At 42.6% G+C, this 68326-nt stretch overlaps 10 protein-coding genes and 1 long non-coding RNA gene across 30 annotated transcripts in view; 5 read left to right on the top strand and 6 right to left on the bottom strand.

Annotated features, from left to right (window-relative positions):
• LOC8069722 overlaps nt 1–5902 on the bottom strand; it is an 8354-nt gene extending 2452 nt beyond the window's left edge. For both annotated transcript variants that reach the window (XM_002442385.2, XM_021445870.1), the window contains exons 1-4: nt 5193–5902; nt 4348–4424; nt 3979–4021; nt 3356–3485 (exon numbers count right to left, since the gene is read on the bottom strand). In XM_002442385.2, the coding sequence (XP_002442430.2) occupies nt 3356–3485; nt 3979–4021; nt 4348–4424; nt 5193–5580 (638 nt within the window). In that variant the 5' untranslated portion in view covers nt 5581–5902. The remainder of the gene's footprint in view (nt 1–3355; nt 3486–3978; nt 4022–4347; nt 4425–5192) is intronic.
• LOC110437683 lies at nt 12540–15413 on the top strand. 6 transcript variants are annotated; one of them, XR_002455599.1, is made up of 5 exons: nt 12542–12842; nt 12942–13048; nt 13517–13585; nt 13996–14047; nt 15089–15413. XR_002455599.1 is itself a non-coding variant. In XM_021466247.1 (4 exons), the coding sequence occupies exons 1-3, from the start codon at nt 12679–12681 to the stop codon at nt 14013–14015; spliced, it is 291 nt and encodes a 96-aa protein (XP_021321922.1). In that variant the 5' UTR covers nt 12540–12678; the 3' UTR covers nt 14016–14047; nt 15089–15413. The 6 variants fall into 6 exon arrangements, 3 of the variants coding, with proteins under 3 accessions (XP_021321922.1, XP_021321921.1, XP_021321923.1); XR_002455600.1 differs by having other exon boundaries at nt 13996–14075; XM_021466247.1 differs by lacking the exon at nt 13517–13585 and having other exon boundaries at nt 12540–12842.
• Nucleotides 15621–18269, bottom strand: LOC8069721 (B3 domain-containing protein Os12g0592300). Its single transcript, XM_002442384.2, has 5 exons — nt 18167–18269; nt 17942–18064; nt 16900–17326; nt 16475–16716; nt 15621–16098 (listed from the first exon to the last, which is right to left on the bottom strand). Exons 1-5 carry the CDS (start codon nt 18197–18199, stop codon nt 15820–15822), a joined length of 1104 nt encoding a protein of 367 aa, XP_002442429.2. The 5' UTR covers nt 18200–18269; the 3' UTR covers nt 15621–15819.
• On the bottom strand, nt 19039–21832 carry LOC8076619 (B3 domain-containing protein LOC_Os12g40090). Its single transcript, XM_021466245.1, has 5 exons — nt 21656–21832; nt 21443–21566; nt 20397–20835; nt 20015–20247; nt 19039–19525 (listed from the first exon to the last, which is right to left on the bottom strand). The coding sequence occupies exons 1-5, from the start codon at nt 21811–21813 to the stop codon at nt 19250–19252; spliced, it is 1230 nt and encodes a 409-aa protein (XP_021321920.1). The 5' UTR covers nt 21814–21832; the 3' UTR covers nt 19039–19249.
• On the top strand, nt 24767–27853 carry LOC8069720 (putative pentatricopeptide repeat-containing protein At1g68930). Of its 2 annotated transcripts, none has more exons than XM_002443422.2 (2): nt 24767–26949; nt 27454–27853. In XM_002443422.2, exon 1 carries the CDS (start codon nt 25119–25121, stop codon nt 26631–26633), a length of 1515 nt encoding a protein of 504 aa, XP_002443467.1. In that variant the 5' UTR covers nt 24767–25118; the 3' UTR covers nt 26634–26949; nt 27454–27853. The 2 variants fall into 2 exon arrangements, with proteins under 2 accessions (XP_002443467.1, XP_021301557.1); XM_021445882.1 differs by having other exon boundaries at nt 24767–27337.
• On the bottom strand, nt 34778–42475 carry LOC8076618 (B3 domain-containing protein Os12g0592300). 13 transcript variants are annotated; one of them, XM_021446343.1, is made up of 8 exons: nt 42313–42404; nt 42106–42175; nt 37792–38055; nt 37556–37699; nt 37365–37436; nt 36279–36711; nt 35815–36059; nt 34778–35419 (listed from the first exon to the last, which is right to left on the bottom strand). In XM_021446343.1, exons 4-8 carry the CDS (start codon nt 37673–37675, stop codon nt 35144–35146), a joined length of 1146 nt encoding a protein of 381 aa, XP_021302018.1. In that variant the 5' UTR covers nt 37676–37699; nt 37792–38055; nt 42106–42175; nt 42313–42404; the 3' UTR covers nt 34778–35143. The 13 variants fall into 13 exon arrangements, with proteins under 13 accessions (XP_021302018.1, XP_021302019.1, XP_021302022.1 ...); XM_021446344.1 differs by having other exon boundaries at nt 37556–37679; XM_021446347.1 differs by having other exon boundaries at nt 37556–37675.
• LOC8069719 (UDP-glycosyltransferase 88B1) lies at nt 42584–44443 on the top strand. The gene has a single exon (XM_002443421.2). The coding sequence runs from the start codon at nt 42782–42784 to the stop codon at nt 44219–44221; it is 1440 nt and encodes a 479-aa protein (XP_002443466.1). The 5' UTR covers nt 42584–42781; the 3' UTR covers nt 44222–44443.
• On the bottom strand, nt 52032–58264 carry LOC8069718 (B3 domain-containing protein LOC_Os12g40080). Its single transcript, XM_021466123.1, has 8 exons — nt 58234–58264; nt 58033–58106; nt 57422–57590; nt 54297–54487; nt 53832–54099; nt 53551–53741; nt 52112–52227; nt 52032–52035 (listed from the first exon to the last, which is right to left on the bottom strand). Exons 1-8 carry the CDS (start codon nt 58262–58264, stop codon nt 52032–52034), a joined length of 1044 nt encoding a protein of 347 aa, XP_021321798.1.
• Nucleotides 66373–67097, bottom strand: LOC110437629 (B3 domain-containing protein LOC_Os12g40080-like). Its single transcript, XM_021466122.1, has 2 exons — nt 66864–67097; nt 66373–66645 (listed from the first exon to the last, which is right to left on the bottom strand). The coding sequence occupies exons 1-2, from the start codon at nt 67095–67097 to the stop codon at nt 66373–66375; spliced, it is 507 nt and encodes a 168-aa protein (XP_021321797.1).
• Nucleotides 67528–68135, top strand: LOC110437462. Its single transcript, XM_021465915.1, has 2 exons — nt 67528–67677; nt 67752–68135. Exons 1-2 carry the CDS (start codon nt 67546–67548, stop codon nt 68010–68012), a joined length of 393 nt encoding a protein of 130 aa, XP_021321590.1. The 5' UTR covers nt 67528–67545; the 3' UTR covers nt 68013–68135.
• Nucleotides 68232–68326, top strand: part of LOC110437463 — a 537-nt gene continuing 442 nt past the window's right edge. The window contains exon 1 of the long non-coding RNA XR_002455518.1: nt 68232–68326. This exon is cut by the window's right edge and continues 79 nt beyond it. This is a non-coding gene — a long non-coding RNA (uncharacterized LOC110437463).

Genomic DNA, 68326 nt, shown 5'->3' with positions numbered 1-68326 from the left:
CTTGCGCCCGTCGCAAGCGAGATTCCGCCCCCCCGCCACCGGTGCAATAGGCCCGGTCGGCCGGCCACCGCCTGCCTGGTCGGCCGGCCGGCCGGCCGGGCCAGCACCCAGCACCTAGCAGAGGGACAATTGATCGGTATGCATGCATGCATGCGTGCGTGGATCTGATCTGAACACATGATGATATCGTCGTCGTCTATCTAGCCACCTGATCTGAATCTGATCATATATCGATCGGCCGGCTGCTAGACGACGCATGCATGCCTAATGCCGCCTAACTTAACCGTACGACGTACCAGTGAGCTAGGGCCCTATATCGCATGCATGCGTGCGTGATGGCATCTTCATGCATGCAGTCTCTGATGATGATAGCTAGAGGCCGGGATCGAGGAGAGCCAGCTGCGAGCGAGGGAAGCATCGATCGGGCGGCATGGACGGACGCGTGCGTGCATATTGCAGAGGCTTCAACACTGCTTAGCTTGCAGGGTTAGGACGATCAGGAGGTAGCTAGGGCGGCCACGGAAAAGAGAGTCTTCATCTCCATCATCACCCTGCAATGCATGCACTACTACTACACTGTCTGCATGCATGCATGCTGCTGTAAGCTAGTACCCGCCGGTACTAGTACTACTTCTTTCAAGAATAAAGAAAGACCTTATAGCATTCAAAAAAATTATATTTATTATCCGATAAAGGAAGGCAGTGTAGCTAGCTAGTAACATTTGACAGTGTGCATTAACACTGTTCATCACTAGGCTAGGCTGCAATAGGGGGAGCTACTACACCACCCAAGCGTTTTTCTATATGGCTTTTTTTCCCCACAAAAAGGTGTTAGGTTTTTTTCCTACATAAACCGGAAAAATTGGAACAAATAGAGATGAAGAGACATAAATTAATGCTTCATCGGTTTCAAATTGTAAATCATTTTTAACTTTTATTACTACATATATAGCTCTTTTGCACTGCATCTAGATCATGGTGAAATCTAACACCGACGGTCGGGGCTTTGCTGAGTCCTTCCTACTGCCATCCAAAGCATGGAGCCCCTCCTAAGGTACCCATATATAGGCCTTGTTTAGTTCCGAAAAGTGAAAAATTTTCGGTACTGTAGCACTTTCATTTGTTTGTGACAAATATTATCTAATCATAGACTAACTAAGATCAAAAGATTCATCTCCTCGTGATTTACAGCTAAACTGTGTAATTAGTTTTTGTTTTCGTCTATATTTAATGTTTCATGCATGTGCTACAAGATTCGATGTGACGGAAAATTTTGAAAACTTTTTGGTTTTCGGGGTGAACTAAACAAGGCCATAAACTTGAAGTTATTGAAGCTTAGAAGGAAGGTGGCCTAAATGCTCCTCCCAGTATATTTGTCTAGATCTACCATGTAAACATAGAAATACATAGTAAAAACTAATTATATCTACCTAAAAAAATCAAAATGACTTATGATTTAAAATGAATGGGATTTTTCTTTTGCCGAATTTACTTTATTTAGTATGAGATCACTCTAACTGCCAAATTAACATGTGGCCTTGTTCAGTTGGCAAAATTTTGGGATTTCGGGTACTGTAGTATTTTCGTTTGTATTTGATAAATATTGTTTAATCATGGATTAACTAGGCTCAAAAGATTTTTATCTCACAAATCACAGGTCAATTGTGTAATTAGTTTTTGTTTTCGTCTATATTTAATACTTCATATATGTGCCACAAAATTCGATGTGACGAAGAATCTAAAATTTTTGACAAAACTTTTCAAGAACTAAACAAGGCCATAGTAATGCCTAATTAACGCCTTTTGAAACATCGCCGAGAGAGAGAGATGGAGTCCTGGCTTTGAACCAGATCGGTGTGTGGATGCAAGTTTGAAATGACGAGCATGTTGACGAAAATGGGGTCAGGAGAGGGAGGTCCCACTTCCAGTTTCAGACGACGACGACGGCAGGCGTGGAGAAAACGTCACATGCACGTAGGACGACGTGGCTAGGACATGCAATGCATGCATGCTCTTTCTCAGAGTTTCAGAGTTCAGAGAGATGTTAGGGGCAGGGGCACAGGCGAAATGAAAAAAACAGAGAGAGGAAATGCGCTGATGAGATGAGTGTGATCGATGACAAAATGTGATGGAAATGAAATTTTCATCTCAAGCTGAAAAGGAGCTATGGATACAACAATGGCAGGAGAAAAAGCTAAGGCTGCACAGCTAGCGCATTGGGATCCCAAACAGCCAGAGAAGCACAGCAATCTAGGAGTATCAGGCTTCGCCTGCTGCTTCAGTTGGCTCAAAGACACATATATGGATCAATTAAAGACACTCTGCTCTAGCAGCCACAGGTACACAGCTCTTTTTTAATTTACAGATGGCTTCAGAGACGGTCAGTTTATTACGTAATCAACTGTCTCTAACTAGTATGGACACGGGAAGCATTACTGTAGCTCACGAACTGTCTCTAAACAATTAAAATTAGAGTTTGTGACGAGCGAGAACTGTTGCAATAAAAGATGATGAATGTCGTTTTTTTTTTTGTATATTGTGTTGCCTAATTTTGTGGAATGGTTGAAACACATGATGCTTGATTGTTACTATTTTTTGTGGAAAATATTATTATTTTCTTTCCTTGGTGAAGTATCCTTCGTCCTTAAAAAGGATATAATTATAGGTCTAGTCCAAGTCAAATGATAACTGTAATTAAATTTATAGAAAATAGTATCAACATTTATGACTTCAAATAGATATATACACTACAAAAATGTATTCCATGATAAATTTAATTTATATACTAATATATTTAATATGTTAAATATTAGCATCTTTTATATATAACTTTGATCAAACTTAAGAAGGTTTGTCTGAGTATTATTCCAAAATTGCGTCCTTTCGAGGACGGGGAGGCTGCAAGAACTAGTAGTAGCTACTAATCTATCACGCTCCACTAGTAATTAATGAAACTAAAACCTTAGACCAAATGACACACAGCTAGAAGCCTAGATCACATACAGTCCAAACCGACTGCCATCGATCAACTAAAATAATGCAGTCAAATTCCTCTAGATCCTGGCATCACAATTGACTAGTAGTTTCCATGCATATATCCGTATCCCCATAACACAGAGGGCATGCATCCATATGCAGGATACAAAATAAAAGATCACAGTGGCATGAATGCGCTCACACAACACGTCCATATGAACCCTCCAAATGCAGCAAAGTAGCTGGATGCAGACATGCAGACACAAAGACCAAGAGAGATGGAACAAAACAATGAAACCATGCATCCATATAAATACTCAGATTTTCACCTGTACATACTAGAATAAATTAATCTGAGAAGAAATGCAGCAATGCAAACCTATCAGTATTGTTGTTGAAGGTAGGGATGGTGTTGACTGAGTTGTTGCTGTTGAAAACATCAAAGCCATCCCCTTCACCAACACCAGTTCTGAGAAGGACCATGTCTCTGGCTTGGTGATGACCAGGGCCTGAAACATGATACATATGCATATGTCTCATCACAATGCAAAACTACAAAAACACATATATGGATCACATACAGCTCCTCCGGTACAAACTTACTCCCTTCATTTCTAAAAAAAAGATACAATTCTAGAATAGTAAAGTCAGTATCCAAAGTTTGACTAAATTTAATTACCTATAAAAACACTAAAATTTTTATCATATGAAATAAATGTCGTTAGATTTGTTATAGAAAATATCTTTTATAAAATATATCTTTGGAGTCATGTTGATACCATTTTCTATAAACTTAGTTAAATTTGAGGTGCTCTATATTTAATTATATATATTAGGGTCTAGAATTGTTTTTTTTTTCAGAACAGATGTACTAGTAATATCTACTACTGTGCACGCCAATAATTCAGCACTGTTTGTGACTAGACCTTGAATTGATGGACGACTCAGAACAGTGTACCAGAACATTATGATCTAGGCAATATATATGTGTTAATCCTTTACCTGCTACACATGATCTGTCTGTGCCCTTCACTGTTCTGTACATCTGCAGGAAAGAAAAAGAAACATATTAAGGCATGCTTATTCCTTGTGTGCCATATGGTTTAGTCTTGGAGCATGTGTAATGATGAAGTTAAATAGCCGTGCGATGCATGTAGTTTAAAACATATGGAGGACAAAAAAGGACAATAGCTACGTGATATCAGCTAGTAGCAACAAGGTATCAAAACAAGCCGTACATGTCACATTTCTTTTTCAGTACTAGTCAATTGGTGATCAAGCTAGATGACTACTGTCAGTGAAAAGTGTTTTGTGACTGGATAGACATGTTTACATGCTGGTAAAAAAAGGAGAGAAGCTAGATCGACTTGCCTGCAGGTGACTCTTGACATGTGCTAGTGTAAGATCCTTCACGTTCATCAGTTCCAATACTGACTTTGGTGTTGCTCCTAGAAGATGCAGCAAAAAAACACAAATCAAAGGAAGTTTCAGAACCAAGAAGATGCACATGCATGCATGGAGGGGAAAAACAAGCCGAGAATAAACTCAGCTTGCACAAAACCATGAGATTAATTGCATAGTATTATATTTTATTTGGATTGAGTGGATGATAACAAAGAATAATTAAGGATGAAACCTTGTTGAGAGTTGAGACAAGGGAAAGAAGAAAACCTTTTAGAAGATTTGCGTTATGTGCTATATAAAATTTCTCTTGAAATCCTTAAACATATATATATATGTATGTATAGATGTAGGTAGCTAGGAAAAAATAAAATAAAAGGCATGATGCTGAAATTATCTTTAATGTTTTCATTCATACTTTATTTAACTATAGTCGTCCTTCGCAAGGTGCCAAGAGGAGTACCGTACCAAAACAGTATGTAACTTAGATTTTGGCACTTAGTTAAAAAAAAAGAGGACAAAGAACCGTAAAAAAAAAAGAAGAGACTCATTTCCCAGTTCAATCGTCACCCTATATATATTCCCAATAGTAAAATATAGTTACAATAAAAATATAATTAACCTTCTTCCTCGCAAAAAGGAAAGTATATAAACCTTTTTTTTATCAGGAAAACTTGGAGGAAAGCACAACCGATCGATAAGAGAAGAACTCCAAGAGAATTAACAGCAAAGGCAAGATCAACAACGACAATCCCATGAAAGAATTCATGGTGGCGCCGTGGCGCTAATTAATCGGTGCTCTGAATTTAACATACTCTCGTGGCCGCCAAGGAGCTCGACGGCGTGCACGAAGTGCGCGTGCAGCGCGGTGGTCCACCGCATCCGCGGCGCCCTGGAACTTCTCCTCGCGCCGCCGCCGCCGCCAGGCGAGTTCTTCTTGAACCCGTGGGCCGTCTGGCTCGGCTGGTGGTGCAGCCGGAGCCGCTGCACCTGGAGGTTGTGCTCGTTCACCGCCGCCGCGTCGTCCACCTTCTTTGAGGCCGCCGCCATGGTGTCGTCGTCGTCGAGCTCCAGCCCCAGCATCAGCCTCGGCTCCGGCGGCATCTTGACGCCGCCTGCCGGTGGCGACGGTGGGCTGATGTGGAGGGAGAGATCAGGAGGTGTCGTCGTCGTCGGCACACCTGCACTGCCGGTCGTGCTCATGGTAGCTAGCTAACGACGGGCCGGCGGTGCAGCAGTGGGATGGGATCTTGTTGCAACGACGGTGTCACGGTGAGCTGAGCAGCTTCTTGGTTGTTCCAAGCTCTAGCTAAGTTAAGGAGGAAGAAAAGCTTGCGGCAGAAGAGGTAGTATGTAGTAGTGTATATAGTGGGCTGCAGCCTGCAGGGGGTAGAGTGATTAGGTCATGAGTGGCATATCATTCTTGTATGGGTGTTTGCGTTTGAGCGTGTGATGAATGTGTGATGGAGCAGAGAAAGAGAGGAGGGGATGGAGAGGTTATAGTAGTGGAGAGCTAGAGAGAGAGAGAGAGAGAAAGGTAGCTAGGGATATGGACATATGGTGATAGAGAGAGAATGAAGAGAGAAGATGGGATTGGCAGTGTCCCAGCTCGCAGGTAGCTAGGGGAATAAAATGAGAGCGAGAAAGAGGAGAGAGACATAGAGATAGGCCTTGAGCTGGTGAAAAGTTTTTTAGTAGTATAATAATTTTATTTTTATTTGATAATTATTTTCTAACTATGGATTAACTAGTCTCAAAAAGATTCTCTCGCAAATTACAGATAAAATGTTTCATGCATGTGCCACAAGATTCGATGTGACGAGTAATCTTAAAAAAAAATTTAGGAACTGCTTCCTCAGACGATATGAGAGGAATAATAATGCCTAGAGAGAGAGATAGTAGGAATTCTATAGGATATGGCTCAGCACGTTGCAGGTTGCATGAAATAGGAAAGGGGAGACAGAGAGCAGTTGGGAGTGTGACAGGCTCTAACGGATCTGACTGTGAGCGCCATGCATCTCACTGTGCAGTATTTATTTCCCGTTTTTTCCATTGAATTGACCAAGAGCAGGGTCCCTACTTTGCATTTAGGTGGTCCCTCATTTTTGTTGGCTCAAATTTTTTGATTCCACTCCAACAGCAGCACCCAAATTTAAACACCCAAACTCATTTCATTAGACACTAACAAACCAGGCTCTCTCGTCATTCTCTCTTCCTTTTCTTCCTCCTTTATGCAAGCAGGACACAGACGCAGAGAACAAAGAGTGAGCACGCGGAGAGGAATCTATGGCAGACCGTGTCGAAGGGAGGGAGGGTCTGCACAGGACCTATGTTGTCGTGAACTTTGCCGGAGGAAGGGGAGGTGAGGGCCCGCCGTGGCGTCCACCATGGACCTGCGCCGCCACGATGAAGGGAAGCCCGACCGATCTGCTCCCGCGCTGCTGGGGCACTTGCAGCCAAAGGCCGGAGGTGCGCCACATCCTCCACGGGCTTGCGCTGCCACAACGAAGGGATCCGGAGAAGGTCGTCGTCGGGAATCCGGAGGATGGGGGCTGGGGGTGTTGGGCCAATATGAATAGAGTCGATTTGGATGCCCACCCCAAATTGGAGGCTTTAGTAGGGACTCTGCTGAAGTATTGTTTTTAGCCTGTGCACCGATACTTAGATATAGGGACTCAAGTAGAGATCCTACATGAGTTGCTCTAAGGGGCCTCTGATGCTCACACGCACAGTTATTTCCCTCCCTTGTACTAGAGTCTAGCATATACACTCGTACTCGAGTCTTCGCACGTTCATTGTGATGAATGCAACTATATAAATATGAGCAAGTTTGATAGAGCTCAGATACTTCATAGTTCTTGAGCAGTGATTTTGGTGGCTGATTGATATGGGAAACGGTGGAGAATGGTCCTATTACCTATCGAAATTCAGTTGCATTTTAACCGTTTAGTAGAGCTCCACGGAATCCTCTCGAAGAAGCTAAGAACAACTCGCCCAAACAGGCCCATACGAATGATATGCACGAATAGTTACACATGCTTGAGATTAATTCCATAAACATGTTCTGTCCAAGTATAAGTGGATCGCTAACTTTAGTAGATTTTGTTCTTCATCAATTTATTTAGTTTTTGGCACAAATATTCTCTCAAAGAAAGTTATATGCTGTATTAGGCTTTACTTGGTGGGGTTTTTGGGAGGTGATGAAACCTAAAACATATATAGTTTTTTTGCAAGGTTGATTTTAGGTTGCAAATTAAAGGGGAAAATTTCTCCACGCTATAGTGTCAATCGGTGTCGGTATGTGTCTTTTTAGGTGTAGTTGAAGCCGACCAGAGCCATACCAAAGAAGCCCTTATTAGAATTGTCATTGTTTGAGATTCTCTTTCTTTTGTAGTAATTAACACCTCTAGGCTCACTGTCGAGATGTGGATTGCGTTCAGCTATATCTTGCCAGCAGATAGCTGATGAGCTAACTTGTAAAAGGACGAAAGCTGGAAAGGCTTGCATTATTACTATGCAAGTAAGTAACACACAGTAACACGCTTGAGACATGAGTGTTACAATCAGGTGATTGTGGTTGACCAAAAGGTTGGCATACCTATGAGCAATGGGCCTGTTTGGAACAAAATACAAAACAGGAGAATAAAAAACACAAGAATAATGTAGAGTAAATAGTGAAAAACTATAGAATTTTAGAAAACAGGAATGGATACTTCGGCTGTTTGCAATTGGGGGAAAAAGTATAGGGACATGAGCAAGCATATATTCCCTCCGTCATGTGGTAAAATATAAATAACGATACCTGTAATACTCCCAATAAAATGCTACAATGATGTTCTGTGCAAATATAGTACATCGGGAAAACAAAAAGATAATATTTACTTAAATAAAAATACAGGAGATGAAAGTAATTGAGTGCTTACTATATTTTCTATAAAGGAACTTACATTACACCTGGATCAGATTTTAATAAATTAGGAAATTAAGTGAGAGATACATGCATCTATTGCGCTCTCCCTTATTTTATCTGAAAATAGCCATAATGCATTATATTCTAGGATAGAGGAAGTAGCAAGAGAGGGGAACAATTCTTTCTCTTGGATTGGAGCGGATGTGTTTGTTTCCTATGTTTTGCACTACTATGATTTTCTTTCCTTTGAAAAGTAACTCAACATTCCTTCATTCCAAACACTATGAAGTGATTCCGGTCTTGTTTAGTTCACCTCAAAAACCAATTTTTTTCAAGATTTCTCGTCACATCAAATCTTGCGGCACATTCATGGAGCATTAAATATAGTCAAAAATAAAAAATTAATTACACCATTTGACTGTAAATCGCGAGATGAATCTTTTAAGCCTAGTTAGTCCATAATTGGACAATAATTGACAAATAAAAATGAAAGTGCTACAGTATCCAAAACTAAAAAAATTTGGAAACTAAACAAGGCCTCCGTTCTTTTGGATGTATTCTTTCAGAATTCCTTTGTGAATCATGATCTAAACGGGTCCTAAAAGGAAACAAGTCAATGCAAGTGAAGCGATGAAATGCTACCAGAATATATCTCCATTTGTATCCATCTGCATGTATAGCTGCAGCATTAATTTGTGCCCTAATCAAGCTGTAGCACAGCATCTCTAGATGTGCATGCATATTCAATTTTACGCTGATCAAGCTGCCTGGGCTTGCAGCAATGGAGAGATCGAGCAGTATCCCCAGCAGTGCTCTGCGTGCTCCGATAGACAGACAGTACTAGCATATGTACAGTGGAATTGATGAGCTGCATGCAGCATGCGAGGGCTCACAACTGCATGCTAGTAGCTGCTAGCTCGATCAGAGATAGATGGGACTTGCATTGGGGCGTGTCAATATAGTACAGCAGTACTGTAGGTGTAGCTAGGGAAGTGGGGTTTGACGTGAGAGCAAAATTATTGAGCTGCAAAAGGGGTGCAGGAACCGAGAAGGAAGATCCAATCCAACCAACAACGAATATGTCATGACGACCAGCACAGCAACAACGAGGATCGATCTACCATGCATGTGTGGAGATTGGAGAGACGGCGCCTGCAGCAGGTCTGTGTCTGTCCATGCCTCGATCCCCATGGCATGGATAACTACCTGACAATGCATATGCCTTTGGAATCGCATGCAACTGCTTGTGCTGATCCATCGGTGATTATCTTAACTTAATCACAGATCTTACCATAACTTGCACTTAGTATTACTACTAATTAAGTATCAGCGAACTGAAGCGCATTTTTGACAACTGCATATTTCCCAACTGCATGTACGTGTTGTCGTAGTAGCCAAGAAGAAAATGCTGAAATGACAGCAGATTGAATCAATATATGTTTCCCGGTGCTAATAATCTATAGAGTATGATTCCATCTAATTCCTATCTGGAAAAAGGCTTATCGATGGATAAAAAAAATTGATACTCCTAAACGATATATGATATAATATAATATACGTGTGTAGCCTGAAAACGAGCTTGGGAGTTCAACTTTCTTGGAACATAAATATATAAATCTTCCTGCATGTCATGATTGCAAAGTGGTTTGCTCCTTTCTTACTCATTCAGACGTCTATCTAGATCTCTCTGAAACGGCACAACTTTCTCCCTCTCACTCATTATTCTCTGGCTAGGTACCTCCCTTCAGCAGCATCAGCTCAGCTGAATGTTTCGGCATCTTTCGACTAAGACCGTGAGTGAAAGTCACTCCTGCTCCACTTCACATTTTCCATTTCAGGTGTAGTAGGAGAACATCGACCACGATATGGTGAGCAGCAAAATGTGTTTTTTACTGTTTCTTTGGGTTTTTTTTTGTCGTTCTTAGCTTCCTTTAAATTAATCTGGTCACCTAATCTAATTTATTGAATTATATATAAGGTGAACATGTGAGGCATATACATGCATATGCTGTCCATGCCCAAGTGTCTAGAAGGAAGTGGACATGGATTGCTACCTTTCGAAAGAATCATTATATATACCCCATAATATATTTCTTGATTTCTCTCATTCTTCTCCAAGGACGACAGTGATGCCATTTGGACTATATTTTAGCTCGCTAACTGGGATTGCATTTTGTGTGGGACAGGAGCATGCGGTGATGTAGAGAGGAATATTCCACATGATTGAAATGGAGTGTCTTGTATTTTTTTTATTATATAGAACCATGCATATGCCAACACCAATTGCTAGGTATCTAAGCTAGTTGAGCTCTAGGACATGTGGAATGGTCTCCCGAATAGGCCATTGACATGTTCTCTTGGGAAAATAAAATGTTCCCACTTGCAAGTTGTTTATTTTGTAGTCATCTTTTTTGTAAACATAAATGTCATTGATATGTAGCATTTATAATTTCTAAATATTGTAAGGCGTATTGGACTAGTAGTATGGCTACAATTTTATAGGATCGGAGGGAGGAAGAACAAGTACTATTAAACAAGCTAAGCGCAATGCAATATGCTCTAGTTTCTTGTTGCTTCTGTAACATTTGGGAGGAAGAAACAAACAAATCTAACAATTGAAAGTTGAGCATCATGGACGGAGTATGTAGCTAGCTAGGGGACAAGTTTTGAGATGCACTATGCATTTGGTGAATAAATAATGCTTGGTTTGATTGAAAAGGGCACTCTATCTTAGCTAGCTAGCTGGGGCTTTTGGTCTCTTGCATATATACAAGGAATAAAAGAAGAAAGGGACGTGCCAACCGCCCCAGGTGGGACATATGCTGCAACAAGTTGAAATTGACACACACACACACACACACACAGAGAGAGAGAGAGAGAGAGAGAGAATATAGATAATGGAGGGCTTCACCATATGGTTGCAAATGGAGCAAGACTAGTAGTAGTGAATGAAGTTGCTAGCCATGAACAATAAGCTAAATCCTTGGGAGCATGCAATGTCACCAGACAGGATGCTCCATCTTGATTGGAAGCATACTCTTGGAGCCTTGTTGGTGGTGATGAATTGTCACTTTTGATGTTGTGGATGGACGTGGATTGCATCACAGCTGCACAATTGGAGCCTTCTCTCTCTCTCTCTCTCTCTCTCCAGCACTCGCACCTCGGATTATTTTGCTTGTGTAATTACAATAACGATGAGACGTACGTGTATATAGGGATGTTTAGCTGGTGAGTTACTAGTCAAAAGAATTTTACTTGATACGTATATATTCGTTGAACTACTCCAACCATATATAACATGCAAGAAGACCTATAGAAAATTCAAGTACAAAATCAGAAAAAAATTCCTCCCATTTGGATTTTCAAACTATATATACTAAAATCGTGAGGAGTTTCCCAAGCAGAAAGGACAATAGGCTACCTTTTGACAGTGTTATTCTTTTAGTGGTAGATGACATGCATGTCTGTCAACAGCGAGATACTTGTGGTAACTTCATCAATCTTAAAATTTATCGATCTAGTTTAGTCCTGCGGAGGTGTTCATGTAAGGGTGTGCATGTATACTATAGGATTATAAATAGGACTAAGTGTGCACTCGTATATATATATATATATGTGTGTGTGCCTGTGGCTAGACCGGGTCTCCTAGAAAAAAGTAATGGATCATGGCATGAAGACGGGGGTAATCCGAACCTATTATTCCTCTGTTTGGCGCAAACAATCCGACAAATTAAGATTATCATAGCATACTAGATAATAGCATGCACTTTTTATAACCATATAAATATGAGTGTCTTTGTGCAAGTTCATTTTTTTAAAAAATATTTATAAGAAACATGCATTTTATTCTTCATGAAAAGAGTTATACTATGTTACAAAGGTACTTTTCATAATGACGGCAATGCCAATCTAAAATACTCCCTTGATTTTTTTCTCATCAAATTATAAGCCGCTTTCACATTTTTTAGTAGATCCATTTTACATAGCAACTGCTGAAGTTAAAAATGGTTTGATGACGTACATATACTTCAATTTATATAATATAAATTTATATTTGTAAATTTTGATGATAACCAATCAAGATAGGATTCGTGTCTATCTTGATTATTGTTTTCCTAAAGGGAACCGATATCGTCGAGTTACAGAGAGAGTTTGTTGCGAAAGGCGAAAGGCGAAAGCGCCGCTCGTCTATTTAACAAAGCCCATATCTAACCACTGGCCACTGGCGGGCCCAATAGGCGCAGAATCCGGCCCACGACTCCTCTCCCCTCTTCCTCTTCAACAAGCCAGAGCTGCTAAATAAAAACCCTATACCCCGCCTGCCGCCGCCGCCGCCGCCGCCATCATCTCCTCCTCCCATTTCCCCCTTCCGACGAAAACCCTAGCCAGCCATGGCGTGGCGAGGCCCCGCCACCCGGGCCGTCCTCGCCGCCGTCCGCCGCCCGGCCGCGGCGCCCGCGGCCGCACGCCTCCACGCCCCGCGACCGTTCGCGGCCCCGCGCCGCCGCGTCCCGTCCGCCTTCGGCACCTCCTCCTCCCCGCTCCCGTCCGCGCGGTAAGCGATCGAATCCAACGTGCCTAGTTCCCTCGTGGAGCCCCGAGGGACGGTGGTGATCTGACCCGGTAGATGGGATCGGGGTTGTGGTTTTTGCAGGCCTCTGGCGGCGTTGATGGGGTCCCCGGTGACGGTGGCCGCGGTGATGGCGCGTCTCACGGCGCACCCCGGTGCCAGCGCGCGGGCGTGCTGCGAGCTCTCCCAGGGTACGTTACTTCCACGCACTTGCCATCTAAAGTGGTGCTGCTGCATCTGATGCCATACAATGTTCTTGTTAATACATAATGCTGATTTGCTCGTTGAGGCGAATGTATGTCGCCTGAGAAGTTCACTTGGGACACTGAATGAATGAATGAATGTATGTTGTAGATGCATTTAGCCATTGACTTGTTTCATTGTTTCAAGCAAGTGCGGCTTATAAATGGAATGTGGTAGTTTGGAGTGAACCTAGTTCTATTGTTCATTGCATGACATATTATTATTAATAGGTATTAGGATCATGAAACCAGTATAGGTATTAGGATCATGAAACCAGTATCTCATACAAACTCTTAGGTATACTGTCAAAATGTGTAAATTTCAAGCAATACAGGGGCGCACTAGAGTCTATAATGTAATGTGCCCTTTATTTTGTACTACTCTCATTTAAGGACATTAAAATTGGGATTTTATAGGGAGTGGGAAAGATGGTTGATGCTGGAGGCTCTGCACAACTTGATGGGGACCTTCCGACCTAGAATGATGTAGGTCCCCTTTTCCCATTCTTTCCCCCAATTTTCCTTGAATATTGAATTACACAAGTATATTTGACTAGTTCTGAGTTTGCAATTGTTCCAGAAAAAGAAAGTAAAGTGTTAAATATACAATGTGTAGCTTTGGCTGTTAGCACACTATAAGCTTGGACGCATTGCTGGTTTTTGCTTCATCATCAGCCTTCTTGTGCTGTGTTCTTACCATCATTTCTGAAGCATAGAAAGCGTATAATGATGCACATTTATCTATAGTCAGTTTCTTATGCCTTATGCTCTGTATGTAACTAAATTGGCTATGTTGTACAACTGTTCTTTCTATCTGTACTCAAATACATACTTAGAGAAATATTTTTACACTATTGAAACTTTAGTTGATTGAGGGTACGCTTGGGATTTGTTAGGAAATGGAAAAGATGGGTGATGCAAGAGAGGCCATTGTAGAGCCTGCCAAAGGTGCTGATTTCAAGCATGTACTCCTTTGGTAATACTATTTTTTGTTCTCATTCATCCTAAACCAAAATTTAGCAGAACTGGACCTATTAGTAATTCACTGTGAAACATTTAGCAGTTTTTATTGTCAGAAAATCTTCCTGCAGTATCAACCCATATAATAGACATAACCTGTGTCTATTATTCTTTGTTGGTTGCTTTCTGTTTGCACATTTCCATCCAGAGAAAGGTCTTTCTTCCCCTCTTTATTTTCTTCATATCACTATAGTACAAGAAAAAGAATACAAAGCACCGGCCTAAAGGAACCAGCCCAAACATATGGTAAGAAAAAAAAAACAGATGCACCATGGATCAAATAGCAACCTACCAAGTCAGGGCCTAAGTTTTTGTTTTCGGCCTACAGCTTGCCACAGGGGGCCTTTCCTACTCCATTGATCTCACCCCACCAAACTACACGAGCAACAGCTCAATTCAAAAAAATGCAATTGTTCCTGTATTTCTATAGTTTCCAAGCAATAAGATCAATGAGTGTATTCAGTCCTTTCTATGGTTCTTTGTTTTACACTACCACCAATCCAAATGTTTTCTATGACTGTAACATAATACTTGGTACGTAACAGAGTTTCAGTTCTCTAGTTTCAGCTGTTCTTGAATTCATTTCCAACTTCCTGTCTGTTTGGGGTTAGTATGGATTTTGTCAGTGTGGTACTTTTTTGGTGACTTGGTACGTAACAGAGTTTCAGTTATCTAGTTTCAGCTGTTCTTGAATTCATTTCCAACTTCCTGTCTGTTTGGGGTTAGTATGGATTTTGTCAGTGTGGTAGTTTTTTGGTGATTGGCATGTTGGGCGAACAAGCATGTTATCTAAATTTCTTATCTTTGCTGTGTGCCCTGATCAATGCTTCCTTTTTGCCCCTTGATATTTCTTCTTTTTGTATATTTCCGCTTTCAGATTTGTCCTATTGTTGTTCTTGATGTCTCATATTACAGTGAGCTTTAAATTTCCCGAGCCTTTGCTTACCATATGCTGCTCCTATTTTGCAGGTACTTGAAGTTGTTGTGTAGATCCCATCCTTTCGAAAGGATAAAAATGTGTCTTTGGAAAAGCTATTGTGGCATTTCTTCCACTGCAAAGTTAGAAGAATTTACCCACCAATAGCCAGTTTCCTCGTTAGGATCTTAGAATAGACTGAAATAATCTTAAATGTTACATGGCATGGTTTGTGCACATGGATTTATCTTCCCTCTTTTTGGTACGTGATATTATACTACCATCTGCAGAGATTCTTTGGTGTCAAGTTTCAGTTGACCTGAGCTAAATGATAGTGTTACCGTGCCTTGTTTACTTTTGCATGAGGTGTTAACTTAATTTTCATTGTCATTTTTGAAATCATTGGTGACGACACAAAATCCTTAATCTGTTTTGTAATTTTCCTGAATGTTGGAAATGCACCTGTCGTCTTATATATCGTCATATCGCTTACTGTCCCTCTGCAATGGTCTCTTTCATGCCAAGTTTTTGTGCATGAGTTACGGATGATGGCACCATTTGCTTAGAAACATTAACACATCTCACTTCCAGTAACCATAGCCATACACATAGCTTCATAGCAGGGTAGCAGTGCTCACTTGGAGTTCAGTTTTTTCAGTCAGTGGCACATACGTGTACATATATGATACATATAGCACAACACTTGCAAACTTGCATCATGGTACATAGCAACTGCACAACACTTGTGCATCACTTGATACATAGCAAACTAGGGCACATGAACTTAGGCCACCAGCACAATCCTTCCATTATCAACCTTCCTGAGGACATGGACAACCATCGTCGTCCTCTTGGCGCCTTTCATCAGCTCAAAGACGCAGATGTGGTCCTTTCGCAGCCTGTTATCGCGGACGAACTTGACCCAGCGGCAGCAGTGAAAGCCTCTGGTGTGGCTGGCGTAGTAGTACTTGACATACCACTTCTCTTTCCTGTTTGGCCTGAGGAGCAGGATCTCATGGGATCTCTCCTCAAGGTGCTCTGCTGCAAATCCATGGTGGATGGTCTGCATTGCAAGCACCAAGCATAACTGGGTCAGCGCTTACTGCGTAAGGAATGGTTATTAGCACTGAAACAAATGTAGGAAACACTACTCACACTGTCATAATACAAAGTTGATGCTACTAATTACTCCTAGTTAGGAAATGAAAGTAAGAAATTAAGGTTTACGACAAAACTAGTTTATCACTTCTAATGTTTGGTTATGCAGTCATAAGATGTGTGGCCAAAGAAACTGTTCTATATTTCCTAATAAACCAAATGACCACACTACACTACACCGAAAATTATATGGAGCTTCAGATCAGCAAAGGAAAAAAAAAACAGATAAATCTACGCATGTATCTTTTTCTTGTGACTAATAGTTGAATAGGTGAACTGACCAGCATGTTGTTCTTGTACCCAACATGGGTCTTATGCAGGACAGCCACAAATGCTGGATTGCCTGGTTGAATCAAAGCCAAACTGGATATTTGATCCCGTTCACCACCAGTTAGGATGTTGGCAGACTTTGAGTAGTAGTAGCTGGGATCGGCAAGCCAGTCTTCGTCACTCTGCTCTTCACCGCTAATCGCCTCTTGCTTGATATAGTAATTGCTATTGATTGGAGATTCAGGCTCTTTCCCTGTCAAAAGTGTGTGATATTTATATGAACTTGCATTTGAGCACGAGCGAGCAAAACATATTATGATTGTAATTTGTAGATGAGATCTGTATATAAATTTTCCCCTAAAAGAAAAAAAATCTGTATATAAATTTAACAACTGAACACACAGCTTTAACTGCAGCAAATGTGCACTCTACTTACTTGGTTCAGTCTTGCCACCCTTCTTTGAAGTAGAGGCCCTGTGTGAGGATGCAACAAGGCGCAACGGCATTCCTAAGTCTTCAGAATCACTGAACATGCGGTGTTCAGTGTGTTGATGCGCTCTGCCATTAAAATGCTTGTGCATGCAAGGACCCTTCTTAGTGGTGAAGAAACAAGACACCTTTTCACAGCCACTCGAGTCCAAGATCAGGACATCAAAGGAGCAGTTGCCACTGCACGTGAAGATCACAAGGTCATTCTCTTGGAGCTCATGTGCTCTGGCAAAATCATCCCATCCTGACTTGAAGAGCAGCTCATCGGCATTCTTTGTGACATTGACAAGCCATGTTTCGCCACTGGGTGCTTTCAGGTTGAACACTTTGGTGATCTGCCCATTTAGATTGCTAACAAACTTCTCCGGTATGCTCTAATAAGATAAAAACAGGAGACTAGTTATTTTTATTTAAAGGATAATGGTGGAGATGATTTGATTATGTGTCTGATATAAAGAACAGCATGTGCAATCAGTACCTTAAATAATCTCAGTTTAAAAAACAGTGACAAATGCAAACTATTGACAACTGTCATATAAGCAGATGTCCCCCCCCCCCTTTTTTTTTCTTATTATATACAAGAAGGCTCGTGTATCCTTGGGAGTAGTAACTCGTATGTTTAACCAAATTTACTGTAAAAGTATCAGTATTTATAGTACCAAATTCATACCATTAGATTTGTCATAGAATATACTTTCATAATGTACCTATTTCATCTCATAAGTGATAAAATTTCTCAAAATAGTCAAACAAGATAGGAGTCAGGCAATCCCAGAACATCAAGTCGTTTTTGGAGACAGATTTTTTTCTCGATCTGACTTTGACTTTGAGCCCGTATTTCATTAAGAGGAAGAGGTAGTATGTCCTTTCTATTGCCTATTTTCCACTTATCCAGTAACAAACCAGCACACAAGCTCTCAACACAACCATAAGCTTCCATAACGAAATGATGAAACCTTGAAGAATTTGGCAGGATAGTGGATACTTACAATGCCCTGCGCAAAATCTCCTGTCATGGGCTTGAAGAAACTCACCCTCTCCCTCGCCATGTGCTCCTGGTAGCAGTGCTCTTGCCACTTCCTGCAGCTCTCACACCTCAGATGGGGGGCCATCTGTCATGCAACCACAACATTGTCACAGCATACATCTTCCAAAGTTTGTCTGGCTAAATATCTGTTGGAAACCATAGAAGGAAGTATGGAGAGAGTTTTTACCTTGTTCAACCTGCATTCTCTGGTCAGCTGCATAGTAGCTCCGTTCACCTTGATGTTAACGAGAGAGTGTTTTTATGGAGGTGAGAGGAGCTGTTACTAGTTTTTGAGCGGTGGAGTTGTTACTAGCTTTTACTGTGAGATTTGACATGACATATGCTTGGTTAGAGGCTGGTAGACCAATTGTTCATGGACCTTGGTCACTGCCAACTGGGGCCAGAGCAGCTGATGCACCAGGATCCTTTCTTTTTATTGTTTGGGCGGTGAACACAAGAATGTTGTTTGCCTCATCTTGGGGAAAGGTAAAGTTGGCACTTGGCACTTGGCACTTGGGAGTGAGGCACGCAATGAACAAAACTTGTTTCCTTTTGCTAATTCTTATAGCAAGCAGCACACAATTATTCCAACTTCCAAGCACTAGGTCGTCACAATCTGTTTGTCTAAAATTCAAAAAAACAATCTGTTTGTCTCAAACAAGAATCAAGCAAAATCAGTATGATTTCAGATAACATTTAGTTTATTTATTACACAACATTACTGAAGAGATCAGGCTCTAACTTCCAAAATCTGATCTGAGACCCACCACCTTAGCGGCAACTTCACAGTGCGAGCCCACACCATGCCACTATTTCAGAACTTCAACAGCTGCACACATCACATCACAATTCATCATATGAAGGAAACAGAGGCCACAACAATGCATGGGAAGGCATATCACTGCAACTCTGCAAGTGCTACTATACATGCTTGCACTGAACATAGAAAGTGCACCCCCCCCCCCCCCCCCCCCTTTCTGAAACAACACTTGTGAAGATCTATAAAGCAGCACCAGATGGGAGATCTGAACTCTGAACCAGGCACAAAAGCATAAGCCAAGGGTAACATTTGCTTAGAAACATTTACGTTACATAGGGCACACCTTGTTCTAGTTGCCATACTGCTGATCAGGAAGTTACCTTACATGATACAAAATTACACTCGCATTCCTTGCAAGCATCACTAGGCACTTGCAGTTTCAGTTGACAATGCTACCCCTGCATAGTACATACTGCAGGAACTCCAACAGTACAAGTGCACTGCATCAGATTAGCCTACCAGAATAAACCGGTCATTGGCCTTTCTGATGGCATGGACAGTCATCGTCACTCTCCTTTTGTCTTTCATCAGCTCAAAGATGCAGATGTCACCCTCACGAAGCTTGCTTTCGCGCATAAACTTAAACAACCGTAAGTTGTGGAAACACCGGGTGCGGCATGAGTAATAGTAGCTGACAAGCCATTTCTCTTTCCTATTTGGCCTACGAAGGATGATGTCATGTGCTCTTTCCACAAGATGATCAGCAGCAAATTTAATTGGGATGGTCTGCACAATAAAATCAGCTAGTTTAACATTATATTGGACATAATATAATATGAAGATAATCACAGAATTCTAGTGTAGAGATGAAGATATCACCATCCATGAAGTAATATAAACACATAGTAATTACTTTGAGATTTTATTTTCCTTGCTGTATGTTAGGGTTAATTATATTTAATCCTTGCTGTATGCAGTTAGCTGCTTAGGTAGCTGAGTGTTTTCAGTATTGAACATTGTCCGATTGGCAGGACACAGATTACAAAACTTCAGATATAAAAACAGAGCACCATTTGAGTGGCTGCCAGCAAATTTCCACCATAATAGCAACATTTAAATTCAAATATTATTATTAATTATAATAGCAACATTTGAAAGAGGAAAGTTTTTCTGTAGTACCTATTAACAAATCAAAACCTAACTTACAAAGACCTCACATGCCTAAATTAAATATTCAATCATTTTCATTTACTTTAGCTATATGAATAAACTCACCAGATGGTTGTTTCTGCGCTGAACATGGTTTTTCATCAGAACAGCCACAAATACAGGATTGTTCGGTCGGATGGAAGCCAAACCTATTATTTGCTCCTTTTCCTCATCTCTTAGTCGATTGGCGAACTTGGAGTAGTAGTAGTTAGATTTAGCATACCCATCATCACTATCCTCTTCGCCAGTTGCCACATGCTTGACAATAAAGTTGCTGTCTTTTGGTGATTCATACTCACCTGACAAGAAAGACTCGCATTATGTATAGGCCTAATATATACTGAAAATGATCAACTCCAACAGTATTGATGATGCCATGTACTAATTTTTCAGAACAAACAAAACATGCCTAGTGTTGCACTGCAAACTTATAGTACTTGTTACTCACTTGGTCTAGCCTTCCCACTCTGTTCCTTCGAAGGAGAGGCGTTGTGAGGGGATCCAACCAGCTGCGACGGCGCAATGGCATCCTCAGAATCACTCACAGTCACAGAGTGATGCTCACCATGTTTACCCACTATATCATTGAATTGTTTGCACACATCAGAACCAATTCCATTGTCAAACAGGGAAGACACTTTTTCACAGCCACTTGCTTCGAAGACTAGGACCTCAAAGGAAGACTTTCCACAGCAAGTGAAGAGCAGGAGATCATTCTCCTGCAGTTCATGAGCCTTGACAAAATCCTCCCATCCTGATATGAAGAACAGCACATCGTCACACTTCTCTACGCTGATGTGCCATGTCTCAGCACTACTAGGTGATTTCAGTTGAACCTCTTCGGTGATCTGCCCCCTGAATTTCTTTGCAAACTTCTCCGGTATGCTCTATGATTAAAGCAGAAAAGTGACAACTCTTTGCTTATATAGTTATTTTTCAGATGATGGTAATGTAGTAACAGGGCAAATACCAGTTTGTAATCAACTAGCGATAATAATGTTGATCCCTAAGAAAGAACAAATATCTTGAAAAACAACTGAAAGAAATTTTCTTGTACTATAATAATGATGAAGTAGTACAAGAGAATTTGCTTTCAGTTATTATGCAATGTAGAGTTCTTGCCGTATTTTTTTCTATAAAGAAAGTGAAACTTGGCAAATGACATAAGATTAATCATATTTATGTTACTTACATCACATCTGCTATATAAAAAGTGCTCCTGGGTAAGATTAATATTTAGATCCATCTACATGAGACTTAAAGCTCGTGTCCTTTGACCTGTACTCCTTTTATTGTTCATAGGCTCCTTTCAGTAACTAACATATCAGGTTACCTCAGAGTGCTCAGCACAACCAAAACTTTTGTAAAATTTTAACTGCATGTTTTCTAGACCAACATCTATTCTAGAGAAACGAAAGGTAATATTGACTTCACATAGCAGATGTTCGCGGAACAAAGAACAGGGCAGTGGACTTTGGATAGTCAGAAACTTACAATGCGATGAGCAAAATCTCCGGTCATGCGCCTGAAGAAGCGGATCTTGCTCACATCCATGTGATCCCAGTAGTAGTGCTCCTGCCACTCCCTGCAGCTCTCACACGCCTTCTCAACCATCTGCCTGAGTGCCATCCCACAACACTGTCAGTTTCACCGCACAAATATTTGGCAGGATCCTACGCTGAGAGAGGCAGAGAGGGGGAGAGTTACTGAAGCTTGGGCATGTTCTTGTTGCATCCTGCGAGTCTGAGCTTCCGAGGTGAAGTTGCCCTCCTGTCTTCTTCTCGATGTTGACGGAAGAGAAGGGAGTGGTTACATATATACAGATATACTGATTTATACTCCCTCCATTCTAAATTATAAGCCATTCTAAAAATCTTAAAGAGTTAAAATATTTTTAAGTTTGATCAAAATTATAGAAAAAAAATACTAAGACTTATTTTTTAAAAAAAAACTTTAAATACTAAGATTTATAACAAAACGTGAGTATACTATAAAAATATAATTAAGAAAAAATCTTAATGATTAATTGGTATCATAATAGTTATTATTCTATTATATAAATTTAGTCAAACTTATGATAATTTAACTTTCCAAAATTTTTAAAATGATTTGTAATTGTAATTTAGGAGAGGAGTGTATAACACCGCTAAAAACAGTACAATACATGATGGGACCAAGAGTTCGTAGACCTCTGTCACTGTGACATGGGCCACTGCAGAAGTTCACCAGTGCAGTGTGTTTTTAGTTTCACCTAGGACTCTCGGCGAGCTGTAAAAAGCAGCACCCGTCGTAAAACCGGCCGAAATACTTAGGGTTTTCTAATCGTGCTATTACAATTTTCAAAGTTTTAAGATATATAATTATTATTTACCTATTTTTCGAAGTTTTAAAATACATAATAATCATTTATTTATTCTAAAATTTATCATTATAATTCTTCTTCTACTTAATTTTTGTTACTTTTTATAAATTAGGAGGATTCTCCGTGGCTACTCCTTGTTATTTTCTATAAACTAGATGATCCTCACGCATTACCGTGGATATGAAGAAGAAATATAAATAAGTTAATATGTTTATTGTCTAATCGAACAATTTATATGTTTAGAGAAATAGGTGACTTGCTGATATTTTTTTTCTTGAATACGCAAAAGATTTGCGTATCTTTGTATCTAAGAAGAAGACGTTTTTAGTGACTTGCTGATATGAACATTGCAATTACATGAGGTAGTAGATTTTAATTATATGTGATAGTAGATTGTCTAGTTGAATAGCTTGCATATTGAAAAAAATATATATTAGAATTTTACTTTATAAGAGTATAAAATATAATATCACCTGAGTGTCTGGACCCCACTATCAGGAATGTGTGGCCCCACTATCCGGCCGAAGTCCGCGTTCGTATCTTTCCGTGTGGAAAGAGAGGCCGGTAATGAATGGGAAGCATATCACCGCAACTCTGCAAGTGCTACTATACAAGCTTCCACTGCAAATGCTGGCATAGATATCTTCATTCTTAATTTTCAGGTACAACCAGCCCAATCCATCTACATTTGCAGCGCTAGCACTCGGCGCCAAGCTAGTCCAAGCACTGCAAATTTCCCCCTGCACTTTTCTTTCAGATTCACAGCAATTGGTACAGTTTCTTCATAGATCACCCACTCCACTGGAGAATGAAAACCGTACACCCAGGCGTATACCAATGTTGCAGGGACTATAGAGGCTACCTTTTTCAAGATCAACAGATCCTTAAACTCTACAGCTGATACTCTTGCCAAACAAGCGTTTGTCTCCACTCTTATTGAGTTAGATCATTCTTGTAACAGATTGGCTTGTGGCCCCCTATGTTCTGTACAATGTACACATCTTTGCAGCTTTCTGCTGCTATTAATAAAAGTCTCCTTGTTCTTTGTCAAAAAAAGAAACTGCCCCCTGAAGCAACACTTAGGCCTTGTTTAGTTGCCAAAAAATTCTGAGAAATGCTACTTAACTAGGCTCATAAGATTCGTCTCGCAAATTACAAGTAAACTGTACAATTAGTTTTTATTTTTATCTATATTTAATACTCCATGCATGTGCCATAACATTTGATGTAACGAGAAATTTTGAAAAGTTTTTGGTTTTCAGGGTCAACTAAACAAGGCCTGCAGATCTATAAAGCACTGCAACAGATGGAAGATCTGAACCAGGCACAAAAGCATAAGCCAAAGGGTGACATTTGCTTAGAAACTTTTACATTACATAGGCCACACCCTGTTCTAGTTGCCATACTGCTGACCAGGAAGATACAAAATTGCACTTGCATTCCTTGCAAGCATCACTAGGCACTTCCAGTTTCAGTTTCCAATGCTAGGTACCCTACATAGTACATACAGCAGAAACTACAACAGTGCACCAACTCTTAGGATACGATACAACTTAGCCCATCAGAATAAAAACCGGTCATTGGCCTTTCTGATAACATGAACAGTCATGGTCAGTATTGGACATTGTCAGATTGGCAGGACAGAAACTACAAAAGTAGCTACTTTTTGGTAGCGAGACATAAAAACAGAGCACAGTTTTAGTGGCTGCCAGCAAATCCTCACAATAATAGCACCATTTGAAAGAGGAAACTTTTTAGCAGTATCATACGCAGAGAGAGAGAGAGACTGGAGCCTCATGTTCTTGTTGCATCCTGCGAGTCTGAGGCCTTGTTCAGTTCGCAAAAAGTGTGGGTTTTTTTTTCTACTGTAGCACTTTCGTTTTTATTTGACAAACATTGTCCAATCACGGAGTAACTAAGCTCAAAAGATTCATCTCACAAATTACAGGTAAACTGTGCAATTAGTTTTTATTTTCGTTTATATTTAATGCTTCATGCATACGACCAAAGATTCGATGTGACGGAAAATCTTAAAAATTTTTACGAACTAAACAAGGCCTGAGCTTCCGAGGTGAAGCTGCCCACTGTCTTCTTCGAGATGTTAACGGAAGGTAGTGGCTATATAACAAGGGCATTTAGACTATCTCCAACAATCATCATCCAAAATATAAGATTCATTTGTCTTTTGAGTAGCGCTACAGGTAAAAGGTTCTATACTTATTTTTATTCTTCTCCAACAACAAAACCTAAAAGATAACACTCTCTGCAAATGGATCTCGAGGAGAGAGGATACTCAAATTTGGGTTATGCCTCTTCGATACCCAAAATAGGTCTTTACTCTTTTGGAGGCTAGAGGTATTGTGTTGGAGACCCATTTTAGATTTTGGTTCCAAATGAGTCTCGTGTTGGAGACAACTTTAGTTACATTTAAAATCTAAAAACTTCTCAAGATTATTGGTCAGATCAAATCTTACAACATATATTTGAAGCATTAAATATAAATAAAAAATAATTAATTAGACAGTTTATAATTTACGAGACAACCTCTGCTATCACCGCCAAGAACAGTAGAGATGGTGTACCAAGAGTTCGTAGACGTCTGTCGCTGTGACGTGGGCCACCACGGAAGGTTCACCAGTGCAGAGTGTTTACCCGGCAGAGACAGAGACCGCCGCACGCTCGCCGTAGCCATCTCCATGCCACTGCGCTGCGTCTACGATTTCTCACAGCTCCGCCGCCGCCGCCGGCCAACTCAATCGCGCCGCCCTTCCTGGAACATCTTCTAGTCTGACGCGGCTGCGGGCGGGCATGTCACCTTCATCGCGCGCCGCCTCATGGCAGAGCGCGACGACCCTGGCGGCGTGGGACGCCACGTCGCTCGCCTCGGCGCTAAAGACCGCGGCCGCGCGCCGCTCCGCGGCCCACGTGGGGCCACTCCATGCCGTGCTCCGGAAGCTCGGCCTCTCCGCGTCCGCGATCCACGCCACCTCCCTGGCGCACCTGGCGCTGCGGAGCGGGCTCGCGCGGTACGCGCGGGAGCTGTTCGACGAGATGCCCCGCCGGGACGTGGTCTCCTGGACGTCCCTCGTCACGGGCCACGCGCACCAGGGGCTGCACCGCGACGCCCTCGCGCTGCTCCGGCGCATGGTGGGGTCTGGTGTCGAGCCCAATGGCTACTCCCTGTCCGGTGGACTGCTGGCCTGTGCGGGTGTCGGCCGGAGCGCGCTTGCTCACGGCAAGGAGATCCATGCCAGTGTGGTCAAGATGAGCTCGCGTGGACCGGTCGACCCGGTTGTGGAGAATGGGGTTCTTGATATGTACTCGAGGTGTGGAAGCATAGAGTATGCGCTGAGAGTGTTCGGGGTGATGCGTGTCAGGAACATGGTTGCTTGTAACTCGATGATGGCAGCTCTTCTTGGGACCGGGCAGGCCGAGGATGCACTGAGGTTATTCGTTTCCATGGCTTCTTGTGGCGTTGGTGTGGACGGTTTCTCATTCTCCATTGTTGTGGATGCGTGTGGGGAGCTGGCGTTATTGAAGCAGGGGATGCAGGTGCATGCGCAGGTCGTTGGTGGTGGGTTCGAAGCAGATGTCGTTGTCAGGAACTCCTTGGTGGATATGTATGCAAAATGTGGCTGTGTCGATTCGGCCGAGCTTGTCTTCAAAGCTGTATCATCAAATGATGCTCTTCTTTGGACCACGATGATCTCGGCTTATGGCAAGTTTGGCCGTGTACGGGATGCGGTCAGCATGTTTGAGAGGATGGCACACTTGGGAATAAAACAGGATGGCATAGCGTATCTTGCGGTTTTGTCAGCTTGTAGCCATGGTGGACTTGTTAGAGAAGGCTGGTATTACTTCAATTTGATGTCTGATGGTTCGAGCTCAGTTAAGATGCAACCTGAGCACTACGGATGCATGGCGGATCTCCTTTGCAGGAGGGGTTACCTAGAAGAAGCTCTCGAATTCATTCAGAATATGCCATTTGACTCGAGCGTTGCTGCTTGGAGCGCGCTACTCAACTCATCTAGAATACATGGGAATGCCAAGTTAGGTCAGTTTGCAGCATCCTTTTTGCTCAAGCTTGACCCTGAGAACCACAGCAACTGGGTTGCTCTATCAAGTGTGCATGCGTCAGGGAATGATTGGCATGAGACCTGGACAATCAGGGAGAGCATGAGCAGAGTGTGTGTGAAGAAAGAGCCTGGGTGTAGCTGGGTTGAGTTGTGTGATGGCGTCCATGTTTTTATAATGGCCGACCAGTCTCATCCTGAATTATTTCAAATATTGCAGAGTCTTGATTCTTTTTGGCAATTTTCATAGAAAATCCATAGTCTATATGACAACTTTGTTGTAGGTGGTTTAAATCTCACTGCACAGTAGGTGATGATTCTAATCAGAACAATCAGCTATGTAAAGTTGTTGCTCAATATACTGAATATGATGAGTCGATGACTAATTGTTTGGACCTGCTGCTGATTATTAAATTCAGGGACTGATATTATTGAATTCGTTTGTTGAATATGCAGTTTGGAAAGCATAATCTTTCTTCCACATGTTGCATGTGTTTTCCACAGTGCACGATGTGAAGGCTGGAGTTTTTCTCATTGTCTAAAAAAGACATGTAGCATGCTCAAAGGTATAATTTGCTTGCCGCATTTTGTCAATTATCCCAATTTTCTTCCTTCTTAATTTGCTCATTCAATTGTAACCCACATTAATATTATTTATTGGTTAATTTACTGGAAGTCACAGACACATTATCTGGTTGTAGAATGTTTGTAGATCCTTATTCTGTTTCTTCATCATCGGGTTAGTTACCAGAACATGTGCCAGCTAGAAAGAGCATGGATGGAGATTAGGCTTATGAGGCATTGAATGAGATGTTCTTAGTGAGAGGTTATGGACTTGGAATCCTTGTCTCAATGAGATTTTCTTAGTTTGACACTAACCACTTTGAAGGAGATTTTCTTTACACACGTCTGCTGTCAATTACTTCTTTAGTAGAGTGAGAAAACCAAAGTGAGGTAGACTTCTCTTTTACCTGAGAATACTTTGTACGCTTCTGTCTTCATAGTCTTGTTTTCTTATTAGTATTACTAATACTAAGGAATCCTTGTGCATTTCCTGTTTCACATACCAGGACTGAGCTCACACCTAAGTTGGTAGCATGGGTGCAAGTTTCTATGGATGAATGGGCCTGAGCAGTAACCGGGATGTCAAGTTCTCCACACGTTCTGAACTCCACTAGGTTGTTAGTAATAAACCTATGCTTAGCTTTTGCTTCCAGTTAGTTAGATTTGCATGTACTCTTTTCTGTTATGCATGCGCGCATGAGAGCCGGCCTGTGGTCACCATGCGCGCCCGCGTCGTGCGCGGGAATAGCTCCGCACGACCCTGGCTTCTCCAGCATTCGCGGCACCGTGGCGTAGGGATGGATGCGTCGTGTGCGGTGTGCGTTGTGTGGCTGGATAGCCCTTTGTACTTTGCCTATTTATGTTAATCAAACACATCAGAAAATGCTGCCTTAAGCAGCCCAAAAATCCCACTCTCTGAATCCCAGTTCGTGCGCTGTGATCATCCCGTTCACGGCGCCGGCGTTCACTGATTGCAAGCCAATCCGTGACTAACAAGTGGCATCGGAGCTAGGGCGAGGCATTCCTCGTCGCCATGTCGTCTCCGACGAAGACTCGCGGCCGTTCACCGTCCCTGAAGGAGAAGGGCGATGGCTCTGGCACCAAGTCGCCAACAGCGCCGAGCAAGTCTCCGGCGCGGCGATCGCGCACCCGCGTCGCGGCGCGCGCGTGAGGTCGTCATCGAGCGCATCATCCGCGAGGGCGGCGGCTCCGGCACCTGGCCGCAGCTGACGCGGACCAACTACTACGAGTGGTCCCTCCGTATGAAGCTGAAGCTCCAAGCGCGCCGCCTCTGGGATGCCATCGAGTTCGACGACGTCGAGTTCGAGGATGACCGGAACGCGCTCGACGCGATCTGCAGCGCGGTGCCGGGTGATCTGGTGCCCGTTCTCGCAACCAAGGCAACCGCCAAGGAAGCCTGGGACGCGATCAAGACCATCCGCATCGGCGACGAGCGGGTGCGGACTGCTGCAGCTCAGAACTTCCGCACCGAGTACGAGAACATCTCCCTCCGCGACGGCGAGCCAGTCGAAGAATTCGCCCTGCGCTTGACCAGCATGGTGCAGCGCCTGGCGACTCTAGGCGACCCCGAGCCGGAGGTGAAGGCGGTGAAGAAGTACCTGCGAGCTGCACGCACCCGGTACAAGCAATTGGTAATCTCGATCGAATCCCTTCTTGACATTTCGCTGATGACAATTGAGGAGGTCACTAGCCGCCTCAAAGCTGCTGAAGACGTCGAGGCCGATCCAGTGCAAGCTGAGGGCGGCAAGTTGCTCCTCACCGAGGAGCAGTGGATCGAGAGGTACAAGAAGAAGGACACCTCGTCCAGCCGTGGCGGTTCAAGCTCTGGTGGCCGTGGCAAGGGTCGCGGGAAAGGGCGAGGCCGCGGCGGCGGTCGCAATGGCGACGCTCGCAACTCTAACCGGCCACCGCCTGACACGTCGTGCCCGCGCTGCAACAAGATGGGGCACTGGAGCCGCGACTGCCCCGACAAGAAGAAGGAGGAGCAGGCTCACGTCGCTCAAGACGACGAGCCCACGCTGATGCTGGCCGTTGGCGTCTCCCTCGAGCAGGAGCCCGAGCGCTTTTCGTTCCACCCGCGCCACTCCCGCGTCGAGCTGATGGCGCGGCCGTGCTGCACTTCGTCGAAAAGAAGGTGTGCGTGGACCTTGACGATGCCGACAACCGCGACTCCAAGCGCTGGATCGTGGACTCAGGTGCCTCCAACCACATGACTGGTTGCCGCGCCGCGTTCTCCGACCTCGACACCGGGGTCACGGGCTCCGTCCGCTTCGGGGATGACTCCCTGGCGCGGATTCACGGCATCGGCACGGTCCTCTTCTCCTGCAAGAACGGCGAGCACCGTGAGCTCTCCAACGTCTACTACCTGCCGTGCCTTACCGCCAACATCATCTCGGTGGGCCAGCTCGACGAAGTCGGCTTCCAGGTCCTCATCGAACACGGGATCATGCGCATCCGCGACGAACAACGACGCCTCCTCGCGCGGATTCCACGCAGCCCTGGGCGACTGTATGTGCTCGACGTCACCATAGCACGTCCGGTCTGCCTGGCTGCGCGTTCCGAGGAGGATGCCTGGCGCTGGCACTGCAGGTTCGGCCACACCAACTTCACGGCGCTGCGGAAGATGGGACGCGAGGGGCTGGTGCGTGGCCTCCCTCTCCTGTCCCAGGTCGAACAGGTGTGTGACGCCTGTCTTGCTGGCAAGCACCGGCGTGCGCCGTTCCCGCTCCAGGCGCAGCGGCGTGCAGCTGCTCCATGGCGATCTGTGTGGCCCCATCACGCCACCCACTCCCAGCGGGAACCGGTACATTCTCCTCCTCGTTGATGACTACTCACGTCACATGTGGATCTGCCAGTTGCCAACCAAAGATGCCGCGCCCGCCGCCATCAAGCGCGTGCAAGCCGCGGCCGAACGCAAGACGGGCAAGAAGCTCTGTGCTCTTCGCACGGACCGGGGCGGCGAATTCACTGCGGCGCACTTCAACGAGTACTGCGCCGAGCTGGGGGTCCGGCGTGAACTCACGGCGCCCCATTCCCCTCAACAAAACGGCGTTGTCGAGCGCCGCAATCAGATGGTTGTGGGCATGGCCCGCAGTATGTTGAAGGCCAAGGAGTTGCCGGGCGTGTTCTGGGGGGAGGCCGTCACCACTGCGGTCTACATCCTCAACCGTACCTCGACGAAGGGGCTGAGTGGAGGCACGCCGTACCAGCACCTGAATGGCTCGACGCCGGCCGTTCATCACCTGCGCACGTTCGGGTGCGTCGCTCACGTCAAAGTGACCACGCCGAACCAGCGCAAGCTCGACGACAGGAGCCGGCGCATGATCTTCGTGGGATACGAGCCTGGTTCCGCGGCCTACCGGGTCTACAACCCCAGCACTCGGCGCGTCCACATCAGCCGCGACGTCGTGTTCGACGAAGCCGCTCAGTGGACGTGGCAGGGCGACCACAACGGCAAGCCGGCGGACTTCATCATCGAGGACGGCTACACCGACGCTCCTGAGCGGGTCATCGTGACGACCACAGCCTCATCACCTGGCTCGAGCAGCGCAGGCTCTCCGGTTCCACCTGGCGGCTCGCCTCCTTCGCCATGGGCACCCACGCCGGGTGTCACCACGCCGGGTGCCGCCACCCCGCCCGCCACCACTCCGCCCGTGGCGTCCCCTTTCACCTCTTCACCAGCAGGGGGAGACAGTGAATTCCTCGACGCGGACCACGACGACGCGCCCCTCCGCTACCGCTCCATTGATGCCGTCCTGGGGCCGTCTGAGGCACCAGGGCGCGTCGAGCGCGCTCTAGCGGAGGAACACCTGATGCTGGCGAGCGAGGCGGAGCCGACCACGTATGATGAAGCTGCACGCCTTGAGTGCTGGCGTCACGCCATGCTCGACGAGATGACGGCCATTGAGGCCAACGGGACTTGGCAGCTCGTTGATCCGCCGCCTCGCGTCCGCCCAATCGGCCTCAAGTGGGTCTACAAAGCGAAGAAAGATGCCGCCGACAACGTCAGCAAGTACAAGGCGCGCTTGGTGGCCAAGGGGTACGTTCAGCAGCACGGCATTGACTTCGATGAGGTCTTTGCGCCGGTGGCAAGGCTTGAGTCCGTGCGACTCTTGCTGGCGCACGCCGCCGGCGAGGGCTGGCAAGTCCGTCACATGGACGTGAAGTCCGCTTTCCTGAACGGCGATCTCCTGGAGGAAGTCTTCGTGCAGCAGCCCCCCGGCTTCGTCCTTGCCGGCCACGAACACAAGGTGCTCCGGCTCGTCAAGGCGCTCTACGGACTTCGGCAGGCTCCTAGGGCGTGGTACGCCAAACTGGACGCCGCACTGACGGCGCTCGGTTTCAGGCGCAGTGGCTCGGAGTATGCCGTCTACCTTCGTGGCGTCGGGGCACACCGGCTCATTGTCGGGGTGTACGTTGACGATCTCGTCATCACAGGGAGCAGCACCGTCGACATCGCACAGTTCAAGGAGGAGATGAAGGGCACGTTCCAAATGAGTGACCTCGGCCTTCTCCACTACTATCTGGGGCTGGAGGTCGCTCAAACTGCTGACGGCATCACGGTGTGCCAAAGTGCATATGCGGCGAAGATCTTGGACAGCGCTGGGATGAGGGGCTGCAATCCCTGCGCCACACCGATGGAAGCTCGCCTCAAGCTCAGTAAGTCCAGCGCTGCCCCTGCTGTTGATCAGACCATGTACAGAAGCATCGTGGGCTCTCTGCGTTACCTTGTGAACTCGAGGCCGGATCTTGCATACTCTGTCGGGTACATTAGCAGGTTCATGGAGAAGCCCACGACTGAGCACCTAGCAGCCGTCAAACGGGTTCTGCGCTATGTCGCTGGAACCCTGAACTTTGGCTGTCAGTACAAGAGGAAGACAGGAGACTTGCAGCTGCGCGCCTTCAGTGACAGCGACCATGCCGGTGATGTGGACACCCGCAAGAGCACAACCGGCGTCTTCTTCTTCCTCGGTGAGAACTTGATCACCTGGCAATCTCAAAAACAGAAGGTAGTGGCTCTCTCATCTTGTGAAGCCGAATACATTGCCGCTACCACTGCTGTCTGCCAGGGAGTCTGGTTGGCGCGTCTGCTCGCAGAGCTCCGCGGTGAGCAGACCAACACATTCCAATTGATGATGGATAATCAGTCTGCTATCATGCTCAGCAAAAACCCGGTCTTCCACGACAGAAGCAAACACATTGATGTTCGATATCATTACATTCGCGAGTGTGTTGAGGAGGGCAGGGTGCAGATCGAGTCCGTTGTGACTCAGGAGCAGCTAGCAGACATTCTTACAAAACCTCTGGGGCGTGATCAGTTCGTTCAGCTTCGCTCTCGGATTGGTCTCGTCAATGTGAAGCAAACCAGCAAGGCTTAGGGGGAGTTTGTTAGTAATAAACCTATGCTTAGCTTTTGCTTCCAGTTAGTTAGATTTGCATGTACTCTTTTCTGTTATGCATGCGCGCATGAGAGCCGGCCTGTGGTCACCATGCGCGCCCGCGTCGTGCGCGGGAATAGCTCCGCACGACCCTGGCTTCTCCAGCATTCGCGGCACCGTGGCGTAGGGATGGATGCGTCGTGTGCGGTGTGCGTTGTGTGGCTGGATAGCCCTTTGTACTTTGCCTATTTATGTTAATCAAACACATCAGAAAATGCTGCCTTAAGCAGCCCAAAAATCCCACTCTCTGAATCCCAGTTCGTGCGCTGTGATCATCCCGTTCACGGCGCCGGCGTTCACTGATTGCAAGCCAATCCGTGACTAACATAGGTATCCACTATCTTGAAGTCTGGGACTAACCACACTTTGTAGGCTAGTTAACTGGGACACACTTGCTCTGGCTAGCTGACTGGGACACACATGGTGAAGCTCCACCAGAGAGGCCCTTATTTCCTCCGTCGAGCTGTGAGCTGCACAGTGATCACAGCATTTCTGCTAGGCTGCTTTCAGAACTTGTACAGTGGCCTATTTCCTTTGTTCGGTGTCTTAGAACCACGATGTCAGAAGGTGACTACTCAGACCGAGACGAGTGAAATGTTACGGTCTCTGTTACTTAAGTTGCTTACTTAGCTGCTAAAATTACTACCAGCTTAGCTGAAATAAACTTTTGATCCACCATGTCTGAAGTCTGAACAATCAGCTATGTAAAAGCTGTTGGCCTGTTGCTCAATATACTGATCATGATGAGTTGATGACTAATTGTTTGGACCTGCTGCTGATTACCTACGTTACCCCGATACGTCAAGGTAGGTATCGGATACGTATCCGATACCAATACGTATCGGACACGCGTTGGATACGTATCAGCAAAGTATCCGTAAAAAAATAAATCAACTATAATTCGGATACTCTCGTTCGATACGTTAGGCTCGTTCGATACGTCAGTCCGATACGGTCCAACCCACCTGACTACTCGGCGTCTCGGCCAATCCCGTCCCCACACCTGCTGCCTCTCTTGTCCCGTGACCCTACAAAGCCGCCGCAACACATCCAGTCATCCACACGCAAGAGCCCCTGCTCTCGCGCGCCACCTCCCGTGCAAGAGATGCGCTGCAACTCGCCGGTCATCGGCGACGAGCCCCCGCCCCCTCGCGTCGCATCCTGCGCACGCGCTGCCTCCCGCGCAGGAGATGTGCCACTGCTCGCCGGCCGCCGGCAACGAGCCTCCGTCCCCTGTATGCCATCAATCGACCTCTCATCCTCCAGGTCGCCACGGCAGAGAGCACATCCACCAGTCTGCTAAGGACGCGGCTAGCTCCCGCGATGCAGGGGAGAGATGCAGGGAAGAGGATGATTCAGCACTCAACAGCAAAGCTAGCTTCCGGAATAGGATCCACCGGCCCACAACCATAACATACATAATCCTGTTTCTGACTTCCCCGTTTTAGATAGACTTGGTAATTGTGCATTCATCCAGTATAGCTGGACTTGGATCTCTTGTGAATACTAAGAAACCTACAAGGTGATATAGTGATGCATCATATATGATTGTATGTACTAACTAATAATTAGTGATTACTCAAATTTTACACTTCCACAATTTCTATTTGCATCATTATTTATTTTATTGAAAATAGTAAAACGTATCCACGTATCGTGTTTTTTGAGAAATTGCCGTATCCGCGTATCCGTATCCTTCCGATATCGATACGCGTATCCGTATCCGTGCTGCATAGCTGATTACTAAAATCAGTTGAATATTCAGTTTGGGAAACATATCTTTCTTCCACGATGTCAGATGGTGACTGTACTCAGACCGAGACGAGTGAAATGTTACAATCTCTGTTACTACTTCTGTTAGTTACAGAGAAAAAAAAAGAGGGGGCCACGAGGCCCTGACCCAATTTATACGGTAGGCGGGCCCAACAGGTTGGCGGCCCGCTTTCAAGTGGGCTGTCTGGATCAGACTGGACCTTACATGGACGGGCCTCCACCAATGTCCACGATCCATTCTTGTCAAAAAATGTCCACGATCCATTTCCTGTGGCCAGAATCCCAATTGTTCAAGATAGCTGATAGCTGTGACAAGACGGCTGTCTCAACTCATCATCAACCACAGTCGGTATTATCCTACATAATTACCCACCTAGAGCTGCTCTTGCAATAAAACGTGTATATATAAATATTTATACAGCAGCAGCATAGAAAAGGTGAAGACGTGAAGTTGCACTGTTCCAACAACTCTGATCAATCCACGGTCCTTGCTCCCGCTTTATCTGAAAGCCTGAAACTTCACAATGGCAGCTCATGCCATGCACCATATCTACCAGAACCTTATGAGAAAGCACATCATCATACGAGAAGATAAAAGTCACACAAATGCATGAGAAGCATATATATAATAACTGCAACTAGTTTCACAATCACTACAACATCAACAAACCTTCTACTGAACTCAACTCCAGAACAGAACCTGCCCGGGCCTGAAACAAAATGTCTGGACAGAGACTACCCGGGCACTGCACTGGACAGAGATCATTCTAGCTTAGGGCGCCATTTTCTTAGGAACATCTATCACAAACGCCACTGGTTGTTCTAGTACCCTCCCTACTCCTGACAGGACACAAAAGTTCACTCCAGACACCTCTAGTTTCAGTTTCAGTTTCAGAAACTAGACCTGTACATATGCATTCTCCAGGAGGATATTTACAATACAGTACAGCAAATATATAAGAACTTATCCTAACAGAACAAACCGGTTTTCAACCTTCTTGATGACGTGAACACTCATAGTAACCCTCTTTGCGCCTTTCATCAGTTCGAAGACGCAGATGTCACCCTCGCGAAGCTTGTTTTCGCGCACAAACTTGGACCAGTGGTAGCTTTTAAGGCTTCGGATGGCTGTCGTGTAATAGTACCTGACATACCACTTGTCTTTCCTGTTTGGCCTACGAAGTATGATCTCTTGTGATCTCTCCTCAAGATGATCAGCAGCAAATTGTCTGGGGATGGTCTGCAGAAAGCATCGGTTGTGTGTCAGTACTGATACAGGGTAAGATCAACAAAATTAACATGGCTGTCGTAATTAATAGATGCACAAAATTACCGCTAGATAGGTATTGTTGTTACACTGGACCTGGACCTGAATGACAACTAGACAAGGCATAACCACTAATTTTGAGCTTCAGTAGTCTCAAACAGAATTTCACAACTTAAAAGAGAAAAAAAAAACACTTCCATTAGTGAGGGGCAGATTCAGTCCTTACTGTAGTTACACTACATATGCTAAACTCCTTTCTCATTCTTATCAAGTTTCATCCCCAAACAAAAATGCTGGACTACAAGAGAATCTTCTACAGGCCTAAGTGACGATGAAATGGTCTGCATTTATTGATTAGTTAATCTCACCAGAGAGTTGTTCCTAGGGCGGACATTGGTCATCTGTAGGACAGTAATAAACGCAGGATTGTCAGGTTGGATCGAAGCCAAACTGATTATTTTACTTTTTTCGTCATTGCTCAGTCGATTGGCAGTCCTCGAGTAGTAGTACTTGAAGTCAGTGTATTCGTTGTCACTATCACTATCCTCTTCACGGGTTCCTTGTTGCTTGACATCATAGTCACTATTACTGTTTGGAGATTCAGGTTGTTTCCCTATGATATGAAGAAAATACACACCATGTAGAGCAGATTATACACTAAGATTTATCAATAAAAGCACACTACTTATAATGCATAGTTTTGGTGTATTAATGCTACCATACCAATACCATGAGAGGACTATATTAAGACATCTCTAATTACTTAAATATTAATAAACATGCTGGCCAGTGTTTCACTACAGGCATGTATAATCATACAACTTCTCCTTACTTAGCTTACTCTTGCAAATAGATTTCTTTGAAGTAGAAGCATTGTGAGGGGATTGAACTAGCTGATGCGGCGGTGTAGCAGTATCCTCAGAATCACTTTGGGAGTAACACTCAGCTTCCTTGCCCTCCATATCATTGAAATGTCTCCACATATTAGGACCAAATCTGTTTCCAAAAACAGAAGACACTTTCTCACAGCCACTCCCTTCAAAGATGACCACCTGAAAGGAAGAGCTGCCTCTGCATGTGAAGAGAAGGAGGTCATTCTCCTTCAGTTCATGTGCCTTGACAAAGTCCTCCCATCCAGACACGAAGAATAGTTCATCCTGATTCTTGGCTACACCAACGTGCCATGTTTCACCACTGGGTGTTTTCATGTCAACACCTTCGGTGATCTGCCCATTGAATTTCTTCACAAACTTCTCCGGTATGCTCTACAATGGAAACAGAAATAGATGGTTGGTTTCTGAAGGATGATACTGTAATAATAGCTAAGAAAAGTCATTTCTTCATAATCACTGATCAACTGATAACTGTTATCATGAAACTAACTGAAATGCATCAGCGCTGTTATAAGTGTTCCTAAGATCCCTACAAAAGTACTAGAACAAATTATTGTATATGTGACTCTTTTGCTCCTTTAGGCAACAAATCACAACTTCACCAATCACAGGGCTAGAACACTGCATGATGCACAACTTCTTCATTCTGAATTGTCATTTCACACACCAGGTTTTCTTTTCTTTTGACGGTTATCACACATCAGTCTTTATTATTGCCTTTGTCGCGGTATACGCTACTTCCTCCATTCCAAATTGTAAGTCATTTTAGCTGTTCAAGATACATAGATTTTGCTACGCATTATGTCTAGATACATGGTGAAAGCTATGTATCTAAAAAAAAGTCTAGAATGACTTACAGTTTTAGAATGGATGGAGTACTAAAATCATTAAGGTCTGTTTAGTTCCCGGAATTGAGAGGAGTTGGAAAGTAATCTAAAAAAAGGGGAAGCACTTGCTAGATATTACTTTTAATTAAGGGGATCCAAACAGGTCTTAAGAAAAAAACATGAAACTGAAGTACGTACTTGTTGTGTAATGATGGTAAATTGTGGTTCTTTGACAGAGTAGCCTAGTAGCCTACCGCTGACACTTATCTGCTATATATAGGAGTAAAATATAAACAGAATATTTGACTTGACATTTAAGACATTTATAAACAAAGTTAGTGTTCATTGTCATGGTAGCATGGATGTGGTCGACTACTGGAGAAACTTACAGTGCGATGAGCAAAATCTCCTGTCATGCGCTTGAAGAAGCGGATCTTGCTGACATCCATGTGCTCCCAGTAGTAGTGCTCCTGCCACTCCTTGCACCTCTCACACCCCTTTTCAACCATCTGCCTGAGTGTAATCCCACAACACTGTCACAGTGTCACCGAAAAAGAAAATCACAGGATCAAATGCAGGAGAGAGAGAGAGAGAGAGAGAGAGAGAGAGAGAGAGAAATTTTTACTTAATCTTGACCGTGCTCTCTTGTTGGATCCTGCGAGTCTGAGCTTTCGAGGTGAAGCTGCCTCCCCTCCCCTCCCCTCCCCTCGTCGATGTTAACGAGAGAGCGTTCTTGAAGAGTGATGATGGAGACCGGAGTAGTTACAAGCTTTTATTAACCACCAAGCTCAGCAGATGCTACTGGACCAGGTGTTCGTAGACCTCGGTCACTGTGATGTGGCCCACCGTGCCAAATTGATCAGGGCAGTCCGGCAGTGTTTGTCTTCGTCTGGGAGAGACGCAGTAAAAGGATGCAGTACGGGGCAAAGCGTTGAGCAAGACTTTTTAAGCCTGATGGCTTGAAAATCCATGCTTTGTTCGCCGATTTATTTTGAGAGAAAAATAATACTAAATTGTTGATAGATTTAGTAGATAAACTCAAATATAAGAATTTGATCTCCTAAAGATTATGAGTTATTTCTTATTTGGTTCATAGCCCTAGATTATAGGTGTTTGGAGTTGTTTCACATGTATTATCTTCAAAGAATAGAAATGAGGTGGATAGTTGGATTCTTGTATTTTGGTGATTGGAAAATATAAGAATCTCTCCTCGTTCCAAATAAGTTCAGGGCCATTTGGAAGGGTTTATAGGACTCCGACATCAACTCAGACACTGTTCGCCGAAGCCATTTTTCTCTCTAAGAAATATTATACAACACTCAAGTATTGACACACTTAATTGTCCCCTCTTTTCTTCCTCTCCTCTTCTTCTCCATCTTCGGCGGGCTTAGAAGACTTTTTAGGGAGGTAGGCTGGCCAGGTGGTGGAGACGAGAGAGATGGCGGCGAGGTGGAGGTGGTGGCGACACTGTCAGAGCGAGCGGAGGAGGAGGTGACCAGACTAGGTCAGGGCGGGAACGGCCATGGCCATGACCGGCGAGGGGAGAGGAAGATGGAGGTCACCGCGTGGGTGTTGTAGAGTCTTGTCGGAGCTCCACGCTGAGTGGCCATGGCCGTGGAGCTCCAACAAGACCCTACCGAGCGGTGGTGGTGCGTCAGGAGGAAGAAGAAAATATGAAGAAAAAAATCCAGTGTTCAAGGCTGGTAAAACACCTGAGTGTTGTATAGACAGATCCTTCTCTCATCTTCAAATGAAACCCTCGACATTGTAGCACGAAGTTGGAACCGGAAGGAGCTCGACCAAGCAGGCTCTTAATACAAACGCTCTCACATTGCTCATGAAGCACTACTACAGGATTGAACTACCGCAACGAGGCCATTCTCACATTGCTCAACGAAGGTGGCTCGGACAGAACCCATGCCACCCACATCGCTGCCCCTTCCTTACCACCGGCAGCGAAAGGTGGATCAAAAGCAAGAGGGACAAATTGTAAAAAACTATTGTTATATTAGCTAAGTGCATAAACTACAACTACATTTTATAGGCTATCAAAACTAAGATTTACACTACGAAAACTAATGTTGTTACATAGGAGAGGTGGGGCGGAGGCCTAGTTTCGCCTTCATGAGCCTCCGCCCCTGCTTACCACCACCTTCAGTATCACCTATACGTATCACTAGACGCGGGATCTAAATATGCTCTAAATCTTTGGTTGTTTTTTTCTCCTCAGATATAGTAATAAATACCTAAATGCAGAAATACGGGTTAAACACCCGATCGAGAAAAAAAATACCTAAATGCACGTATACATGTATGCGTGAACAGTCGCGTAGACACCCTATATTCTATGAGCACCATTAATCGACAGATCTTAAAAATCCACAAAGTCACTGTAGACATACACATACCTGTGAATGGATCTGTGTTTTCCGCCGTTCATTATTTGATTGATAGAATAATTTAAGAGCGTTCTCTGTGTTCTGTTTTCCCCTCTGATTCATTATTTGATTGAGTTTTTTTCTTTTTTTTAGTGGACATTATTTGATTGAGATGAGAGGATGTTCGTTGTCCTTCCTTGCACCGCAATCCAGCCATGTGACGCCTTTGAGCCATATATAGGCATGGGGCCTTATCTTTTGGCCCTTAATTTTCAGTGTTGAAGGTGGTCCTGCTGGAGCTGTTTAGCTTAGATAGGACTGGAGATGGATGGATGAATACAGAATTACAGATGGAGCTTGTGTAGTTTCAGGCCTTGTCTAGATCCAAAAACTTTTAAAATTTTGACACTATAGCACTTTCGTTTGTATTTGGTAATTGTTGTCTAACTATGGACTAACTAGACTCAAAAGATTCGTCTCACAAATTACAGACAAATTGTGCAATTAGTTATTTTTTATCTATATTTAATTGTCCATGCATGTGCCGCAAGATTTGATGTAACGGAGAATCTTAAAAAGTTTTTGAATTTTAGAGTGAACTAAACAAAGCCAGCTAAGAAATATATCGATGATAGTTACATAAATTTCGTGGGAAAATGGGAAATGATTATTTCATAGGCAAAAAAAAATCTAAATATCTAATAAGAACAAACTAATGCTCGCACTATTTTGTGCAGGCTATCATGCATGCTAGTTTCTTACCTCGACATAAAATTAGTTTTAATCACAGTTTATATAGAATAAAAAATGGATAGATTAAAAAAGAAAGGGGGGGGAGAAAAAATTAAAAAAAAGAGAAAAAAGGAAGATAAGAAATAAAATCCGAAAGAGATGAAAAAAGAACAAGAATGAGACGCTGGAAAGAAAAAAGGGATGTGAAAAAATAGAACAAGAACCACGTCGCCTACCCCAACTTCACACATGGGTCCATCATGTGTCACAATATCACTGCCTCAAAATAGCAATGGGTACAAACCCGCTAGATTTTGCTAGTCTAAACTTATGTCCATAATCATAAAATTTGTTCGTTAAAAAACCCATGACCTATCAAGGTTTAATCTTATGCCCATCAGATCATGGGTACCCATTGCATCGCCCATGGCACATCCACATGTTTCAAGTCTCAACTTGTGCTAAGCCCATTGGAGTAGGTCGACAATACAGCAACACAAAACAAATAGCTCGCCGCTTGCCATGCATGCGGACATGAAACACTATAGCCTGCCGTGTATCATATAGTTATGAAATTATATTCATTCTTCTTATTTTTCACTTGAATGGATATATCATCTTATATATGTCCTTAAACGTAGTAGTTTAGTAGAAAAATTTAGGATCAGATTACTTTATTACGATGGATCGGGTTTTAAAAGCCATGGTTTACAGGTTTGAGTACTACATCCCTAGACCCATGCCCACGACCCACTGGGTCTGAATTCTTTCCTATTAACAGATGGGTAAAGAAATTGATCCATACCTTTGCTCTAATAAAGTAAAAACTAAAAACCCATCAAATTTCGGGTGTTGGATACCCGTTGGCATCTAGACTGTTACCGCCATCGGACAGCAGAAACGTTCACTCTCTGTGGGGAACCCTCGACAAGCTGAGATTGAACGATAGTGCCCACGGCTGATAGAGTGATAGTCTCACTGAGATATACAGATATACAGCAGAAGGTACGAGGATAGAGATAATTTGTGGATACAATTGATTGACTTCAAGTATATCATACTAAAAATCCAAATTGGGAAATTTCTTTAAGAGTTATTTGGGCAGCGAAAGCAATCAAAAGGGGTTTTCACATGGGAAATTGGGAAGGATAGAATTGTCAAATTTTGGGAAGATAAATGGTTAGGGTCTTCCTACCTAGCTATATAGTACTGGGAGTTATATAGAATTTTTCAAATAGTTAACAAACAAATGGAAACAATAACTGATCTTTTGGATGATGGTATAGTAACTTAAAATGTATACTTCTAGAAGGCTAGTATGGATATAGCAAACTCTGTATGTCCTAGTGGAGGAAAGTAGATCATCTTGCTTCAATGATCAGCTACACCGACGAAGTGGACTCCATGATTTGGCTTTTCCACTCATCTGGAATCTACTGCTCATAGTCGTCCCTTTATAAAGTGATTTAACTTTGGTGGAATTTAACCTGTCTATCTTTCAGCTATTTGGTCGTTAAAAATCTCTCCCATAGTGCATTTCTTCAGTGGCTACTTTGTAGGAAAGGAACTCGATCAAAGTAGAGATACAGTGAAAGTGATCTGGTTACCTATCTTGTTTGTTTTGTTCATAAATCAAAGCAAGATAAGTGTAACTTCTAAAATTTGTATTGAAATACAATGCATTTTTACATAATGACTATGTTTCAATTTGACAAGGTTTGTTAAAAAGGAAGCTAAGACTTAAGGAGAAACTATATAATTGGAATAATCTATGATACATGTGTTATTTTAATGTTTTCTTAAGTTGTCTTAAAATTCATAGAACATACTGTATTACAAAGACAGAGGAGTAAGAAACAATCTTTGTTTCAGAGGGATCAATGGAAAAGTATGCGGGTCCTGTTCACGAAGATTACAAGTATGATCAGCACCTGGACTCTTCTTTGTTAGAAAAAAAAATAATGAGTAAAGCTGGCAGCTATCATCGGAAGCTGCAAGATGTATGGATTACTAGGTAGCATCTGACAAAGACATACCTGATAACCAACAAGTTGAAGGAGTCGCATGGGTGGTTTGACACATGGAGAACGCTATGGAAGCTGATAAGCTGTTGTTTGTCCACCTGAATCGGTCTATGGAGTGAGTGCATTTGATCACTGCTATATGATGGTTGCTTTGTTAAACCACTGCTGGGCCATCCATGTGGGCTATATACACAAGGCCTTCAACTTTCAGAATCTCATGGCCAATCAAAATAGATTTTTTATTTTATTAAAAAATGAGTTGTGAAATTTTGTGTCTCTGCTTCATCCCTTCCCTATCCTCACACTGACATCATGCATGACAATGACAAGTTTGTCAACACTAGAAGACTGCTGCTAGTCCAGACGTGTGCATATGTCCCATACCTGACTGAACATGCACTCTAGTACCTAGCAGCAGCTTTCCAGAAAGACGCGGCTGGTGTGCAGCTAGCAGTTGAGTACGTCGTCAGCCGGGCGAGCCATGGAGAAGAAGACGGTGGTGCTGTACCCGGGCGTCGGCGTCGGCCACCTCGCGCCGATGCTCGAGCTGGCCAAGGCGTTCCTCCGCCACGGCGGGGACCAGGTCGACGTCGCCATCGCGGTCTTCGAGCCGCCCGTCTACGCCAACGGCTTCGCCGCCACGGTCGCGCGCGCCAAGGCCTCCAACACCTCCGTCGCCTTGCACGTGCTTCCCCCGCCGCCGCCGCCGGCCTCCGACGGCGGCGACGACGCCGATCCTGATGTACCCTTGGCCCGGATGCTCCGCTTCCTCCGCGCCACGAACGCGCCGCTCCGCGACTTCCTCCGCGCGCTGTCGTCGTCGCGCCGCGTCCAGGCGATCGTGCTCGACATGTTCTGCGCCGACGCGCTCGACGTCGCGGCCGAGCTCGGCCTGCCCGCCTACTTCTTCTTCCCCTCGGGCACCGCCGGCCTCGCCTGCTTCCTCGGCCTCCCCGCCATGCGCGCCAGCGTGGGCACCAGCTTCGCGGCGCTCGGGGACTCCGCCGTCCTGTCGTTCCCGGGCGTTCCTCCGTTCACGGTCGCGGACCTGGCGCAGGGGCTGGCGGACGACGGCGAGGCGTGCAAGGGCATCATCGGCGTGGCTGCCCGGATGCCGGAAGCCCGCGGCATCCTCATCAACTCCTTCGAGTCGCTGGAGCCGCGCGCGATGCGGGCGCTCAGGGACGGGCTGTGCGTGCCGGACCGCCCCACGCCGCCGGTCTACTGCGTCGGGCCGGTGGTCTCGCCCGGCGGCGACAAAGACCACGACTGCGACTGCCTCCGCTGGCTGGACGCGCAGCCGGACCGCAGCGTCGTGTTCCTCTGCTTCGGGAGCATGGGCGCGTTCCCCAAGAAGCAGCTGGAGGAGATCGCCGTCGGTCTGGAGAGGTCCGGGCAGAGGTTTCTCTGGGTCGTGCGAGGCCCTCCCGGCGCCGCCGCCGACGACGACGACGTCGGCGCGCTCCTCCCGGCCGGGTTCCAGGAGCGCACCGAGGACAGGGGGTTCGTCGTCAAGAACTGGGCGCCGCAGGTGGACGTGCTGCGCCACAGAGCGGCCGGCGCATTCGTGACGCACTGCGGGTGGAACTCGACGCTGGAGGGCGTCGCGGCGGGGCTGCCGCTGCTGTGCTGGCCGCTGTACGCGGAGCAGAAGATGAACAAGGTGCGCATCGTGGAGGAGATGAAGCTAGGGGTGGAGATGAGGAGGAGGGACGACGACGACGTGGTGACGGCTGAAGAGGTGGAGGCGAAGGTGAGGTGGGTGATGGAGGACTCCGACGGCGCGCGGGCGCTCCGGGAGCGCGCGGCGGCGGCGAGGGACAGCGCGGCCGAGGCGCTCGCGGAAGGGGGGCCGTCGTGTGCAGCTTTCCTCGAGTTCCTCGAAGACCTGTTGGCTTCGGAAGGCATGGTTAATGTTTGAATTTAGGAGTATAATTACTTTTTAAAAAACTCCTTCAGAGTGCTACATTGTGTTGATCATTTGGATTTGGAGATATGTACTGCAGCTATAGTTGAGTCTGTTCGCTTGTCTGAAAAATCATAGATAAAAATATTATTCGTTGATTATGAGATGTGAGCCTTATTGATGTATCATGATTCAAGATGGATGTGACAAATCATTTTAGTTTCGTATTTAGTTTCATATTTGTATCATGTGTGTGAGAGATGAGATTTGTGCTATGGATGTATCAGGAGACATGATCTTTATTCTTGTCATATAATCTATCTTAGGCCTTGTTTAGATGCGAAAAGATTTTAGATTTCGCTACTGTAGCACTTTCATTTGTTTGTGGCAAATATTATCCAATCATGGACTAACTAGGATCAAAAGATTCGTCTCTCGATTTACAGTTAAACTGTGCAATTAGTTTTTATTTTTATCTATATTTAATGCTTTATGCATGTGCCGAAAGATTCGATGTGACAGAGAATCTTGAAAACTTTTTGGTTTTTTGGTGAACTAAACAAGGCCTTAGTGGTTTGTGCACTTGAAAAATCTTGTGATGAGTGCTAGTCTATAAAAACTACAATTATAGCATTTCCTAAAAAAATATATATAATTATAGAATTTATGTCAGTTCCAAGTATCTTTTAACTAAATTTATGTGAATATTAACAGTTATATCTCCAACTAAGTTTGCTAGAAAAATATTTTATAATTAATTTAATGAACCCATTTTCTATTATAATTGTTACTACTTTTTATATAGTTTTTATTGAACTTTAAATTGTTTGATTTTTTGAAAAATAAAAATTATATATTTTACTGTTTTTAAGCACGAGGGAGTACGTTTTACTTTGTTTCTCCGTTTCTTTTGCCAAACTTAATGCACCCAAAAAAAGAAAGTTACACTATATGGAGTCATGGATACATATACACATTCTTTTCTATTGATAAGAAAATTTTCCTCCTTTTTTACAATTACATTTTTGGGTCCATACAAATCGATTTTTTTGCAACAGTTTCTCCTATGCGGTAGGCCATATATGTCCAACAAAAAACATGTGGCTCACGAAAGTTTTTTTTTTTTCTTCTAAAGGCGACGAGTGACAACGACCCTAGGAAATAGCAATGTGCAAGCGACAAGTTCACTTTAAGATGGGGCCCGCATAAATGCACAACACTAGTGCCCAGTCCACACATTTTCTTTTTTCAACGCGAGGTCGAACCCATTTCCAGAGACAGAAGGGAAATACATGAGTTTGGAGATTACAGATAAGCGAAGACAGAAGAGACCTCTAGCAACCCTAAAAACTGTGTCTCGAACGGTCTGGAGATCTATATGGATATCTAAATCCAAAAGGAACGTATCTGTTGGAAACTATAACATTTATAAAAACTTGTGTAAACTATGGTAAAAAGTCGTCTAAATTTATCTAAAAAATCACATTTATAGATGATATGATATACAACTTTGTAAAATATCTTGTTCAAACACAAATTCGTTTAGGAGGCTTGAAATTTGTTATTTTTATATCTCACAAATGAATTTGATTTTGGAAAAGATATTTTACAAGGTTGTGTATTATCATATCATCTACATGTGTGATTTTTTTGTTGAATTTAGGCAACTTTTTTTCTTGATTTGCACGGGTTTTCACGGAGGTTGTGGTTTACAACAGATATGTTCTCAATCTAAAATGGATAGTAGATGATCTAAAATTAGCCTCTAAAAAGATAATTATACGGAAAACTCATTTTGGTTGTCTAAGAGACACAACCCAAATATGAGTATCCTCTCTCCTAAAAACTTATTTACATAAATGATTTTTTTTAGGTCTTGTTGTTAGAGAAGATGTCGAATGGGTATTGAACCTTTTGACTGTAGCATTACGCCACTACCCAAACATTAAAAATTAGGTGTTATAATTAGAGATAGTCTCAGCGCTAAAATTTCCTAAAATGATACTAGACTGAAGAAAAAATAAAGGCCCACATCACCTAGTTAACAGAACAACTATAGCAATTTCATTACAGATTCATCAAATAAGACACTACTCGTATGCATCTTAGGGCCAGTTTGGCAAAGCTTCCAGAGCAACTTTCATGTTAGAAACTGATTCTGTGAAGTGATTATCTGAATTAAACTACAAGGCTATGAGCTGAAAAAAAGCTTTTTCTAAGTCAGCCCACACCCAAAATCACTACATACATAAAGTTTATCCTAGAAAATCAATTTTAGTTAGAGAATCCCTTCTCATAGAGATTCAAGCCTTGTTTAGTTCCAAGAAAGTTTTGCAAAATTTTTTAGATTCTCCGTCACATCGAATCTTGCGGCGCATGTATGAAACAATGAATATAGATTAAAAAATAACTAATTATACATTTTGTCTTTAATTTACGAGATGAATCTTTTGAATCTAATTAGTCTATAATTGAACAATATTTGTTAAATACAAACGAAAGTGTTATCCATTATTTATATATTTGTTAATTATCCATGGGATGAAGGGTTTGGGAATCCATCGACTAGGGTTTGGGACTGCCGTGATCTCCCGTCCGACGAGGAGTCGCCGGCGCCAGACTTAGACGGCCTGCTACAACCCACCAAATAGCCCAAAGCCCAGAAAGTAGGAACCATTCTCTTATGTTTTAGGCCCCGTTTGGTACAGATTTGGCCAACTCTGGCTCCTCAACTTTAACTACCCTCTAGATGTACTATTGTACTATAGCACGTTGGAGCTAGAGATGGAGCCAGAGGAGCTCGAATTTTTAGCTCTCTTTCCTGCCCTAGTGTCAGTGAGAGAGACAGTGCTCACTGCAGTAGTATGTCAAGGGAGCAGGAGCCGATGGAATCTGTACCAAACAGGCTCTTAATCATAAAATAGCGAATTATTAGTTTTTTTAGTTTTGTTCTTACTTCAACTTGTTTAATTTTGATCAAAATTACATAGTATAGATATTAACATCTAAAATAAATACACTATAAAAATATATTTTTTTATCTAATCTAATAAATCATGTTTGTGTTCTATATAATAAACTTAGTCAAAACTAGAGAGTTTAACTTAGAACAAAACTAAACCAATTTATACTTTGAAATGGACGAAGTATATAAACTATTTTTTTCTTAAAAATAAAATTAAATTGTGCCTCCTTCAGTCTCCTTTTGCTTAATTTTCTTTTGAAAATATCTTCTTTACCTCATGGACTGACACCGATTAAATCAATTAATATATAATAACATGTTTTTTAGCTAAACAATACACACCTACATAGAGTTTTTGACTTTTGATGCGGGTGTTCATATTTTTTGGATTTTTTATGATTTAATAGCTTTGTTTCTTTCGGTGGTAGGTGATGAAAGGTCCTTGTTTGGTTTTGGTAATTGAGTGACAACTTAGGTGGACTAATAGTGTTTATGTGAGATACACAGGAGATTAGTCCACACGTGATGATGTGATGATGAAGGAGCTCATTGCATATGAGACATGACATGGAGTCATGCATGTGACCAAGGTGGAGAAGATCAAGATGAGGCTTGGCTCGATGGACCGGTTGCAAGAGTGAAGGGCAAGTCGGAGGCTTTGAAGCGAGGGATACGGTGAAGCTTGAGCAAGACTTGGCGCCGATGGACCGAGGCAATGGTGAAGAGCAAGTGAGATCAAGATCGATGAACCATTACAGTCACGTGATGATATGAAGTGGATCATATCATTTGGTGATTGGTTGGTGCATGTGTTGCATCAACATTGGAGGAGATGGAATGGAAAGCGCAAGACAAAGGTATAACCTAGGGCTTTTCCATTTCACCGGTCATAGGTGTGTAGAGAAGTTTATGACCGGATTTAGGATAGATGGCCGTACTATCAAGAGGGGCAAAACTTGTTTGCATATCGGTCATCTAGTGCCACTTGAGTGATCTAACTTTGCATACGTGTTAGGATCGAGTAGCGTGGCAAGTTTGAGAGGCTAACTCCTTTGAGAAAAAGTTTGTGAAAAAGCTAACACACTTGCACATGGTGGTGTACACTTGTTGGTGTTGGCACACTTTACAAAGGAGGTGGAGTTCCTAGGGTTGAGAGGAGTGTGGGTTCCTCTCTCCCTCCCGCCGAGCTTGCGAGGCGGGATTCGGCGCTTTTGAGAAAATTAAGTGCATATTTTCTATTGCGCCGGTGGGAAATTTGGAGAAGTCGCAGGAGTGTTTCTCAGTAGGAAACACTCACCGGACGCTCTGCGCGGAGGCACCGGACGTTGGCCTTTAGCGTCCGGTGTGCTGTCGGGTGCAGCAGAGTGCACCGGACGCACCGGATAGAGTCCGGTGGTCAGCGTCCGGTGTGCGGGCGGTTTGGCGACCCTCTCTGCGCATGAGTCCGGTGAGCACCGGACGCTCAGGGTGCGTCCGGTGGCTTACGTCCGGTGACCGTGCGATTTTGCGGAACTCTCTGCGCATGGGTCCGGTGTGCACCGAACGCGTCCGGTGTGGACTAGTTGAGCATCCGGTGGTGCTGTGTCAGGCGCGAGCGCGTGGTAGCCGTTGGCGGCAACGGTCGAGTTCAAACGGCTAGTGACACGTGGCGGTCAGCTGAGCATCGGACGCTGGGTGTTGAGCGTCCGGTGGCTCTATGTGAGCGTCCGGTGCCCACGTGTCTTGCCCAGTGAAGGGGCAACGGCTAGTTTAGCCCTTGGGGCTATAAATAGAAGTGGTGGCCGGCCTTGGCTGGTGCTGAGCACCCTTGGGACTTAGTGTCCATGCTTGGGTAGTGCTAGTGAAGCCTCCAACTCACATATGCTTGATAGTGTTCATCCGATTGTGTGAGTGAGAGATTCTAGTGCATTGCATTGAGAGATTGCATCGAGTGGCACTAGGTGTTCGTGTTGCAAGCCGGTGGTGCTTGTTACTCTTGGAGGTTGCCACCTCCTAGACGGCTTGGTGGCTTGTGACTCCGTCGAAGCACGCAAGGAGATTGTGCGGTGCTCTGGAGAAGAGATTGTGAGGGGTACGGTGCTCACCCCGCGGGGATCGCGAAGAGCAACTCTATTGGATCGTGCGTGTCATTGAGCTACCTCACTTGTGGGTAGGTTCTTGCGGTGTCCTAGTGGGGACGAGGTTCGTGTAACACCTCTTAGCCGCCGAACCACCAAGTGTTGGTCGACACAATGGGGACGTAGCTTGGTGGCAACCAAGTGAACCTCGGAAGAAAATCATCGTGTCAACATTGTTCTTCCCGTTGGTTTGCAAAGTCCCTAACACAAGCTTGTTCTTACTCATATACTTGTGCTTGTGTAGTTGCTCTTGTAATTAGTTAGCTTGTGTAGCTTGCTAGTTACCTTCTTGCCTGTGTAGCTAGAAGTAGTTCCCTTGCGTGACTAATTTGGTTTGTGTAACCTTGTTAGTCATATTGCTTAGTTTGTGTAGCTAAATAATTTGCGCTCTCTAATTTGGCATTGGTTGCCTTGTTATTGAGCTTGCTAGTGAGCTTAGGCTTTGTGCGCTTTGCCTCACTAGTTTGTGTAGGAGCTCCCCCGTTTTGCAAAGTACTAGTTGCATAGGTTTGTGTGACCTTGCTCCTAGAATTGATTAGATGAGCTCTTGCTAAGGTAGCACCTTGCTTGCTTGTTTAGGATCTTTTCAAGGTGCTAGAGAACTTAGATAGAGGGGTGTAGTCTTGGCTAGACCGATAGTTTTAATTCCGCATTTATTTATTTCGGTTAGCCGGTGCGTTAAAGTTTTAGAAAGGACTATTCACCCCCCCTCTAGTCCGCCATCTCGACCCTTCAGGTGACATACCACAGACAAAAGAGATGCATATGGTGCATTTGTCAATCTCTGAGATATTTTTAGACATGCTTATAAAGATAGGATATGTGTGCGCATTTATAGATATAATATTGGTGGACCAAATGTTGGTGCACCAAAGTCACTAAGATGTGGGGGCCCATATGTAAGTTCATTAGGATCTAGGTTCGATCTTTGTGTAGTGGTAAAAGACCATCAATAAATGGAGTGAATCAGTGAATACATTTTATTTGAGAGAGTTACTTTTTTTTGCCCTAAGTTCTGCTTTCTTTCTTGGATCTCTTAGTTTAAAAGTTATCTAACATTTTATTTGAGAGACTGACTTTTTTTTTGCCCTAACAACAGTTTTGCTTTCTTTCTTGGATCTTTTAGTGTATTGCCCTTCCGTTAGGTTTGACCACTAACGGTGCTAAGTGGGGCATGAATTGATCTTTTTATCCCTGAGTGAGATAAGCAAGAGTGTAGTGCTCAGTTTTGATCCTACAACAGTTGATGCATTAGGTAGGGGGCTATGCACATAGATTATTTTGTACAAATCAGATGGGCTTCATCAACAATGACGTCAACACCTTCAATCCAAGGACCAAGACCACCTTTCATTGTCGACCAACCTAGAGATCTAGAACTTTGCAATCCCTAGCCAACTGAGCAAGAGGAGACCCCCATCCCTTCTACATGTTCCTCACCGGGCAAAAGGATGTTGTGGCCGCTGATGTTCCGACGCTCACATGCCACATGGATCCTACATCCATGACCCCTTCATTGAGGGTGACCGAGAGCACACATCTTAAACAATGTCATCGACTTCTGGCTAAGATCTCTATCTTAAAGGTTGGACGCAATACCCACCACATAGCTTCCTTGAAAAACAAACCACAACTAAGTACAAAAGCAAAACAAAAAAAAAATAGAACACTACAAAGAACACCCAAAAAATAGAAACAGAAGGTTCCAAACACCCATACCAACTTGAATATACTGTCCAAGATTATCACATTTTTCTTGTCATAGAATGTGACATTGTTCGAACTTTCTCTTAAATCCAAGAAGGGTGAATAGAAAGACATCTTAAAAAATTAGTAGACCTACACCCACTAAAGAAAAAAAAGACCCTCCTTCCTGCTATGTTGAATGGTCAGAACATTGAAGTGATAACAATTTTGTGATTTGATATCCAGCAAGTTATAATATACATATTCAATTGATATATCACGATGGATATGAATATAAGTATTATATTACTCAAACTAAAGAGGTGTTTAGTTGGAGAGACTAAAATTTAATAGGTATTGTAGCATATTTATAACTATAGCAATTAGTGTCCAATTATGGACTAATTAGGCTTAAAAATTATCTCGTAAATTATTCTTTAGCTGTGTTTTAGTTTCGTAAATAGTCTATATTTAATACTTTATGTATGTATCCAAACATCTAATGTGATATGAACTAAAATTTAACGGTGTGAACCAAACAAGGCCTAAATAAGGTCTTGTTTAGTTCTAAAATTTTTTGGGAAATCGACACTGTAGCACTTTTTGTTTATATTTGACAAATATTGTCCAATTATAGACTAACTAGGCTCAAAAGATTCGTCTTGTCAATTCCGACCAAACTGTGCAATTAGTTTTTATTTTCGTCTATATTTAATACTCCATGCATACGTCTAAAGATACGATGTGATGGAAAATCTGAAAAATTTTGCAAAATTTTTTGGGAACTAAACAAGACCTAAGTGGAACAAGTTTGAGCTGCTAGTGCTAGTTTATAGTCCATCGTCACACTATCCTGAAGACCTAGACCAAACACCACAATAGGTTCTTCAAAGTTGATTACATTCGAAGTTTGTTACTGCTAATTGGATTACTAGCATATCCATACAAAAGCACTGCTAGCTTTACAAATGCATAACCAAGAAGAGTAGTGATGTCGATCAACTAAGCTACTATTCCCGAATGATATGGACAGTCATCGTAAGCTTCTTGTTTTCCATCAGCTGAAACAGGCAGATATCACCTAGTTTCAGTTCATTGTCATTGACAAATTGACTCCAGCCTGGACCAAGCATATACCTGTTGTTACTGATCTTGATTTCAGCCTCCCATGTGTGAGTCTTGTTGGGATATATGAGGCTCATAGTGTCTTGCCCACGTTGAAGGTATTTTTTATCATACGCTGAACAGAATCTCTGATTGCATTCAGAAAATGTAAGGTTAAGTGACAATATAACTTTTCTTAAAAAAAGTAATAATGTAACCAAAAGAACAAATTGCAGCAATCCAAAGAGAACTTCCCCTACTCTATATATAATTCGATTCATGATTACCACCAAGCCTCAACCTTGGCGGCTGCCCAAACCACAGATCTAATGTAAGGTGAAGACTGCGCCCCCCTGCCCTCGAATCCACCACCAAGAAACATCCAAGGCCAAGCGGAGCAACTCATTCACTCGCTACACCTGGAATTTAAAAACGAGCATGAGGACCAGATCATCTAGACTCTGGAAAGCTCCGGGGAATACTCTGCAAACTTGGTGTATGCAATCTAATTTAGTGGACAAGCCATCTCCAACTTTGCAAAACTTATCTGAAAGGCTTGGGCCAAACCACATTGTAAATTCTTCATGTAGTTGAGTGTGGACAGCAACTAGGCTACAGCAAAGGGATTGGAAGAATACTACTTCTGCGTGCTAGGCGAAAGGAACCTGGAGACTGTCATTCACCTTTTTATAGAATGCCCTTATGCGCGCAAACTATGGTGCTTGGTTGCATCGTGGATCAGCTGTGCAAACCTTCAGCCTTCCTTTTGGACCAAACAGAGTGATGTGGAGGAGTGGTTCATGGTGATGACTGCCTGGGGGATGGGGCACCAAAGCGGCACACTCAATAGCCATCCTGATTTTATGGCACATGTGGAAGGAGAGAAACGCTAGAGTTTTCAATGGCACTAGGGGCACCAAGCAGGCAATGTTCACAAGGATTAAGGATGAGTGTTCAGATTGGTGTTCAGCAGGGGGAAGGGTACTTAGAGCATCTCCAAGAGTTTGGCTAAATTTAGTAGTCAAATTCTAATGTTTAGCCATTTTGTAAAATATATAACTTTTTAAAAAAGAAGAGGTTCACAACAGCCTTGCTATCAGATGACACTGTTGGCTATATATGGCCAGCGAAAATCAAGGGATAGCAAACTTTCTATTTTACAAAACCAAATAGCACATCTGTTGGAGTCTATTTTTCTACTATAAAAGTTCTAAAAGGCCTCCATAACAAGAATAGCAAAGTTGTTGGAGTTGCTCTTAGTTACCTAAGGGTTGCTCCAAATTCTCTGAGTAATTAGCATAGATGACCCCGAAAACTCGTATGGCGGTCTGCTCTATGAGATAGCGCCTCTCGTGCATATAAGATTGCAACTCTGTATCTCGCTTATTAATATAATGCTGGGTAACCAGATCTTTCAAAAAAAAAGTTCCCTACAGATGAATTTGACACTAAGCAGAGCAATGATGACTCACCATAATGCAATTGTTTGGAGTAACATCGCCAGGTTTCATGATGCGTACAAAAACAGAATACGGAGATCCAATAGCTTGAACTTTGTTTTTTATTTTATACATCTGCTCATTGTTTAGAACAGTGAATCGTGGTACAATGTATCCAGGCTCAGTAGCTTCATGTGGAGGACTTCTGGAGGAAGGGACATATCCTGTGGAGAAACCCAATCACAAAAATGGCCATCAAAGTCAGAATATGCTCAACCAAAACTGAAACTATTCCAAATGCTCTACATACAAACCTGCCGACTTTGGGTGGTGGGTTTCCTCAAGAGGATGAAATATCAAGGTGACTCTACTTTTGCCTTTTGATGGTTCAAATATGCAGATATCACCTTCTTTCAAACCATTGTTGCAAATGAAGTCCAACCAGCCAGTAGAACGAGCATACCAACCAACAGTGTTAATGTCCAAAGTGATTGCCCATGTCTTGCTACCATTAAGCTGAGAAAGAGTAATAGTTCCATTTTTGTCCAAAAGGTGTTTGACAGCATAATCCTTAGATATGGCCTGTTCCAAATGATTACATCCGCATTATATGACTTACAAAAACTCAAAGACTAAGCATGCACAAGTCAAGAAGAACCCTAAATGAACTAGAAAGTTTCAGTAAACCAAATCAGCCAACAAAACTGCTCAAAAAGAATAAAAAGAATCCCAGCGTAAGACAAATCCTACTAACTGCATGGGATAAATTCAGAACTCACCAGAATTCCACTAGACACACTTGTCATGTCCATCGTTGTGATGTACAATGGAATTTGAGGTCTTATTTTCTGCTCCAGGGCATCGATTTTAGCCCTTTGCTCACTGTTCATGTTGCAACCCATTGGAAACACTAACCAAGACTTCTGGAAACCAACTGAATTCAAGGGTTCCTTCACGTCGTCATCTTCAGCTACGTGTCAACCACGAAAAGTTTAGCACAAACAGGCAGTTAGGCAGTGCTAAAAATGTAAGGTAATAACTTAAAAACTATTTACTTGATTTCCGTGAAGGAGAATCTGTTGGGCTTGTCTTCAAAGTTTTCCTCTTGTGGCTAGAGCTACCACTGCAATGTTTCACCAACATGTTGCTTGTTGATGGTTGTGTATGATTATCATGAGAAATGCTTCTTTCTTGCCCATATGGAAAATTGTCCATCACAACACAGGAGAACTCTTTCTCACAATTACTTGGATCGAAGATTCGAACTTTGAAGTGGGCGTACCCACTATAAGTGAACACCAATAAGTCTCCCTGTCTAAGATCATGGGAACTGGAAAATTTTGTCCATCCAGTTCCAATGACAAGATCATTCTGTTCCTTGGCAACCTTAACATTATATGTTTTACCGTTTGGTGCTTCTAGTTGGACTTCTTCCGGGATCTGGCCTCCAACGTTGGTTGCAAACTTTTTTGGTATGGTCTGCAATAAAATGAGATCACTTGATTTACTTAATAATAAGAAAGTTTTTCCATGTAATCAAATGCTACACAGAGCTAGTTTTATACTAGATAATAGTAGTGTCAAAGTCAGGAACATTGAACACCGAATGAATGCAAAAGGACTAGTACCATGCTGCCAACGAAGAGGTAACAAATTGTGCAAAGAAGAGTTTTTTTTTTCTAGAAAAACATAGGAGAGCTGTGTATCATTCTATTAAGAAGGGGCAATGCTAAGGTACACCTTTTACCTATGAGAAAGTAATATCTCAAATTAATTGGAACCATTGGTTTTTACAATTTAATGAATTTCTAAATAAATTAATGAATTCAGAAAAACAAAAATAAACCCCCCTAATGATGGGAAGGGAAATCATGCATGCGGATTCTCCTAATAAAATACCGTGGAGATGTGTTTTAAATTTGAATATACACAATTATTTGTTCTAATAAAATAAAACAAATATTACTAAATTAATATATAACATAGAAACTTTTATCAAATCATAAAGTTACAAGCATATTTTTTTTTCAAAGTATAAAGTTACAAATAAAATTACATTACATACACTAACACGTTACCCACTACCTAACACTATGCATGCATGTCACGTATCAACTCATTTAAAATTCACAAGCACACGCTAATACAAGCACGCACATGCAAATCACATAAAATGTTAATCTGTCACGCTATAAAATTTGCACGTATAAAATCATGCATGAGTTACCCATGCATACATCAGTTACCGATGTCATGCATCATGTCACACTATAAATTTTAATCATATTGCACATGGTCACGTATAACATAAAAGATTTACCCATGCATGCATCAATTAATTAGAGACCACATATAAAATAAAAGATTTAATATGTCCAAAGTCATAAAATAAAAAGATTTACCATATCACTTAGAGATCACACATGCATCAATCAAATCTAAAAAAAGATTTTTTATATCTAAAACATTCCTTATTTAACCTCTTTTATAAAATAAAAGATTATTAAATATACATTTCATCTATCACCTCTTAGGAGGTAACAGTTCATCGTAACCCAATGATCAAAATCAATGAACGGCTCACAGCCCATTAAAAAATGAAAAGCACCCATAAAACACACCTCCAGCACAAGCGCGCACACACAAGCGCACGCGCACACACACGCACGCACACGCACACGACCCCCTCCCCCCCCCCACACACAAAGAAGAGTTACTTTCCTAGATAGTTTTTTGTATTTTTTTTTTGTCTCTCTGTTTTTTCTTTTGGACTGGCTATTCCTTCTTATTGTTTATTATCTATTTTTATATTCAGTAGGGGCAAGCCCCTCCTTTTACCTAAAAATAGAAGAGGTACCAATCACGAGTTCATCTTCATGCTTCGGTTGCACTATTAGCCCTTTGGTTCTTTCCCTTAGTTGCTACCAGGTCGTTTGCAGGTTGTTTTAGATGCTGTATTGTTTCTAGCTGTTCTTTAGTCTTGGACTCTTGGTTGTATAGGGCCTGTTTTATTCTTTTTGGATCGTGCGTTAAAAAAAATTCTTTTGGTTTGACTTCTTCTCTCTTCTAATAATAATGTAACATGGCAGATCTCTTGCCGTATTTTCTAAAAGTAATCTTCATGGCTATACTTCCTTTTACTCAAAATAAGCAGGTTTTAGAACCGAGAACTATATATTTTCTCCTCTTCAAATTTATATAAATTTGGTTATTCAGGAAATATTTGTGCATTATTTAGTAATTTAACTGTAGCCAAGCTTGTTTGTGGGAAACCAAAATGTATTGTTAAAACTTCCAACTTCAGTGTCGGTATTACAAAATTTCTAGCTAAAAACTCCATAAAAAGTTTAACAAATATATATAACGGAAAAGAAGAGTATCTTACCAGTTTATTCTTGAAATCACTCGCACTTATCATAATCTTGATGAAACACCTATCCTGATCACTCATGTGGTGCCAATAATGATTTGAAATACAATTCTTGCATACTGTGCAAGCTTTGTTTCTCCTGTAACAACTCATAATATGTTAGTTGAGATAAAATTGTTAGGGAAATTTATAACCTCAGAGCCGGACTTTGGAGTATGCAGAAAATGGCAAATAAAAACTTCAATATTTTTTGGTCACTTATATAATAGCAGGTACATGCCTATAGCAAATATGACATGTCAAGTCAATTTTTTTTTGTGGGAACAAAAAGGTGAGTGGAGCTACCATTACAGAGTTTTACCAACCTTTCACTTCCTGGTGATTGTAAATGATTGTCATGAGATGTAATCCTCTCTTGGACACAAGGAATGGAGTTAGTCAGAAAACAGGATAGCTCTTTCTCACAGGTACTTGGACTGAATATTTGAACTTCAAAATGGGACTCCCCACTGTATCGAAACACCAAGGTATCACCCTGCTCCAGTTCATAAGCATTGGCAAATGCAACCCATCCAAAACAGAGGAGTAGCTCATTATTCTTCTTGGTCACCTCAATGTCGTATGTTTCACCATCTAATACTTTCAGCGTGATTGTTTCAGATATCTGATCTCCAACATTTTTTGCATACTTTTCGCGTAGGATCTGCAAAAATAAATAAATAAGATATTTTTGTTTACTTAAAAGTTAAAGACAGTTCTTGTAATGGCAATTAAGATCGCTGTACAGAACTAGTGCTATATGAGATCAAAGCCCATTTTTTTCTTAGGAACAGAATATACCTCTGCTATATAAGATCAGTCTAGTTTTTTCTTTTTTTTTGAAGACATCACCTAAGGGGTGAGAGCCCCACCTGAATAAAATTCCATTGATTCCGGTAAGCCGGTGCATGGAGGATTCAGGACCTTAGAGTTTACAAAAGAAGTTTACAGAAAGGTTTAGGACTAGAGGAAGAGAGAGATTACAACAACACCACCCCCGACGACAACAATAACAACAACACAAAAACAGACTCAAGGATAAGCCTAGACACAAGCTGAAAGACGCCAACCTGAACGCCGATTTGCGCCACCACCGAACAACATACTCGCCAGATTTCACCACGACCATTGTGCCCTCCACCACTCCTCGTAGCTATGCCGCTCCGCTGCTGCCCTCCATCTGAGAGCCAACAAGTGAAATGGGGACTAAGAGTGATGACGGACACGCAAGCCCAGGATCATCGGATACAGTGACCTCCCTTGGACCGATGGTGACATCCTCCAGCACATCCAGGCCCACATGTCACCATCCAACGCCATCCACAGGGAGGAAGCCATGGAGGGGAATGGCGGCAGCGGTGGAAACACCACTCGACATTTGTTTTTCTGGCACCATCAAGGAGACCACCGATGGAGTAGAGACGCCAGAGGAGAACACTCGTCGAAACGTCGTCAAGGACCGACAACTAGAGCCAGTCTCATCGAAGAGGATCCAACAACAACATGGGAGAGAGAGGGAGAGAGCAATCAGGGAGAACCCAGGGCCACGGCAGGAGCTGGAATCTACCCCTCCTCCACAGTGGCGCCCTCAAGAGGGTCAACGGCATCGACGACGTCGCCACCACTGGCTCCAGAAAACTAGAGCAAGGTTTTCACCAGAAGGAGAGGGACAAAACTACAGCCATAGAGTTGGGAGCCTACATTATCGATGCCTCCAAGAAGGTAATCGGCGCCAGAGGGCGTCACCGTCGACCGCACAGACAGGCCGTGCATGGCTTTCGCCTAAGCTTCCCAAACCCTTGGACCATAGTCTGTCGACTTAGAAACCAGAAAACCAAACCTTGCTGACAAGCCCCTACCAACCAAGCCCATGATAGCTCGCACGGAAGTAGTAGGGGATGAGTTGGACGCGGCCGTCGGCGCCGGAGAAGGAAGAGGCCGCAAGCTGAGCAAGCCAGCAGCTTGAGATCCGTTGCTGCTGTTGCTGCTGCGTGCCACGCCCACACACCCCACCAGCAGAGCAGACAGTAGGGCCGGTGGAGCTAGGGAGCATCGCGCGCCTTCCTCAAAGTGCCGCGCCCTGAAGCCATGACGCCATTGTGCCTAGGTATTGTTGTTCGCCGCGCGCTGCGCCCTGGTATCAGCCACAAAGTCGGCTGCCCAGCTGCTGCCACGGCAGGCCAGCACGCACGAGAGGCCGAGGTCACGCCGTCATCCACCGCACCGGCTCGCTGAGCATGGATCCAGGTAGGCAGGACCCGGATCCGGCCATGGAGGGCGCGGATCTGTCCCGTCTCGACCACTCCGGCCGCCGACCGCCATGGAAAGAGCAAGCTCGGAAGGAGCAAAGGAAGAGGGAGTGGAGGGAGTAGGGGATTGCGGACAACAGCCTTGTTGGGCGCCGCCGCGGGCTGCCGCCGCCGCTCTCCGGTGAGCAGCAACGGCGGCCGAGGGCTTGCTCCGTCGAGGATTTCCCGGTCGCCGGTGGTGTATTGCCCCCGAGTCGCCTATGCAGTCTAGTTTATGGCTTGTTTGACACAGCTCAACTTCACTAGTGAAGTTGTTTTTTTAGAAAAATAGCTTCATGAACAACTTTATAGATGAAGCTAAGCTATTTTGAAAAAAGTGTTTGGTAAAATAGCTTCACCAACTACTTTATGCATAGATAAAAGAGAGAAATAGGGGAGAGAGCTGCAATAAGCTACTTTTTTCAGCTTCATCCCAACTTATATCTTTGTGAGAGGAGAAGAAAAACAGCTTCACCCATGAAGCTGTTTTTAGAAATAAGTGTTTGGCAAAAAAAAACAGCTTACAACAACTCATGAAGCTGTTGTGAGCTGTACCAAACATGTCCTTATTCTCAGAAACAAAACATCGTCAAATGTACAAAAGGAAAAAGGATTGGCAAATAGGCAGGCACTAAAGGGATGCTAATTACTTATCACTTGGTTGTCTTTATCCCACAGGTTTTCCTTTTAATCAGAAACCATGCATATAACCTAGTGTAGAAGACAAGTAGTTTTTGATGTTCTTGGTTCAGAATTCTGAGTCCAAGTGTCCAGGTTCAGATTATTGTCGAAGTTCAATCATTAGTATTAGGATTATTATATAGCTCTAGTGTATACAATAATCCTAATAATTGATACTCATTATATTTCAGCAAGTAGTTAAAAAGGATTATAGGCTGATCATAGGAGATAATTCCTGCAGTAACTAGGAGGCTGTTGTGCGAGTCTGAGAGTGTGCCATGTCGTTGTCTGAACTTCTATTTATTCTTGATTCTTTTACAGCTAGTACTACTAATTTCAGTGCAAAAATATGAGCATACACGTTTTCCTTCTCAATACAGAAACAAGGTTATTTGCATGTGCTTCGTTTTTAAAATTACAATTCTAGCATCACTATCAGAAAATAGCTCTCAGTTTTTCAACTTTTATAAAAAATAACAATAAGAAAAGTCGTACAAGGCATGCCTTTTGAAGAAAAATAGCATGATTAGTAGGTATTACCAGTCCATTTTTGAAACCACTATCTAGCATAACCACGAAGGAACACTTGTTATGCATCTGGTTCCAATAATGATGTGCAGCGCGCTCTTTGCATATTGTATTATATGAAGCTTTGCTCATTCCATGACCACACCTACCAATAAAAAATGTTAACTGAGATAACACTGCACCATTCACAGACACATGGAATTCCATGATAAATACCCGGAAATGATTATGGAAGTAGGTTACAAGTACATGGTAGATAATACAAAATACTTTAGTTCTTTTGGATCAGTTACAACATACGTAAGCAGTAGAAATACGACTGGTTAAATGAACCAAATTTTGCCTTTTTTTAGGAATCAGGAGGGGTTAAAAAAACTACTCTCAAACTCCTTTTTCTCTTAGAGCAATACATGCAAAATGCATGATTTCGAAAAAAAAAGGTATATAAATATATAAAAGAGTGTCAACGGGCAAAAAGCAGAAAGAAATAGAAAAGATTACTAGAGCTACAAGTGCAAAATCTTTTTTACTAACCTCCCTTCGACAGAGGAACTGCTGTTCACCTTAAAACAGGAAAACTCTTTCTCACAGCCATTTGGGTCAAAGATTTGAACTTTAAAGAGACAATTCCTGCTATATCTGAACACCAGCATGTCACCCTGTTCAAGTTCATAAGCACTAGCGAATTTTGCCCATCCAGATCCGAAGACTAACCCATTAGGTTCTTTATCAATCTGAATGTCATACGTTTTACCATCTGCGACTTGTAGCTTGACTACTTCTTGTATCTGGCCTCTGATATTGTTTGTGATTTTTTTGGGGAGAGCCTAAAGAAATAAGAAAATGAGAGCTTTATAAGCAAATTAGAAAGTCAGTATATAAAGAAGGAATAAAAGGTAAAAATACAAAACTAGGTCAGAAGGGAATATAAAACAGCAAAAACAAGATAGGACTAACACGGCACAGTTAGAGCACAAGACTCACAAGAGAATAGAACTGTCTTGTAATATAAAAAGAACTCCTTGTTAGACCAATCTATTATATTTCCAGGAACAGAACACACGTAGTTAAATTGGATGATCAGTTACTGCAACCACAAGAGTACTACAAATGCATAGATGATACCAAAAAAAACTGCATTGCCATATGGATTTCTCTTTCTTTGGAAGGGAAGATGTGGAGATTCTATCCAAAATTATAACTTCTACTGTGCAGTGAAATAGGGAAAGAAAAATCAACAACCACCATAAAGGTAGTAACCACAAGTTCTTCACTACTCAATTTTTATTTGAAAGCCATGTTAGTGCTGGTAATTATTTCTGAAGAACATGTCTTGACATCAGCAGAAACTCAGTTGTTCTAACATGCTACTGTTCACCAAATAATAGTAGGGGTTTTCGGTTTCCCTATTGCACTTTCCTAAAGGAAATTAATTTTAAAATCAATTCAGGGATCTTGAATATCAAAGCAAATGGTTTATTTTATCCAGCCACCTGTCCTGGGGAAAAATTATGAGAAATTACAGAAAAGGCCTCACCACATAGTCGCCAATCATAACACTGAGAAAACTCTTTTCCTGATCATCCATGTGATTCCAGTAATGATGTACAATACAGTCCTTGCATCTTGTTAAATATGTACTCATCCTGTGACAACTCTTACCATAATGGAATGAAGTTAGATAGACGTAAAAGTCTGAAATGTTATGAGGCCATGCAAATATCAGGTATAATAAGAGCCCATGAGAACTTTTTGCACAAGTATCGGAAAAAACTAAAATGTTATATATGAGGCCATGCAAATTTTCACGATTGAGCTTAGCTGCAAGTTGGGGGGAAACAAAGACGAATGAAATCTTGGAAAAGTGTTTTCAAGTTTCAGCATTGTCTCAGTCTCCCGTATGTAATCAAGCTTGATAAACAAGTGTTCAGAAATGTTTCAAGAACTGAGAAAAATACGTAAAGCTATTGCTGGATTATACAGGAGTGCCAGTGTTCTCTCAAAACGCAATTCATGCAACCAAGGCAAATGCACTTGGGTAAAAAAAAACACAACAGCCGTAGTCAGTAAGTTAACTGACAAAACCCTCTTAAAGCTTTATTAATAAAATAATTCATTGTAAGCAGTATAAGATATATATAGTGGAAACAAGAAATAGTCGAAAAATCCACTCAGCTACTCTGGACGGGGCCATTGTTCCACATATGAAGAAAGAAACAAAAAGTAAAAGATGTGGTTTTGGAAATTAACCACAAATGCACGAGATCTAATCCAATAACATTTCCTCGCAGTGCAAACCAAAGAATCTGCAAAAGATGCTGACAGCAGCAGATTGCAAATGGATTGCAGGTTATACAGTAATACAGGTAATCTGCAAACTGAAAACACTAATTTCAGATACCTGTAAGGGAAATTTTCCAGCGCTACAGTACAAGTGACCCTACCACTTTCAGAACTCGTGATTTTTTTTTTCTTTGGGAAGATCAGAACTCGTGACTTTTAGAATAAGAAAACCCTCCTAGGCTCTCTGTGCCGGTTCAAGAAAAAACAAATAAATCAAAGGCGGAAGCCAAAAAGAACCAAAAGCATCTCAAAGAAGTCTGATGCTGTCAAAGAACATGCACGCCTAATCTCTCCTTAAAAAGCATTTTGTACCCAAGAATCATGTACCAAGACAATCAGAATAGCAGAATGAACCAATCGACGCATGAATGCAGCATGTTTCTCCCACACCTCACTGCATGGGCTAGCGATGATGCATATTTGCAGAAAGAATCGAAGAGGCTCCTTACCTTTGGGGCTTTTCCATGGAGCTGAAGCAACCACCTGAAGCACTGTACCGCTATCTACTGATGTGGAAGAAAACCCCAACACTTGCACACGAAGGAGAGCTACGGATGGAGAAAACCCCAGCCGGGGCATATATATTGGGCGATGATTGGGCCCACCTCACCGGATGAACATTTAAAAATAAGCACCGAGCTGTGCTGGGTCCTATCGTAGTACTTGCATCTGTGTGGAACTGTGGATGACTGTTACGCTCTCAGCACTCAAGTGTACTCCCTCCGTAAAAAAAAGTGTTATGTTATAATTTTAGACATCTTATTTAATCATTCGTTTTATTCAACTTTTTTACATAAATATTATATATTTAGTTAAGACTCATTTTATCATTAAATATACTTTACTAATGATTTATTTATTTTATAATTTATAATTTTTTTTAATAAAACGAATGATCAAACATAAGTAAAAAATGTCACTCTTTGGGATGAGGAGAGTAATACGTACCCTGCTCTGTTCCCAAAATAGTCCATATGTCATTTTTTAATGAGTCAATCAATCTAAGTTTTTTACACTCCCTCCATCCAAAAAAATGTAATTCCCATATTTTAAGGAGTCAAATAATTTGAACTTTAACTATATTTATATAAAAAAATATTATCATTCATAATATAAAATAAGTATGTTAGGTTAGTTATACAATATATTTTGATAATAAATTTTGTTTGGAGACATAAATGCTATCATAATTTACTATAAACTCAATTAAACTTGAATTATAGTTGCATTTTTTTCCTGAATGGATGGAGTATATAGTATGTATCCCTAAATAGAGTTTATGTAGTTTCATCAAAACAAATAAAGTTTATATAAAAACTATATTACATGATTAACCTAACACTATATTTTGCTATTAAAAATTATAATACATTATACTTTACCACGTATATAGTATGTAAAGTCTTGATGGTCTTTTTTTTTCACCCATCCTATCTCTGCACCATAGCTACATTGTATCCCGTGTCCGGCCTACTCGCGCATGAATGACAAGCTATCCCACCCCACTCATCCACACATGCAAAATTATTCTAACAAACTAAAAAAAGTCATAACTCAACTGGAGATCTAAACTAAATTTCGATTGCACCATTATATTTTTTATAACAATCCTTCAAAACAAAATCACACATGGATATATTTAGATAAAATTATATTAATAAATATTTATCTTATAAAGATAAAATAATTTCTTTTATTAAGTAGAAACAATATTTTAGGTTATATAGACAATGTTCTGTCTTTGTAAAAAAATGTTATCGATTTAGAAGAATAGTATTTTGGTTTTAGGTTTATGAAACTGATATTACAATATGCATAAAAATACATAAATACATGACATAGATAAAAATAATAATAAAATCTAGAGCAAAAGGCATAAAGAAAAAACACAAAATGGAGAAACATTTCAAAGAATGTCAGAGGGTTACTTTTTCAATATCGTAAATACATTTATAGAACATTAACATCACTAAATACATCATACAACATCATTAAATACATTATAGAACATCACATATATTATAGATTATATATGTATACTAAGTGAACACCATAAGAAACATCATAGAACATTATATGTATACTACGTGTGACATAACACAACATAGAACACTAAATATATACTATATAAACATCACACATATATATAGAAAATAAAAATAAAAAACAAAATTACTAAATATTTAATTAGAGTAAAACAACAACGAAAGAAAATATAAAAACAAACATGATTAACAAATGATAAAAAGTGCATAGAGCAAATAAAATAAATGAATAACTTAAATAAGCATAAAAAAGAAGATTAAAAGGAAAAAAGTAAGAATGAAGAAACATAGAAAACCTAAAAAGGAAAACAAATAGAAGCAAGGAAGAATAATAAAAATAAAATCAAAAGAAAAAGAAAATAAAAGATAAACTTAAAACAAGAAAAGAATAAGGAAAGTACAGGAAATAAAATAAAATCAAAAAATAAAAACTGAAAAGAAAAGAAAAAGAAAGAATATAGATAGAAAAAATGAAATAACAATGAAGAAACATAGAGTATGCGGATTTTAAAACTTGTAACAACGTACTGACATTAACCTAATATACAAAAATATATTAATATTTATCATATGTAATATGTATCATTAAATTGAGTATAAAATGCTTCCAAAATATACTTATTCGTAGATATAAATATTAATATTATTTGATATATTTCTAGTCAAATTTAAAAAAAAAATTGACTTCTTGAAAAACGACATGCGTATTTATTTGTAGACGGGAATATGTACAGGAGAGAGGGGAGTGATGCGTGCATCGTCCACAGTTTTTTTTTTTCCACAGTTGACGATGATAACGTGGCGTGGTGCGCCCAGTGGGAGTGATTGGGCCGCTGCGCCGGGTCGTAGGGACGGATTTTAGCAGCTTCCACACTTCAACACGATTATTTCCCTCCCAGAAAATCAGGTGCTCAAACATTTTTTTAAAACGAAAGTTCTCAAACATTTTGAATGATGTGTTTTTAAAAAAAAGAACATTTTGAATAAACTAGTTTCTTTGACTGTACCATCCAACGCAACTCTCCCACCTAAGAGCCTCTTCGCTTAAGTTTATTTATCAACCATTCAACAATGTTTTTCTCTCACAAAAAATACTTTCATCTATGGCTTTTTAGCCAAACAAACAGGCTCTGCGATGAAGGCTTTGTTTAGTTCTATTTTTTTTTTTGCAAAATAAACACTATAGTATTTTCGTTTGTATTTGACAAGTATTGTCTAATCATAGACTAACTAGACTCAAAAAATTTGTCTCGCAAATTACAGACAAACTATACAATTAGTTATTTTTTATTTATATTTAATGCTCTATGCATGTAACATTTGATGTGGCGAGGAATCTGGAAAATTTTACAAATTTTTTTTGGAAACTAAACAAAGCCGAAATAAGCTTATTCATTTCAGAATAGTAGTACATCACATTCAGAATTTCATGCCTGCGAGTATTGGATAGGTTAACACCAGTGACCACATCCATCTCTCGATGGAAACAGCGAACGAACGAACACTGGAAACACAAAGCGCCCGCAATTTTGACGAACATCTAGCTCTGATCAATCAGCAGCTACACCGATCTCTTCCTGATGACGTGGACGTCCATCGTCAGCATCTTGGTGTTCTTCACCAGGTTGAAGAGGCAGATGTCTCCTAGTCTCAGCCTGTTGTCGGTCACAAACTTCCTCCAGCCTTTGCCAACGATCTGCTGCCTCCCGTACTTGTCCTGGAATCCAGCTTCCCATTCATCGTCCTTGCGCCGAAGCTTCATCCTCATACTCAGCTGCTTCTCGCCACCGCCGCCGCCTAGAAGATACTCTTTTGCATACGCTGAACTGATTCCCTGATGACATATATATGGAAGATCATGTAAAAGAATTCAGTGGCACAAATACAGACACAGAAATAGGTTGTGGATTTATTTTTTTATCAACAGGAATAAACCTTGGGAAGATGAAAAGCTAGTTTTCTTTGCTTTTTACTTGTATATAACACTGCATTCTGCTTAATAAAATACGCGCCCAGGCGTGCTCTAAAAAAAATAGAGAAATGATGACTCACCAGAGTGCACATCCTCCTGCTGTCAACATTGCTGTTTTTCATGACAGCAACATATGCGGGGATCTCCGACCGGATAGCCCCAAGTCTCTCTTCTACGTCACTCCTCTGTTCATCAGTTAGAGTTGTTTTCCATGGGAGCATGTATGGAGGCTTAGCAACTCCATGCCTCTTAGTTGAAGACACAAATCCTGCAGAGGAACATGAGCCGTCATCGGATTCAGAAACATGCTCCATATGTAGATCTAAATCAAAAGAAACACATCAATTGGGGCAGCAACAATTGTATTTATTTTAAACCTGGTGGCTGCAGGCAGCGGCTTTCTTCAAGAGTGCGAAATATCAGTTTCACTCTGTCGTTCTTGCTCCTTGCTGGTTGAAAAATGCAGATTTCACCTTCTCCCAACTTGTTGTCGCGAATGAATCCCAGCCAGCCAGTAGAAACAGTGTCGTGTCCAGGCCGTCGTGACGTACCACGCCCAGTACCTTTTTCGGAAGGTGACCAAGGAACAAGCGAGAACCATGTTGCTGACCAAGGAAGAATACATGAAGGTAAATGTGCAACAATAATAATATTTTCCTTCTTAAGATTAAGTAACCTTTATATGATCTTCTTATATGTCACATGCTTGATGGCGTGTAGGTTCCTCTGTGGTGGTGCAATACGAAAATCCAGTGCTGGGAGATGATGGTGGACAGGTGGTTCGACCCTGAGTGGCAGGAGGCGCACAATCAAGGCAGGGAGCGGCGCGCCATGATGCAAGGTCCATCGCACCATCAAGGCAGTCTTAGCCTTGATGCATGGAAAGCTAAATGGGTAAGTTGAATCCATTTTTTGTCCTAATGCTTAATTTGGCATTACTTATAATCATTGTGTTATTTTTTTTTCAGTCGAATGCACATGGTGGTGAGCAAATTACCAACTTCCAGGCGTATGCTATGGGGCACCAGACCAAGTACTCGACAGCCGCTCGCTATGACCCAGCTGCCCCCGCTTCGTCGTACAGCAACCCCTCCGTCCACGCACGCCTCACTCAGTACATAGAGACGGCAAAGGAGGTATATGGGCCAGAGTACGATCCCGCCACCCACGACATTGATGGAGAAGTCGTCATGAGGGCGGAGGAGGAAAGGTTCGTGGCCGGTACATGATTGGCCACGGCAGCTTGGATTCTGGCGAGGTTCCTAGCCTATCCCAGATCCGAGCAAGGAGCACAGGCACGAGCGCGCCCATACGCCAACGACCAAACACTACGATGAACATTGTGGCGGACCTCCAGGTAATTTCTATTTTATTCGTCGTTCATTGATTTCGACATATATTTGCTTCACATTGTAACATTGCCGTCAATTGTGTAGGAGCGACTGGCAGAATCGGAGAGGCAAAGGGACGAAGAAAGGATAAGGAGGGAGGAAGAAGCGCAGGCTATGCAAGCCAGGATGAATGCAATGTACGAGTACTTGCA

The sequence above is a fragment of the Sorghum bicolor genome, chromosome 8, assembly GCF_000003195.3.
Source record: "Sorghum bicolor cultivar BTx623 chromosome 8, Sorghum_bicolor_NCBIv3, whole genome shotgun sequence".
Lineage (NCBI taxonomy): Eukaryota > Viridiplantae > Streptophyta > Magnoliopsida > Poales > Poaceae > Sorghum > Sorghum bicolor.
The sequence above is the reverse complement of the archived record's forward strand: the minus strand, read 5'-3'. Positions and strand labels throughout refer to the sequence as shown.

Bases quoted from the DNA above. Each gene is read 5' to 3' on its own strand.
- LOC110437683 (XM_021466247.1), top strand. From the start codon at position 12,679: ATGGCGTGGCGAGGCCCCGCCACCCGGGCCGTCCTCGCCGCCGTCCGC. The intron at 12,843-12,941 runs GTAAGCGATCGA...TGGTTTTTGCAG, and splicing joins TCCCCGCTCCCGTCCGCGCG to GCCTCTGGCGGCGTTGATGG. The intron at 13,049-13,995 runs GTACGTTACTTC...GGGATTTGTTAG, and splicing joins GTGCTGCGAGCTCTCCCAGG to GAAATGGAAAAGATGGGTGA.
- LOC8069721 (XM_002442384.2), bottom strand. From the start codon at position 18,199: ATGCAGCTGACCAGAGAATGCAGGTTGAACAAG. The intron at 17,327-17,941 runs GTAAGTATCCAC...TTATCTTATTAG, and splicing joins GAGATTTTGCGCAGGGCATT to AGCATACCGGAGAAGTTTGT. The intron at 16,717-16,899 runs GTAAGTAGAGTG...CACTTTTGACAG, and splicing joins GGGTGGCAAGACTGAACCAA to GGAAAGAGCCTGAATCTCCA.
- LOC8076619 (XM_021466245.1), bottom strand. From the start codon at position 21,813: ATGGCTTATAATTTAGAATGGAGGGAGTATAAATCAGTATATCTGTAT. The intron at 21,567-21,655 runs GTAACTCTCCCC...GATGGCACTCAG, and splicing joins AAGAACATGCCCAAGCTTCA to GCAGATGGTTGAGAAGGCGT. The intron at 20,836-21,442 runs GTAAGTTTCTGA...CTTTAATCATAG, and splicing joins GAGATTTTGCTCATCGCATT to AGCATACCGGAGAAGTTTGC.
- LOC8069720 (XM_002443422.2), top strand. From the start codon at position 25,119: ATGTCACCTTCATCGCGCGCCGCCTCATGGCAGAGCGCGACGACCCTG.
- LOC8076618 (XM_021446339.1), bottom strand. From the start codon at position 42,425: ATGCACTCACTCCATAGACCGATTCAGGTGGACAAACAACAGCTTATC. The intron at 36,060-36,278 runs GTAAGGAGAAGT...TTCATATCATAG, and splicing joins TATTTGCAAGAGTAAGCTAA to GGAAACAACCTGAATCTCCA. The intron at 35,420-35,814 runs GTGAGATTAACT...TGCTTTCTGCAG, and splicing joins GCCCTAGGAACAACTCTCTG to ACCATCCCCAGACAATTTGC.
- LOC8069719 (XM_002443421.2), top strand. From the start codon at position 42,782: ATGGAGAAGAAGACGGTGGTGCTGTACCCGGGCGTCGGCGTCGGCCAC.
- LOC8069718 (XM_021466123.1), bottom strand. From the start codon at position 58,264: ATGGCTTCCTCCCTGTGGATGGCGTTGGATG. The intron at 57,591-58,032 runs GTATGTTGTTCG...TTATTTTTGCAG, and splicing joins GTCGTGGTGAAATCTGGCGA to ATCCTACGCGAAAAGTATGC. The intron at 52,228-53,550 runs GTGAGTCATCAT...GAATGCAATCAG, and splicing joins CTCCAAACAATTGCATTATG to AGATTCTGTTCAGCGTATGA.
- LOC110437629 (XM_021466122.1), bottom strand. From the start codon at position 67,097: ATGGAGCATGTTTCTGAATCCGATGACGGCTCATGTTCCTCTGCAGGA. The intron at 66,646-66,863 runs GTGAGTCATCAT...ATATGTCATCAG, and splicing joins GCAGGAGGATGTGCACTCTG to GGAATCAGTTCAGCGTATGC.
- LOC110437462 (XM_021465915.1), top strand. From the start codon at position 67,546: ATGATGGTGGACAGGTGGTTCGACCCTGAGTGGCAGGAGGCGCACAAT. The intron at 67,678-67,751 runs GTAAGTTGAATC...TTTTTTTTTCAG, and splicing joins ATGCATGGAAAGCTAAATGG to TCGAATGCACATGGTGGTGA.